At 42.3% G+C, this 71,609-nt stretch overlaps 1 protein-coding gene, 1 long non-coding RNA gene and 1 pseudogene across 4 annotated transcripts; 2 read left to right on the top strand and 1 right to left on the bottom strand.

The window, feature by feature from the left end:
• Positions 1-21,307: 21,307 nt before the first annotated feature.
• On the bottom strand, positions 21,308-22,608 carry LOC115281030 (annotated as a pseudogene).
• An 11,578-nt stretch (positions 22,609-34,186) lies between these two features.
• On the top strand, positions 34,187-39,358 carry LOC115281044. The gene is made up of 3 exons (XR_003904042.1): positions 34,187-34,271; positions 36,722-37,085; positions 38,570-39,358. It is a non-coding gene; the product is annotated as an uncharacterized LOC115281044 (long non-coding RNA).
• Positions 39,359-40,626: 1,268 nt separating this feature from the next.
• On the top strand, positions 40,627-65,610 carry ZNF793 (zinc finger protein 793). Of its 3 annotated transcripts, none has more exons than XM_029926276.1 (7): positions 40,627-41,069; positions 42,248-42,389; positions 49,694-49,796; positions 54,205-54,231; positions 59,123-59,249; positions 59,772-59,867; positions 61,817-65,610. In XM_029926276.1, exons 4-7 carry the CDS (start codon positions 54,217-54,219, stop codon positions 62,767-62,769), a joined length of 1,191 nt encoding a protein of 396 aa, XP_029782136.1. In that variant the 5' UTR covers positions 40,627-41,069; positions 42,248-42,389; positions 49,694-49,796; positions 54,205-54,216; the 3' UTR covers positions 62,770-65,610. The 3 variants fall into 3 exon arrangements, with proteins under 3 accessions (XP_029782136.1, XP_029782134.1, XP_029782135.1); XM_029926274.1 differs by having other exon boundaries at positions 54,186-54,231; XM_029926275.1 differs by lacking the exons at positions 40,627-41,069; positions 42,248-42,389 and adding an exon at positions 48,314-48,352 and having other exon boundaries at positions 54,186-54,231.
• Positions 65,611-71,609: the final 5,999 nt, after the last annotated feature.

The raw sequence follows: 71,609 nt of genomic DNA, 5'->3' as shown, positions 1-71,609 counted from the left end.
TCCTTGACCTGCTTTGCAGTACTGGAGCTGAGTCATGTAAACATTTCCCTACTGACATCTGGACCAGTGTTAAGCATTTCACTAGATGGAAATGGAGGGACATTGCATGAAAGTGGGGCTTTTCTTCCTGGTTCTGAAACACTCTTCCATTCGTACTCAGATGGAGAGCTATGGCCGCGGGATACATAATCTCGTGCAACATTTCCCTCATAGAGTCCCTGTTAGGATTTCTTATAGGGCTGGTTTGGTGGTCATGAATTCTCTCAATTTTTGTTTATTTGAGAACACCTTAATCTCTCCTATTTTGAATGACAGGCTTGCTGTATAAAGGATTCTTGACTGCATATTTTTTCTGTTCATCACATTGAAGATTTCCTACCATTCCTTCCTGGCCTGCCAAGTTTCATTAGATAGGTCTGTAGCCACTCTGATAGGTTTCCCTTTGTATGTTAGGGCTCTTTTCTCCCTAGCTGCTTTCAGAATTCGCTCTTTATCTTTCTATTTTTGCCAGTTTCACTATGATATGTCATGCTGAAGGCCGATTCATGTTACATCTTAAGGGGGTTCTTTGTGCCTCTTGAATGTAAATGTCTATCTTTTTCCCCAGATTTTGGAAATAGTTATAATTTGGTCTATTACCTCTTCGGGACCTCTCTCTTTTTCTTCCTCTTCAGGAATTCCTATGATAGGATGTTGTTTTGTTTTATTATGTCACTCAGGTCTCGAATTCTCCCTTCCTGCTCCTATATCAATTTCTCTCTCTCTCTTTTTTTTTCAGCTTCCTCTTTTGCTATAACTGTGTCTTCTAATTCACCTATTCTTCTCTCTGCCTCTTCAGTCCTTGAGGTGGCTGCCTCCATTTTGTTATTCACCTCATTTACAGCCTTTTTTTTTTAACTCGTCACACCTATTTTGAAAGTCCCTAGTCATTGTATCAGTAGCTTCTCTAATGCTTTTTTCAAGCTCAGAAATTAATTTTATGACAATTGTTCTAAATTCTTGTTCTGTTATATTGTTTAGGTATGTTTTGAGCAGTTCTGTGGCTGTGACTCCTTCCTGGAGTTTCTTTAGAGGAGAGTGCTTTCATTTTGTCATGTTGGCTAGTTTTCTGACTCTTGTCAGTTTTAAAACCTCATTGTGCACTGTGCACATGTTAGTTTTGCTCTGCTTAAGGAGCCTATTGACTATCCAGGGCCCGTCGTCTCAGATGTTCTTTAAATGGTATCTCTCAGTTTCTCTCTTGTGCCTTTGATTGTTTTATTTTCTTACTCAGCAATATATGGGACTGTCCATCATGCGTACTTTGGCTTGTTTCTTGGGGTAGCCCTGAAAAAAAAAAAAAACAGACAGACAAACACACAGGGAACAGGAGCATGCAAATGCACAGACAAATCAAACAAACAAACAAATTAAAAGGAGGAAAGGAAGAAAAGAAAAGGAAGGGAGAGGAAAGGGAATAAAAGAAGTAGAGGAAAAAATAAAGGGGGACAGAGACAACAAAAGACAATGGACAATCTAAAAGTGTATAACCAGTTGAGGGGAGAGATAAGGATGAGATAAGGGAGAATATATCTGCATGGAAAGAGAAAAAAAAAGGAGAAGGGAAAAAGGAAAATAAAGAGTAAAAAATTTTAAAAAATAAAAAAGTAAACAAGTTAATAATAATAAAAAAATAAGTACCAAAAAAGCAGCAGCTCCCCCTCGTGGATAGGTGTGGTTTGGTGTAGGTAGGTCTTGCGAGCTGCTCTCAGAGGCTCTTCCTTGATGGTTGTGGAGAGTAGAATGGCGGCGCCCCAAGCACCGCTGGAACTAAGTGCTGCAGGCCACTCTGATGAGTGTGATCTCCTTGTGCTGCAGCTAAGCCAAGCTGTATTTTCCAGGCCCACCTTGCTTCAAAATCCTAGTCCATGCACTTTTTTGCTACCACAGATGAGATGTACTCGTTTTGGCGGCTGGCTCCTTAGCCAGGTTCACTTAGAGGGAGGGAGTAGTTTCTCTTGGCGCTGGCAGGGATTTGGGCTGCAGCTGCTTGAAGTGAGGTGCCCTGCAGGAGGTGAAGTGCGCACCCCCACAGACGACGACACCAACTCCCAACCAGGATCGCATAGGGGTGGGGGTTATTTTTTCCCTGTTGGCACCCAGGATTCGGGATTCACGCAGCCAATGCCGGAGGCTAGATGTGCTGTGGAAATGAGGTGTGCACTCCCACAGCCACAGCCACAGCTGAAGTGTGCACCCTGTGGCTGCTGCCCTGTGGCTGCTGACTCCCTGCTGGGTTCATGCAAGGGTGGGAGCTGTTTTTATCCTCATGCTACCCAGGTTCAGGATTCGAGCTGCCCAGCAGTTATACACGGAGTGAGAGTTTTTCTTTCCATGCAGGGTTAAATGTTCTTTATCTCTTCTCTAGAGACAGTACTATGAGCATGTTCAGTTTCTCTTTCTCTTCCCTTTGTCTCTCAGGGGCTCTGCACACTTGCCCTGTGTTGGGCTGGGGCTTCCACCTCCCCTGTCCTTCTCATCCTGGCCCGTTTTCCAATCTCCCCAGTTCGCCCTCACTCACTCAGGCGTCTTTGAGGTTGTCTTCTTTCTGCAGGCTGTATTTTCTCCTTCCACTCTTGCAGATGAGAGTAATGTCCTTCTCAGTTCGATAGATGGGGCGGTCGAAGTTTACAGAGCTCCCTTCCTCTCTGCCACCTCGGCTCCTCCTCCTCAGGGAGACTGTTTAGTTTGCTCTTTCCTGTGCTCTGGCTTGCAAAAGTCTCTACAGGAAGTACACTAGGACAGTCACAGGATTTCCTTCCTTTTCTCCTTCCCTCAGGGATGTTCCCCCTGCATTGCCTGTTTTCAAATGTTGTTTTACTTATTTTTTTCCAACTTTTCATTTGTTGAAGGCAGCAAAGGTAAATCTGGTCCTTGTCACTCCATCATGGTTGGAGTGGAAGTGCATTTCTGTGTTTTCCTTTTAATCGTGCCAATTAGATAGTATCGTGTTAATTAATATTCTCTAAAAGTTAGTTTTTACTCACATACATGTTAACCATTGTGTGTACTCACCATTCTTTGTCACATATTAAATTGTCCTTCTGGGATCACTTTCATTTTTCCTGAGTCATGTCCTTTTGAGGTTCGTTTATTGTCTCTTGGTGGTGAACTCTTGTTTTAATTTGTAAATATTTTATCATCTTTCTTGACTCATTTCCTAGATGCTCACCTCAACCCTTTAAAGATACTATTCTGGGGAGCCTGGGTATCTCAGTTGGTTAAGCATCCTGGTTAAGCATCCCACTTCAGCTGAGGTCAGATCTCACAGTTTGTGAGTTCCAGCTCCTCAGTCAGCTCTGTGCTCACAGTGCAGAGCCTGCTTTAGATCCTCCGTCTCCCTCTCTCTCTGCCCCTCACCTGCTTGCACACTCTTTCCCTCTCAAAAATAAATAAACATTAAAAAAATAATAAAGATATTATTCTTCTCCCTCCTGGCTTCCAGTTGTTGCTGTTAAGAAGTCTACTTCCATAAATCGTGGTTATTTTGGAGCTGAGCCAATTCTGTCATGCTAAAGCTCATGCTAAAAATTAGGAAATTACAGCTCAGAACTGCTCCTAGGTCACTGGCAGTTTGGGACTGGATCTGCACTGGGTGCTCTGAACTTCAAGCCTAACTGAGCCCAGTTTCTTAACCAAATGTTAGCAACTTTGGCCAGGAAAGGAAGGGAGCCCTCTTGTTTCCCTCATCTGTGAATTAGATCAAAACCAGATCCTTCCTAGGCAGTTTTGGGTGTTGCACCGGTGTGGCCCAGCCCTGGGGATGCCACTCTGTAGTAGGTTTATAACAATGGGAAGTGGAAGGAGGGCTAGAATTTTGAGAGTCCCCAGACCTAGTGGCAAACAGTGAAGGGAACAGGGGCAGAGCTTCAGAAGTCGGAAAGGGATGCGTGAATCCAGGGTGGGGCTTGAAGTTTGAAGCGTTTAGACGGGCAGTTGGTTGGGCTGGTGAGAAGCCTTGAACTGAAATGTGGGAAGCCTTTGCAGTTAGGGATTCTGGTTGGCTGTGAAGGAGTGGGGCCTGCGAGTGGGGGTGGGGCCAATGACCTCTGGCACTCCTCCCCCCCACAGGGTTGTGGTGGGGGGTTGGAGGGCCTTGGCGAGTGGCAGGATTTGGGGGAGACGGTGGCAGGCACTCTCAGTCACTCTGTGTAACAGCACATCCAATTGCTCTTATCTGGCAGAACTGTAGTGGCACCAGGGCCTGCTAAAACAGACGGAAACATGATTGCTGTTCAGCATCTCTTCTCTGCATTGCCTGCAAAACTAAAGACATGGGGAAAATGTATTTTGGACTTGATTTTATACATTTAAAGAAATAGGTTTGTTTGGTTTTGGTTTGTCATAGTCATAACTCTGGATACAAAGCCTTACAGTAAAGCTAGATCTGAGAGATTACATAAATAAATAGGGAAAAAAACTGAAGTAAAATCGAGAGTTGTGTTAGGCCCCCAAAGTGTAGCACTTTATATCAATAGTCATTTATACAGAGGATTGAACAAAGATTGGTATAAAAGGTCACCTTTTTGATAAATCCAGACTGTACTTTGTATTTGTTTTTAATTAGTGTGGAAGGAACATATTAAGAACCTGATGAATTTAAATACTAGAACATTTTCTTCAATGATACATCCCAGTGAAATATCACTGCAGACATAGTATTGAATCCTCTCTTGTTACTTTGCCTGCATAGTACTGTAATCAGCATTTATATCCATTACTTTATTTGGAGTTTAGGAAAAGATTCAGGGAAGGCAAATAACCTTTTTTAAAACATTGTTAGAGTTTTACAATTTAAATGTTATCTGTCAACTGATTCACTCAATCAGAAGAGTTGCTCTGATACCTATGGAATAGAATGTTGAAGAAAATAAATGGTCAGTTCTTGAGAATATGGGAAATTCACATCTTAATGATTACAAAATATTTATTTTTTAAAATTATTTTTAAAGTTTATATTTATTTTGAGAGAGACAGCATGAGTAGGGGAGGGGCAGAGATGGAGGGAGAGAGAGAGAATCCAAAGCAGGCTCTACACCGTTAGTACAGAGCCAGACATGGGGCTCAAACCCACAAAACTATGAGATCATGACCTGAGCTGAAACCAAGATTTGGACGCTTAACTAACTGAGCCACCCAAGAGCTCTGCAAAATATTTATTTCTTAATATTTTGAGTTGCCACAGCTGGTGCTTTAGAAATAGATATTGTTGGGGTGCCTGGGTGACTCAGTCAGTTAAGCATCTGACCCTTGATCTCAGCTCAGATCTAAATCTCAGGGTCTTGAGTACCTGTTCCTCCTTGGGCTCCACATTGGACTTGGCATTGAGCATAAAGCCTACCTTTAAAAAAGTAGATATTGTTAATTGAGCAACTTAACCTTTGACCAACAGCTTGGGGGATGGAGCAATAATAAATTTGGGTATCACTTTGATATTCAGCATACAAGACCATGTGGTTTTTCCATTTGATAACCATCATATGTTTTCTTCTCCTTGATTTATAAACATTCCTTCTGACAGTTGTAAATGTACCTTTTAAAAATTTAATAAGTCTTTTTGGCATAAAAATATGAGTATCCTCATGAATGTTCCAGTATAACCAAGCACCTACAATGTTTTTGTTTTGGTTTGGTGGGTTTTTTTAAATAATTTATTTATTTTTGAGACAGAGAGAAAGCATGAGTGGGAGAGGGGCAGAGAGAGAGAGAGAGAGATAGGCTCAGAATCTGAAACAGGCTCCAGGCTCTGAGCTGGCAGCACAGAACCGATGCGGGGCTCAAACCCACGAACTGCAAAATCATGACCTGAGCTGAAGTCGGATGCTTAAATGACTGAGCCACCGAAGTGCCCCTCAGATTTCCTAATATAGTTATGGGCAATACAATCTCTGATTTCAGCTTGCCTTATCTCTTTTTTTAAATTAATTTTTTATGTTTTTTTAACTTGTTTTGAGAGAGAGACAGAGTGAGAGCAGAGGAGGGGCAGAGAGAGAGAGGGAGTCACAGAATCCGAACCAGGCTCCAGGCTCTGAGCTGTCAGCACAGACCATGATGCAGGGCTCAAACTCATGAACTACGATATTGTGACCTGAGCTGGTTAGACGCTTAACTGACTGAGCCACCCAGACACCCTAAATTGCCTTATCTTCTTGCAACTCCTTTCTATGTTTTCATTCCTAGTACAAATTCTTGCAAACTTCCCAGCCTTCAAAGCCTTCAGATATTCTTGTGACGCATTGTATTATTCCCCCCTTTCTATTTGCTGAATCCCAGCTGTCCTTTGGGGTCCAGGTCATGAAGCATTTCTTCCATGAAACCTTCCTTGTCCACTTGGCAGACATTGTCCCTGCCCTCATACAGAATTCATTCACCATTAAATATGTACTTATGAACAATAAGTTAATATATATTTATATTTTATTATACATTGACAAATAGGTTATTTCCATATCTTGACAATTGCAAATAACATGGGAGTGCAGGTTGATGTTATATGGGTGGATTTTTTAATGGGATCTCTATTCTGTTGCTCAGTTTGTCTATTTTTATGCCAATCCCATACTGTTTTGATTACCATAGCTTTGTAGTATACTTTGAAATCAGGCTGCATGATGCTTCTAGTTTTCTTCTTAGTTTTCAAGATTGCTTGGCTATTTGAGATCTTTTGTGGTTCCCTGTGAATTTTAGGATTTTTTTCTATTTCTGTGAAAAATGCCATTAGAATTTTGATAGGGGTTGCATTGAAACTGGAGATAGCTTTGAGTAGTATATGTATTTTAACATTGTTAACTCTTCCAACTTATAAATATGGGATATCTATCCATTTATTTGTGTCTTCCATTTCTTTCATCAAAGCTTCATAGTTTTCAGTATATAGATGTTTCACCTCCTTGGTTAAATTTATTCCTAAGCATTTTATCCTCTTTCATGCAAATGGAGTTGTTTTCTTAATTTTTCTTTCCAGTGGTTTATGTATAGACATGTGAATGATTTTAGTTTGTTGATTTTGTATCTGTACCTTAAATGAATTAGTTTGTTAACTTTAAGAGTTATCTTTAGAGTTTTCTATAAGTAAGATTTTGCAAAGTACTTTGCAGATGTTAACTTTTATTGTAATTATAGGTATATATCATACCCCTTAGTAATAGATAAGGAAATTGAGGCTCAGAGAGGTTAAGTAAGTCACTAATAAGTAGCAAAACTGGATTTAAAGCCAGTTTTAACTTATGTCAAAGATTAGTAAAACATTTCTCAAGTGATTAATTTTGTATCTTTAATTATACAAGATGTTTCACAAAGTATCCCTTGCCTCCCCTCCTTCACCCAGTGCTCATCTAATGATCATTTCAACTTTGTATGTGTTGTGCCCATTTTCAGACAGAGAAATGGGCCCTTACGAAGATTTAATGTCTTGCCCTGTTTTAACATGGTAAACGAATTAATGCCATAGCCATGAGTCATTTTCACTAGACTGTTTCACTCTTAAGTCTATCCTCTTAATTGCTGTTCACTACTGTATGCCCCAGGGCTTGTGACATTTAGTGCAGCAAAAGCAGCCCGGCCACATGTGGACAGATGACCCCAGATCATGTTCCACCTTGGATGTGAATATGCTCACAGAGCCCTTCAGGCTCTTCCTTCCTGAGTGCTTCTCCTGAGACACTCAGCTGAATGGAGAATGCCTACAATTCAGCAGGCTACATGTGCACATTAGTGTTCCATCTTCCAAGATTTTGTCATATATGCTCTCTTGGAGGCCCCTTTCCAGTTATCTTTTCTTTTTTTTTAAATATAATTTGTTAAGTTTATTTTACTTATTTGGAGAGAGAGAAAGCACAGTAGGGGCAGAGAGAGAGAGAGAGAGAGAGAGAGAGAGAGAGAGAGAGAGAGGATCCCAAGCAGGCTCTGCACAGCCAGCATCAAATCCGATGTGAGGCGTTTGAACCCATGAACAATGAGATCATGACCTGAGCTGAAATCAAGAGTCAGTCACTTAGCTGACCAAGTCACCCAGATGCCCCCCACCCCGCCATTATCTTTTCTTTTTTCATTTATATTTGTTTTTATTTCTTTACTGTCATTTTATTATGATTTCATAAAGGAGTGGAGATAAATGGCACTGTATTTCTTTTGCACATTATCTTTTCGTGTTCCTTGCATATTCTTCTGTTGAGGTTTTCAGCTTATGAATTTGTAAATACTTTGTATATTTTCAGGATAGTAACTTTTGGACAAATGGTACAATCTTTTTTTTTCTTCTCTGCTAACTAACTCTTGATACACTTGTTAGAATATGCCAGTAGAGATTTCAGCTTTTATAACTTGTCAAAATGGTTATTCAGGGAAATGGATCCTGAAACTAACTGGCTGTAAATTGGCTCTTGTATGGATGTGGTTTCATCTTGGTTTTTACCATCTTATGGAACCCAATCAATCTAACCATGCTTGCGAAGATTTCACCAATGGAAGATATTGGGCCAAAAGTAGCCTATCTTTTGTATCTCTTCTACCAAGTACTCAAAGCATGTTGTCCTGTAGGCAACTGGTAGGATCTGGCATCAGCTGGGTTGAGGAATGTGAATGCTTAGCTGCCTGCCAAGGGTGTGTTGCCTCAGGCCGGCCACATACCCCAGAAGTTATTAGGAGGCCACTTCTGCATAGGCCTTAAAGGGTGTAGTATAAGGTGGCTCTGACAAAAGTAAAGCTTCTTCTGCATTTAGTAGTGGATGTATACCCGTGAGGAAGAGAATTAGAGGAAGGAATTAGCAGAAATCTACCATGTGTCTCATGTCCCCTGTGATACATGTTTCCCTTTCTCTATTCATGGGAGATCAAGACTTCTGGTTTTCGAGTGACTTGTGGTTTGACTATGTTCCAATTCCTTTCCCATTTAGGCTTTCTTTAGGCATTTTCTAGCCAGTGTGGGAGGAATGTTCTACATTAGCAGATAAAAAAACCAAGTTGGTTAAAGTCTAGGAAACTTTATCAGAAAGGGACTAATGATCCTAAAACATAAAGTTTTGATTGGACAACCCACTGGAATTAGGAGTTTGAAATGAGCCATGAAGAAACTCCAGAACACTGTTTCTGTGTCACTTCTCCTCCCCAGACACCCTGGTTTACTAGGGAAGTGGTTGTAGTGAGTGTTCAACTCTGATTTTATTTTTTTCCCCTTCAGAATAGCCCTAGAATTTGTCTTTTTCTCCGTCCAATTGTTACCTACATAACAATTCCAGGCCTTTCTGAGGCCTGGTTTTACGGTCATAGCTTCTTAGCCCCGCGCCCTGATTTAGCATCTTCCTTTCTAATCCAATATGCCACTGCCTGACTTATCCTAAATGTCAGTGGCATCACATTGCTTCCTGCTTAAACACTTGCTGTCATTTTCCCGTATCTGACTCTTGACCCATATTGACTGAGACTGACTTTTCCTGTTTCTGGCCCTCTAGTATTGAATATCCAGTAGTTTGATACTGCATTGTTCCAATTATGACGTGTGTCTTAGAAGGAAGTGGGTGATTCTTGAAGATAAGGATAGTTACTTGTGTCTCTGTTGAATTCACCACCACATATAGTGGATCTTGTAAAAACTCTCTGTCAAGAGGCACAGTTTCCAGATGGCAAAGTGCTGATGTGTAAAAATGTTTAAAAAACAAAAATTACCTTGGTGAGCTGAGAAAGCCAAAGCGTCATGACTAATATTTCGACTTTCTTTAGCTTCAAACCTGCTAACTCACATAACTGGGTTTTCTCAGCTATAAAAGGATGGAATTGGAGTAGATTATCTTTAAGTTCTTACTCAGCCCTAAAAGACTAATTTTCCTTGATTCCTTCTCTTGATCTTTCTCTTGAAATGAAAACTGATAAGCCATTTATAGATCTTGAGCTAGGTGATTTCATTTATTTGTCATTCTTTCCCTTTCAAATGTTGCAGTTTTTCTCTCTATGTATCCTGCTAATGGAGCTTTGGATTTGCGATGTGACTGATTTTAGGATAGCAGACAGACATCCATGCCATTTTGTTATTCCTGCTTTCATTTTTCATTTATGGACGTAAAGCTTTCAGTTTGATGTTAGTCCAGCATCACTCTTGCTCTTCTTCTGCAGCCATGATGAGGTAACTAGGACAACAGAACAAGTTTAGCATGGATTTTGGCAAGCAGTGGATAATGACCTGTGTTATGACAACATCCACATTTCTCTTGTGACCTGGAAAGGTTCCTCTTCCTCTGTCAACCCCAGATTTAATGCTATAATCATGGACTATAATTGGGAAGAAGCATCACTCCTCAAGGTAAGCCATCAACCTTCCATTGTGTTAGACATCCCCTGGAAGTCTCCTTTGTTTTCCATAATACACTGAATTTGCAGATTGATGTTTCACGAGTAACTGTGTGATTGCTGGGGGTTTTAAACTCTGATGTAATTGAGGTTGAGCTGCATGTGTCCTGCTAACCACATCCGTTGTTCCTCTAACACAGAATACTGAACAGAATGATTAACTCAGTTCTGAGCAAGCCTATATGGGTTATAAAGATTATAGGGGCCCCTGGGGGGCTCAGTCGGATAAGCATCCGGCTTCAGCTCAGGTCATGATTTTGCAGTTTGTGGGTTTGAGCCACATGTCAGGCTCTGTGCTGACAGCTCAGAGCCTGGAGCCTGCTCCAAATTGTGTCTCCCTCTCTCTCTGCTCCTCCCTTGCTCATGCTCTGTCTCTCAAGAACAAACATTTAAAAAATGAAAAAAAAGAAAACAGTCACATTTAAAATAGCATCGAAAGGAATGAAATATTTAGGAACAATGTTTTTAAGTTTATTTATTTATTTTGAGAGAGAGAGAGGGGCGGGGAGAGAGAGAATGTCAAGCAGGCTCCACACTCTCAGTAAGGAACCCAATGCGGGGCTCAAACTCATGAACTGTGAGATCATGACCTGAGCAAAAGTTTGATGCTTAACTGACTGAGCCACCCAGGCAGTACTATTTAGGAACAAATTTAACCAAGAAAGTGAAAGATCTGTTTACTGAAAACTATAAGGTATTGATGAATAAAAATGAAGACAAAAATGAGTGGAAAGATACACTGCCTTCTTATAAGCATTCTGCATTTAGAGAATTCAAAGCGTGAGCATGACTGGAATGTAGGATGTGTCTAAGAATGGTGAGGGGAATGCGAGAGGTCAGTAGGCACTAGCTTGTCAGGGGCCTTAAATGCCAAGCACAGGAACTCAAACTTTATGCTGTAGGTAATGAGGGGCCATTGGAGGATTTTAAGCATGGGACAGGGAATGTTCTTATTTATGCTTCAGAAAGATCATAGTAGTCTGGATAGTTAGGAGTAGGAAGGAGAAGCAGGACTATTAGCAGTCTAGATCATGATTAGCATGGGCATGGCTATCCCTGAGGATTTCTAGGCCCTAATCAGTCTATTTTAATGAGAATGATGGTATCACAGTCCTTGATCTGCAGGTCTCTGAATCTGCAACATTTCCATCAGTTCTGACTCTGGAACTTTAATGTGTGATTGATCATTCATCAATAAATCTCTTACAATCAGTCTCTTACATTTGGAGTCATCAGTTTTGGCAATGTAAGGATTGGTCTTGCCCTTGATTTCTTCAAGGAAGTGAGGTTCCCAGCACTTGGATTCCACCTTAGAGAAGATCCAGTAATTCATCAGAGTCTTCTGGCTGCTGACCATTTGCTGTCCCACCTGGGTTCTAGAAGGAAATACACTGCTGTCCACGGAGGCCTCATGTCCCTTGATCTCCATTTTCTCTTCCAGATGGGACTATAGGCATTCACTGATAGTCTAGACTTCTTCCCTGATCTGTCTCACCCTCACCTGGATGTTCCCTGCTCACTGGAAGGGTAGGAGGGGCTGGTAAGGTGTGACCATCCATGGCTGTCTGTTGTCTCCAATGTCTCCCCCTTCTGGCAACTGACCAACCAATTTATCAGCCTAGGCAAATTTATCAGACTCTTAAAAGTAAAAGGAGATACAGTCAACAATCATGTGAGACAACAGGCATGATCCAAACTGTCCCAGGCAAAATAGGACATTGGTCATCCTGGGCTTCCAGGACCATAGGGTCATCCTCCATCTTCTAACTTACCCCAACCACAATAACAACTTATAACAATTCTCCAAATAACCACACCTCATATTTGGAAATGTTTAGAGCCCTCACGTCTCACATGGGGATAACATTAGTGACTATTACATAGATACAGGGCTGTGTCAGGTTAAATAATTTAACATATATCAGACACTGGGAGTAGTAAGCAGAGATTTACATTCCAGGATATTCACTGCAATAGCAGAAGTCTGAAAGCATCCTAAAAATCTATCAGTGGGCCATTGGTTATATAAACTGAGATACTTTTGTGCATTGTTTTATGGTACACCTGTTAAAAAGATTGATTAGATCTAAGACACTTGTTGAGGACAGTCCTGATTTATGTCCTTGTCCCGACGTAAGTAATGTCACCTATTTTCATTCTTGAAAGTATCCTGATTTGAATTTTGTTATCTGACTCTTCCTCATGTCTATATGTGGAGCGTGGAGCTATGAATGTCTCTAAGAAAATTTAAGCATCAAATAACCTAATAATTAAAGTAAAAAACTAGAAATGTGCAAAAAAATAGGAAATACAATTGGATGCAAGAATAGCTTGTGTATGGACAGCATCTCTATGGAGGGAGATGCAAGAAAATGGTAAATGTATTTCTGGGAACCTGGTAGAACGGAGGGATTGTAGATCAGGAGGGGAGGAACACCTACCCTTAGTTGAACATCCTTTTCAATGGTTTGCTTTCTTTAAAAAAAACTGTGAACATGAATTCCCTTTTTACAAAATTTGAAATTATTACTTCAAATATTATGGGAGGGTCTTGGCAGGAATTTGAAATACTATCCTGTTCCATGAGCCAGAACAAAGCCTCAAAGGGAGAGTGTGGGAGGGTAGAGGAATGTCCACAGGAGTGGCCAAAAGTCAGACACAGGCTAGGGAACTAAGCCTGCAGATATGCTGGTTGAGGAACTGGAACTGACTTCAGGAAGAGAAATTAGGCCAGTGGAGAGAGGAGCACTGGTATCATTAGTTGGAAATGGGGTCTATGGAAAGGAAAGAGGAAATCCATATACATAGGGCTGGGTAATTCTATTCTGTATAGCATAGGATACAAGAGAAGGATTGAAGTGCTGGGAGCAACATGGAAGACGGAAATGGAATCTGCTGCAGTTGTGACTGAGGTATTGGGATACAGAGGACCTCCCTCTTCCCTATTCAGAGGGAAGACAGACTTCAGCATGAAAGGGGGAAGACATGCAACAGCAGTTGTAGGAGAGGGTGAGTAAGAAATTGAGCTTCTCATTTCACAGTCCATACCTGGTTTAGGGGAAGAATCAGAGATGGAAGGATTTGGGGGCCTAGCAGACAGAGCCAGTGTCTGAATAACGAGGTGGGAGCAGGGGTCCATAAGGTCAAAGGGCTACGGGCTGTAATGAGGTGCTTGGCAGGGGCTCTGATGATGAGAAGTTGGGGTCTGGTGAGTTGCTTTCTTCTGGGACAAATGACCCATAGAGGTAGATACTCCAGAAGATTCCAGGATGGCCACTTCTTCACACATCTCTTTTCAGTGGATTAATGCTGAGGGCTAGAGAGGAAGCTGATGGAGGAACAGTCCTTGCAATAGTCAGGGGAAAGAAAGGGATGGCTGTGAGGCACTGCAGTTTGAGATAGCCCCAGTCTTAGTCCCCAGCACGTTGTCAATGCAACGGCACACTGTTTCTTTCTCCAAGTCTCCCACCTGGGGGATGGGGTTGCCAGATTAAGAAGCTCCCCCTCACTTATGTGGCAATAGAGGAATTTTGCCTTTTTTGAGTATTGAATTGTGGTTCTATAATTTCTGGCATTTTGTTTCTGTCCTGAGGTAACACCTGGAACATTTACACTCCAGAATTTCCTCTGTGCTACCACTGAAGCTGAAGAGGTAGACCAGTAGACTCCTTATTCACCCTCTGCATGGGCCTGTCAGGCAGACAGGCATGAGATGAGGCTGGACCACTCCTCCTATGAAGTGGCAGGAAACCTCAAGGAGAACTGTATGTGTTTGTGATAGCCTTTCACTTGGTGCATGAATTCCTAAAAGAGATATGGGATTTATTAATGGAGCTGTTTACTGAGCTCTTGGAATAGAGGTTTCTCTTCAACAGCCTAGGCCTGGGCTAGACGGAAGAGAGGCCTACATTGACCACCAGGGGCTAAATGTGGATCATCCAGTTCTGGTGCTATGAAGACCTCTTCTCTGATTCTCCTTGTCTATAGGGTATTCCTAAGATTTCTCTATTCCTTCCCCAACTCTCTCTGAGGTCCCTCAACACAGTCTCCTTTGCACAAGGGTCTTGAGAATGACTGGATGTTTCAGGTAGCATCAAAGTATACCAGTCAAAAAGTCAATTTGCTCTCTGCAGCAACTGAGCCCCAGGACATCTTGGAGTTTTGAGCAGAAACTTCCTCTAATTTTGATGTCAAAACACTGAGGTAAAGATCCCAGAAAGGAACACAGCATCTGTAACATCCAATGGAATGTAATTACTGTATCCTGGCAACACTGCCTGAGAGTCTGTTCTGGGGCAGGGCACATGGGTCAACACTGCCCCCAAGGTACTCAGGTGGGCAGGGTACTGTGCAAGACCTGCCACCTGTGGGAAGAGGGGTGGAAAGGACAGAAGCTTGCCTAGGCAAGAGTGGATCTTCAGGGTAGAGAGAACAGGTTCAGAGAGTTATTTCATACCTTCCCACTCAGCCAAAGGCAAAGCTTGCTGGATTTGGCCTATTGCTAAAGAGGCATATTTGAAATGTGGGAGAAAGAACAGGTGATCCAAGTGCATGGGAGACAAGGGTGGACATGTCAAGAATACTTAAGGAAATATGCACCCCAAGGTAGGGTTCAGCTTCCTTATACCCTCTGATTCCTGGACCTCCTCCTGCTGGTGGAAGGGAGGTAGGCTTATTGGAAGGTACAGTGGCTCTTCTGCCACTTGGGTTCCAGCGCCCTAGAAGGATTGTGCAAGACAAGGATTCTTGAACCAGCAGAGCAGGAACCACTGGGGAGCTGGGTTCTGGATCTTTAGTGCTGGCCAGAGGTGGCAGTTTTGTGGAGTGTCACCATATGTCCTGGAGATAAGGGAGGAGTGAACTGCTCAGAACAGAAGCAAGAATGCCACCCAGGTCCTGTTTATGCATGGGGGCCATGGTGGCAGGATGTGACAGACATGCTTATATTGTGACCCAGCAATTCCACTGTTGGGTATTTATTCAAGGAAAAGGAAAATATATGATTATACAAAACCTGTGGGTGAATGACTTTAGCTGCTCTATTCGTTCACATCTCTTAGATTAAAGATGATTCAGGTTATAATTTTGTCTTGAGTATGTATGTGTATGTCTATTAGTGGTGCTCCTAGGATAACAATTTGTAGTTAATAGTTTACCATTTCAGGTAAAATGTAGAAAACTTAAAGCCATATAGATTCTTTTTTGAAAATATAATTTATTGTCAACTTGGTTTCCATACAATACCCAGTGCTCATCCCAACAAGTGCCCTCCTCAATGCCCATCAACCACTTTCCCCTCTCCCTACCTCCCCCATCAACCCTCAGTATGTTCTCCATATTTAAGAGTCTCTTATGGATTTCCTCCCTCTCTCTCTGTAACTTCTTTCCCCTTCCCCTCTCTCATGGTCTTCGGTTAAGTTTCTCCAGATCCACATATGAGTGCAAACATATGCTATCTGTCTTTCTCTGCCTGACTTATTTCACTTAGCGTAATACCCTCCAGTTCCATCCATGTTGCTACAAATGGCCAGATTGCATTCTTTCTCATTGCCATGTAGTACTCCATTGTATATATAAACCACATCTTGATCCAACATCAGTTGATGGACATTTAGGCTCCTTCCATGTTTTGGCTATTGTTGAAAGTGCTGCTATAAACATTGGGGTACATGTGCCCCATGCATCAACACTCCTGTATTCCTTGGGTAAATCCTAGAAACGCTATTGCTGGGTCATAGGGTAGTTCTATTGTTAATTTTTTGAGGAACCTCCACACTGTTTTCCAGAGTGGCTTCACCAGTTTGCATTCCCACCAACAGTGGAGGAGGGTTCCTATTTCTCCACATCCTCACTAGCATCTATAGTCTCCTGATTTGTTCATTTTAGCCACTCTGACCTGCATGGGGTGATATCTCGGTGTGGTTTTAACTTGTATTTCCCTGATGATGAGTGGCATTGAGCATTGTTTCATGTGTGTGTTGGCCATCTGGATATCTTCTTTGGAAAAGTGTCTGTTCATGTCTTCTGCCCATTTCTTCTCTGGGTTGTTTTTTGGTTGTGGAGTTTGGTGAGTTCCTTATAGATTTTGAATACTAGCCCTTTGATATGTCAGTTGCATCCTTTCCCATTCTGTCGACTGCCTATTAGTTTTGTTGATTGTTTCCTTTGCAGTCCAGAAGATTTCTGATGAGGTCCCAATAGTTCATTTTTGCTTTTGATTCCCTTGCCTTTGGGGATATGTCGAGTAAGAAATTGCTATGGCTGGAGTCTTCTTTTCTCCTTTAGGGTTTTGATGGTTTCCTGTCTCACATTCAGGTTCTTCAGCCATTTTGAGTTTATTTTTGTGTATGGTGTAAGAAAGTGGTCTAGTTTCATTCTCGTGCATGTCGCTGTTCAGTTCTCCCAGCACCACCTATTAAAGAAGCTGGCTTTTTTCCATTGGATAATCTTTCCTGTTTTGTCAAAGATTAGTTGACCATACATTTGTGAGTCCAGTTCTGGGTTCTCTCTTCTGTTCCATTGGTCTATGTGTCTGTTTTTGTGCCAATACAATACTGTATTGATGATTACAGCTTTGTAGTAGAGGCTAAAGTCTGGGATTGTGATGTCTCCCATTTTGGTTTTTCTCCTTCAATATTACTTTGGCCATTTGGGGTCTTTTGTAGTTTCATAAAAATTTTAGGATTGTTTGTTCTAGCTTTGAGAAGAATGCTGGTGCAATTTTGATTGGGATTGCATTGAATGTGTAGATTGCTTTGACATTTTAACAATATTTATTCTTCCAGGAGCATGGAATGCTTTTCCATTTGTTTGTGTCTTCTTCAATTTTCTTCATAAGTTTCTATAGTTTTCAGCATACAGATCTTTTATATCTTTCGTTAGGCTTATTCCTAGGTATTTTATAGCTTTTGGTGCAATTGTAAAATGGGATCAGTTTCATGATTTCTCTTTCTGTTACTTCGTTAGTGGTATATAAAAATGCACATTGATTTTGTACCCTGTGACTTAGCTGAATTTATGGATCATTTCTAGCAGTCTTTTGGTGGAGTCTGTTGGGTTTTCCATGTAGAGTATTATGTTGTCTGCAAAAAGTGAAAGTTTGACTTCATCTTTGCTAATTCTTATGCCGTTTGTTTCATTTTGTTGTCTGATTGCTGATGCTAGGACTTCTAGCACTATGTTAAACAACAGTGGTGAGAGTGGACATACCTGCCATGCTCCTGATCTCAGAGGGAAAGCTCTCAGTTTTTCCCCATTGAGGATGATATTCACTGTGGGCTTCTCATAAATGGCTTATATGATGTTTAAGTAAGTTTCTTCTATCCAGACTTTCTCCAGAGTCTTTATTAAGAAAGGATGCTGTATTTTGTCAAATGCTTTTTCTGCATCTATTGACAGGATCATATGGTTCTTACCTTTTCTTTTGTTTATGTGGTATACCATATTGATGATTTGCAAATATTGAACCAGCCCTGCAACCCAGCAATGAATCCCACTTTATCATGGCAAATAATTCTTTTTATGTGCTGTTCAATTCGATTTGCTAGTCTTATTGAGAATTTTTGCATCCATATGCATCAGGGATATTGGCCTGTAGTTCTCTTTTTTTAATGGATCTCTGCCTGGTTTGGGAATCAACATGATGCTGCCTTCTTAGAATGAGTCCAGAAGTTTTCCTTCCATTTTTATTTTTTAGAACAGCTTGAGAAGGATAGGTATTAATTCTTTTAAATATCTGGTAGAATTCCCCAAGGAAGCCATCTGGTCCAGGGCTCTTATTTTGTGGGAGACTTTTGATAATTGAATCCATTTTTTCACTAGTTACAGGTTCATCCAGATTTTCTATTTTTTCCCATTTGCGTTTTGGTAGTTTGTGGTTGTTTAAGAATTTTACCATTTCTTCCAGGTTGTCCAGTTTGTTGACAGATAATTTTTCATAGTATAACCTGATAATTGCTTGTATTTCTGAGGGATTGGTTGTAATAAATCCATTTTCATTCATGATTTTATCTATTTGGGTCCTATCTCTTTTCTTTTTGAGAAGCCTGGCTAGAGGTTTATTAATTGTTTATTTTTTCAAAAAACCAATTCTTGGTTTTATTGATCTGTTCAACTGGGGTTTTTTTTATTCTATATTGTTTATTTCTGCCCTCTTTATTTTGTCTCTTCTTCTGCTGGATTTGGGGGGTCTTTGCTGTCCTGTTTCTAGTTCCTTTAGGTGTGCTGTTAGATTTTGTATTTGGGATTTTTCTTGTTTCTTGAGATAGGCCTGTGTTACAATGTTTTTCCTCTTAGAACTACCTTTGCTGCATCCAAAAGTGTTTGGATTGTTGTATTTTCATTTTTAATTTCCTTCCATATATTTTTAAATTTCTTCTCTAATTGCCTGGTTGACCCCTTCACTCTTTAGTAGGATGTTCTTTAACCTCCATGCTTTTGGAATTTTTCAAGACTTTTTCCTGTGGTTGATTTCAAGGTTCATAGAATTGTGATCTGAAAGTGTGCACGGTATGATCTCAAATCTATCATATTTATTGAGGGCTGCTTTGTGGCCCAGTGTGTGATCTATCTTGGAGAGTGTACCATGCGTACTTGAGAAGAAAGTGAATTTCACTGTTTTGGGATATAGAGTTCTAAATATATCTGTCAAGTCCATCTGATTCAATGTGTCGTTCAAGGCCATTGTTTCTTTAGTGATTCTCTGTCTAGTCGATCTATCTATTGCTGTAAGTGGCGTATTAAAGTCCCCTGCAATTAGCCCATTCTTACCAATAAGATTGCTTATGTTTGTCATTGTTTTATATATTTGGGTGTCCCCGAATTCAGTATGTACTTATACAATTTATACACTTTATAATTGTTAGCTTTTTTATTTCAATAGACTCTGTAATTATTATGTAATGCCCTTCTTCATCTTTTATTACTGCCTTTACTTTATTTTTTCTTTTTTCTTTTTTTAAAATAATTTATTGTAAATTGGTTTCCATATAACACCCAGTGCTCTTCCCACAAGTGCCCTCCTCCATCACCACCACCTCTTTCCCCGCTCCCCCTCCCCATTCAACCCTTGGTTCCTTTTCAGTATTCAATAGTCTCTCAGGTTTTGCATCCCTCTCTCTCCCCAACTCTCTTTCCCTCTTCCCCTCCCCATGGTTTTCCATTAGATTTCTCCTGTTCTCCTGTTAGACCTATGAGTGCAAACATAGGGTATCTGTCCTTCTCTGTCTGACTTATTTCACTTAGCATAACACCCTCAAGATCCATCCACTTTGCTACAAATGGCCAGATTTCATTCTTTCTCATTGCCATGTAGTATTCCATTGTATATATATATATACCACATCTTCTTGATCCATTCATCAGTTGATGGACATTTAGGCTCTTTCTATGATTTGGCTATTGTTGATAGTGTCGCCATGAACACTGGGGTACATGTGCTCCTATGCATCAGCACTTCTGTATCCCTTGATACAGGGCAGTGCTATTGCTGGGTCATAGAGTTCTATTGTTAATTTTTTGAGGAACCTCCACACTGTTTTCCAGAGCGGCTGCACCAGCTTACATCCCCACCAACAGTGTAGGAGGGTGCCCGTCTTTCCACACCCTCGCCAGCATCTCTAGTCTCTTGATTTGTTCATTTTAGCCACTCTGACTGGCGTGAGGTGGTATCTCAGTATGGTTTTGATTTGTGTTTCCCTGATGAGTGATGTTGAGCATTGTTTCATGTGCCTGTAGGCCATCTGGATGTCCTCTTTGGAGAAGTGTTGTTTATGTTTTCTGCCCATTTCTTCACTGGGGTGTCCACTCCCACCACTGTTGTTTAACATAGTGTTGGAAGTCCTCAAAGTATAGGTCCTCTCAAAGTTCAGGAAGAAAGGAAAAGCTTTTTCCTGAGGAAACTGAGCAGAGATGCTTTTGAAAAGGGTCATCATAGGTGATATTGCTGATGTGGAGGCAAAGTCCAAGTTCAATGGCATTCCATTGACTAAGTCAGCCTGAATCCATCCAGTTTTTCCTAACTCTAGTCTTGGTGTAGCTGAGGCTTCGTAGGCATATTCAGGGCTCCTGGTGGCTTAGTTGGTTAAGTGTCTGAGTTTGATTTCAGGTCAGGTCATGATATTACAGTTCATGAAGATGGAGTCCTGCTGTTGTTGTACCCAGATTTTAATATTGCCCCCCAAAACCAGAGACCGCCAGGGAGACCGAATCACGCATGCAAAAGCAAAGGGCTTTATTACGAATTTAGGCCTGGACAGCCTAAACTCGGGCTCACAGACTTCAACAACACACTGGATCCATGTGGAGCGAGCCTACCGCCTTTACTTTAAAGTCTAGTTTGTCTGGGACACCTGGGTGGCTCAGTTGGTTGGGAGTCTGACTTCAGCTCAAGTCATGATCTTGCAGTTTGTGAGTTCGAGCCCCACATCCAACTCTGTGCTGACAGCTCAGAGCCTGGAGCCTGCTTCCAATTCTGTGTCTCCCTCTCTCTCTCTGCCCCTCTCCCGCTCCCTCTCTGCCTCTTCCTCTCTCTCAGAATTAAATAAACATTTAAAAAGTTAAAAAAATAATATATAAAGTCTAGTTTGTCTGATATAAGTATGGCTACTCTAGCTTTCTTTAGACTTCCAGTAGCATGATAGGTATTTCTCCATCCCCTCCTTAAAATTTTTTTTTAATGTTTACTACTTATTTTTGAGAGAGAGACAGAATGTGAGTGGGAGAGGGGCAAAGAAGGAGAGGGAGACACAGAATCTGAGGTAGGATCCAGGGTCTGAGCTGTCAGCACAGAGCCCGATGTGGGGCTCGACTCACAACCATGAGATCTTTTTTTTTTTTTTAAGGTTTCTCACGGTCTTTGATTAGGCCTTTATTCATAATTAGCTGTCCAAAATGATATGGCTTTTATGGAATAAAGAAATCTAAGTTGTTATGCGGCAGCTTTCTTTTCTTCCATGGTGGGTTTCTTCTCCGCAGGCTTTTCAGCTGCTGGTTTCTTGGTTGCTGCAGCTTTCTTTCCTGCCAATGGTTTTTTTCTGCCCCTTAACACCAACAGCCTTCTTTCCTTTCTTCCCTCCCACAGGCGTCTTTCCTGGAGCACCCTTCTCCCCTGATTTGGCTTCTAAGGCTGCTGCGGCCCTATCCATTCGGAGTTTGTGATTCTTGGCCTGGCGAAGAACGGGGTTCCGGCACATGGTCTTTGCATATGGGCTCAGCTTCAACATGATTCTCAGGTTTTTCAGTGGATTCTTCTTGAGGACTCTGCGATGACACTTCTTGCGTGGTTCTCGGAGGGTTCTTTGAATCTCTGGGCTTTTCAAGATTCTGCTAAGGTCTATATTAAGCATCTTATGCATGGGAAGGTTGTAGTTACTCTTGAGGGAGGCAGCCTTACCCCAAGTGCCATACAGATTGTCCAACTTGCGGAAAGCACTTTCAGTCCACATGCAGAAACGTCCCACATGCCCACCAGGAGCAAGTTTCAAAATGTTCAGTTTGCTTACATTAAGCAAAGTAATTCCGGGGATGTTTCTGAAGGCCTTGATGATACCATTGTCCTCATTATAGATAATGCAGGGTCCCCTGCGCTGGATATGATGATGGTTTCTCATTTTGCCCTTACCAGCTCTCATTTACTGAGAGGCAGAGACCTTTTTGATATCACTCCAGGCTTTAAGTTTCTTAAGAAGCAAAACAGCCTCCTTGGTCTTCTTGTAGCCTTCAACTTTATCTTCAACAACCAAAGGAAGTTCAGGAACTTGCTCAACTCGATGACCTTTAGACATGACCAGTGCTGGTAAGGCGGAGGCAGCCAGGGCGGGGCAGATGGCATATGGCTTCTGTGCTGTGTTCACTCTGCGGTGCCAAGGGTGCCAGGTTTTGGTTGGTGCAAACATGCAGCCCCCATGACACGTTTCCAAAAGCACCCTGGCCAGAACGGTGAGTCTTGCCACCTCGAACTCTGGGAATTGGAGCCACAGCTCTGCCAGTACCCCAAGACTCAGCACTGGTTTGATGACCTGCTAATTCACTGACAGCATATGGCTGTCTCTTGTTTTTGCGCAAGTTGCTGTGAACAAAGTTCACAATATCAGGTTGAATGGGAGCCTTGAATACAGCAGGCAAAGTAACATTTTTGCCAGATGACTCCCCCTTTTCAGAGTACTCAGAGATCAATGGATGAGCACGCGCCATCACGGGGAGAGGAGAGAGCCATGCTCCTCTCAACCCAGCGGCTCCTATAGGAAAAGCAACCATGAGATCTTGACCTGAGCTGAAGTTGGATGCTTAACCGACTGAGTCATCCAGGCACCCCTCCATGCCCTCACTTTCAATCTGAAGGTGTTCTCAGGTCTAAAATGAGTCTCTTGTAGACAGCACATAGATGGGTCTTGTTTTTTTATTCATTCTGATACCCTATGTCTTTTGATTAGAGCATTTAGTCCATTTACATTCAGTGTTATTATTGAAAAATACGGGTTTAGAGTCAGTGTGTTCTCTGTAGTCTTCATGCTTGTAGTGATGTCTTTGGTACTTTGTGTTCCTTACAACATTTCCCTCATAGAAACCCCTTTAGGATCTCTTGTAGGGCTGGTTTAGTTGTGATGAATTCCTTCAGTTATTGTTTGTTTGGGAAAATCTTTATCTTTCCTTCTATTCTGAATGACAGGCTTGCTGGATAAAGGATTCGTGGCTGCATATTTTTCTTGTCCATCAAATTGAAGATTTCCTGCCATTCCTTCCTGGTCTGCCAAGTTTCAGTAGATAGGTCTGCTACCCTCCTTATGTGTCTACCTTTGTATGTTAAGGCCCATTTATCCCTAGCTACTTTCGGAATTCTCTCTTTATCCTTGTATTTTGCCAGTTTCACCATGATATGTCATGCAAAAGACTGATTCAAGTTACATCTGAGGGGAATTCTCTGTGCCTCTTGGATTTCAATGTCTATTTTCTTCCCCAGGTTGGGGAAGTTGTCAGCTATGATTCCTTCAACCCCTTTCTATTTTCTTCTTCTGGAATTCCTATGATATGGATATTGTTCTGTTTGATTGCATCACTGAGTTCTTGAATTCTCCTTTCATGCTCTGGGATCGATTTCTCTTTTTCTCGCCTTTCTCTTTTTCCATGATTTTATCTTCTAATTCACCTATTCTCTTCTCTGCCTCTTCAATCTGTGCTGTGGCCACTTCCATTTTATTTTGTACCTCATTTATAGCATTTTTAAATTCATCATGACTATTTTTAAGATCTTTGATCTCTTCAGCAATGGAGTCTGTTGTATTCTATGCTTTTTTCAAGTCAGTGATTAATTTTATGACTATAATTCTAAATTCTTGTTCAGTTATGTTGCTTATATCTGTTTTGATCAATTCTTTAGCTATCACTTCTTCCTGGAATTTCTTTTGAGGAAAATTCCTCTGTTTCATCATTTTGGCTAGCTTTCTGTCCCTTGTAAGTTTTTAAAGCTTGTTATGTGCTCTGCATCTGCAAGTACTGCTATATTTAAAGGGGCTCATATACTGTCCAGGGACTGGCCATTCAGGAGGTGTTTTTTGGAGACTATACTTGCCCTCTGTTGTTGTGACTTTGGCTATCTTATTTCCCTACTTGGAGTGACGTATTGGACCCTGCACCAGGTGTGCTTTGGTTTGTTCCTTAAAGTAGCCCTAGAAAGGAAAACAGACAAACAGGGAATGAGAACATGCAAACACACAAACAAATCAAACAAGTGAACAGACAAAAAACAAACAAACAAAAGACCCGTCTAAAAGCATAAAACCAGAAACCCCAGCTACAAATAAAGAGCAGGGTGGAGGTGGTGCTGATGGAAGAGCATATACAAAGAGAGAAGTGACAGGGGTGGGGAGGAAGAGAAAATGAACATTGATCAGGCAGAGAGACTAAACGGCTTAATCCAGAGAGAGAAAAAGGAGAATACGGAAGAGGGTGAAGAGAAAGAAATGAAGATAATGTTACCCAGAGAAACTATATGGCCTGATTTTTCCAGAGAGAGAGAGAAAGACACGTAAAGAAGGAGGTGCAGAACATGCATCAAAAGGGTGGGTTAAGTATGTCTGTTTAAGCAAACCAGTAACCAGAGTAACCAGCCTAGAGGAGGGAAGATATAAGGAGAAAAGTGAGAATGTATCTGAATTGACCTAGAGTTAATCCAAGTAATGCAGCAGTGCTGGTCTGGAGGAGGGGCTATCTGTTTCCCCAGCATCTATCCAGGTCCAGCAGATAAGCAGCTACCCATTGAGGATGGGCATGGTTTGGTGTAGGCAGGTCCCGCCCCCATTGTGAGCCCTGAGGACCAGTCCTGGAGGCCTCACCTTGGCTGTGGAGAGAAAAATGATGACCTCAGTCCCTTCTCCAGGGACCAGGTGTCCCAAATCACTCCTTTGAATCCATCCTCACTGTGCTGCTAGCACAGATGAGGTGGGCCATCTCCTATGACCCAAGCTCCCACTCCGCGTGCATTAATGACGCCACCTGAAATGTAATCCTGCTAGCCATAGCACTTCAGGGCCTGGGACTGGTTCCTCCTAATGCTGACTGTGCCCCTGAGGTACCATTGAACCTGAAGGGACTCCCCTCATCCCCAGGCACGGGAAAAGGGCAAGCAGCCCCAGTCCAAAGAAAGCCCCACAGATAGAGATGGGATGATAGTATCCCTCCCGTCCTGCTTTGAGGTTTTTCTCTTGTCCAGATACAGTCCTACATATCACCAGCCCTGAAAGAAGGTCTTTAGTCCCTAAGTGCTTGGTGCTTGGCCTCCTCTGCTATGCAGGGTGAAGGAGAGCCAGCTTGCCTCACTGACGTGATGATTAACTTGCTTTCATTCTGTGAAGCAGACAATTTACACATGGGCAGTATGAACCAGGAAGGGTCAGCATTGGAAGAGCTCTTGCCAGAAATTAGGGAACCAAGTCCTTGTTGCAGATTCCTGAGCAAGAGCCCTTAGAACCCAAAAGCTACTGCTCATGCACTCCTGCCTCCCTAAACTGATGGGTAATATGGCAGGAATAGAATAATCCAGAACTCACTGGCTCCCAAAGAAAGAATGCAGGCTCCCTGCTGACAGGGCGCTCAGGTGCAATTGTTCAGGGGGCTCCCGTGGCAAAGCCCATAGGCCTTTCTTATTCCAGATGCAACCCAGTTGATAGGAGATTGCCCTGGGTGCTTCATTCTCAACATTTTCCAAATTTTGTGCGTGAAGAACAACTCTGGCAGTGTGTGTCTCCACTGCCGCCCCTTAGTCCTTTTGATGAAAGATGGTTTGCAGGGAGACTATTCCAAGAGTCTTAGAGTAATATCTTCTTTTTTCATTTTGCGGGTTTCATGGTGTCCTTGGGTTGGTAACAGAGATATTGCATTGGACCCTTCTCAATTTGGTTTCAGAATGATGTGGCCTAAGCTATATCAAGGTACCCAGGGAGACTGCTTGTGGGTAGGTAAGCGAGAGGTTAGTGGCGGATCCCACCTACTGTGTGGGACAAAAGGAAGGGAAGGTAGAGGTCTTCTTCCTCAATTTCCCCTGTTACCATTTGAATGGAAAGCTCTGACTCACATTGTAGTCATTCCTCTCCCATTGCTGCTGATTTTCTAATTTGGTCTCTTCACACACTGAGACCATGTGACTCTCCCATATACAACTGAGTTACAAGGATTGTGAGTTTCCAGTCAGTTCCTGAGCCAGTGGAGGGCTCTGAGTATCTGATGTCCCAAAGGACAATTGATTCTCTTGCCCCTGAGCTCTTGTTGCTTAGTAGGCTATTACAGCTATAGTAAGTAATTTCTCCTCTTCAGATACAAGCGTCTCTCTGGAATTGTTTCATAGCCCTTGTCTCAGAATCCTATCCTTTCCCATTAAGCTTGGAATCTGGTGCAATCCTGGTGAGTGTGCAATAAGTTTGGTCACAGGCACTCTGCAGTTGGGTTTCAGACTTTGTGGACATCACCAGGCCTACTAGAACATCCATAGGTGCCTGGTGGAGAATTCTTTTGTGTAGGCTAACTCAGAGGTTTTATTTATTCTTTTCTAAATATTTTCTTTTATTAATTTTTATTTTTTTAATTTACATCCAAGTTAGTTAGCATAGAGTGCAAGAGTAGATTCCTTAACTCCTCTTACCCATTTAGCCCACCCCCCTCCCACAATCTCTCCAGTAACCATTTGTTCTCCATATTTAAGAGTCTGTTAAGTTTTTTGTCCCCCTACCTGTTCTTATATATTTTTTGCTTCCTTTCATTTATGTTCATCTGTTTTGTATCTTAGAGTCCTCATATGAGTGAAGTCATATGATATTTGTCTTTCTCTAACTGGTTAATTTCACTTAGCATGATACCCTCTAGTTCCATCCATGTAGGTGCAAATGGTAAAATTTCATTCTTTTTAGTTGCTGAGTAACACTCGATTGTATCTATATACCACATCTTCTTTATCCATTCATTCATTATTGGACATTTAGGCTCTTTCCATACTTTGGCTATTGTTGATAGTGCTGCTATAAACATTGGGGTGCATGTGTACCTTTGAAACAGCACACTTATATCCCTTGGATAAATACCTGGTAGTGCAATTGCTGGGTCATTGGGTGATTCTATTTTTAATTTTTTGAGGAATCTCCATACTGTTTTCCAGAGTGGCTGCACCAGTTTGCATTCCCACCAGCAGTGCAAAAGAGATCCTCTTTCTCTGCATCCTCGCCAACATCTGTTGTTGCTCAAGTTGTTAATGTTAGTCATTCTGACAGGTGTGAGGTAGTATCTTAATGTGGTTTTGATTTGTATTTCCCAGATGAGTGATGTTGAGCATTGTTTCATGTGTCTGTTGGCCATCTGGATCTCTTCTTTGGAGAAGTGTCTGTTCATGTCTTTAGCCCGTTTCTTCATTGGATTATTGGTTTTTGGGTGTTGAGTTTGATAAGTTCTCTATAGATTTTGGATACCAACCCTTTATCTGATATGTCATTTGCAAATATCTTCTCCCATTCTGTCAGTTGTCTTTTATTTTGCTGATTGTTTCCTTCACTGTGCAGAAGCTTTTTATTTTTATGAGGTCCCAATAGTTCATTTTTGCTTTTGTTTCCCTTGCCTCCAGAGACGTGTTGAGTAAGTTGCTGCGGCCAAGGTCAAAGAGATCCTTGCCTGCTTTCTCCTCGAGGATTTTGATGGCTTCCTATCTTACATTTAGGACTTTCGTCCATTTTGAGTGTATTTTTGTGTATGGTGTAAGAAAGTGGTCCAGGTTCATTTTTCTGCATGTCGCTGTCCAGTTTTCCCAGCACCATTTGCTGAAGAGACTATCTTTATTCCATTGAATATTCTTTCCTACTTTGTCAAGGATGAGTTGGCCATACATTTGTGGGTCCATTTCTGGGTTCTCCATTCTGTTCCATTGATCTGAGTATCTATTCTTGTGCCAGTACCATACTCTCTTGATGATTACAGTTTTGTAATACAGCTTGAAGTCTGGGATTGTGAGGCCTCCTGCTTTGGTTTTCTTTTCCAAGGTTGCTTTGGCTATTCGGGGTCTTTTCTGATTTTATGCAAATTTAAGAATTGTTTGTTCTAGCTCTGTAAAGAATGCTTGTGTTATTTTGATAGGGATTGCATTGAATATGTAGAATGCTTTGGGTAGTATTGACATTTCAACAATATTTGTTCTTCCTATCCAGAAATGTGGAATATTTTCCCATTTTTTTGTGTGTCTTCTTCAATTTCCTTCATCAGTTTTCTATAGTTTTCAGTGTATAGATTTTTCACCTCATTGGTTATGTTTACTCCTAGGTATTTTATGGTTTTTCATGCAATTGTAAATGGGATAGTTTCCTTGATTTCTTTTTCTGTTGCTTCATTGTTCGTGTATAGGAATGCAAATGATTTCTGTGCATTGATTTCATATCCTGCCACTTTGCTGAATTCCTGGATCAGTTCTAGCAGTTTTTTGGTTTAATCTTTGGAGTTGTCATATAAAGTTTCATGTCATCTGCAAAGAGTGAAAGTTTGACCTCCTCCTGACCGATTTTATATCTTTGTGTTGTCTGATTGCTGAGGCCAAGACTCCTAATACTATGTTGAATAACAGTGGCAAGAGTGGATATCCCTGTCGTCTTCCTGACCCATTGAGGATGATATTAGTGTTAGGACTTTCATATATGGCTTTTATGATCTCAAGGTATGATCCTTCTATCCCTACTTTCTTAAGGGTTTTTACCAAGAAATGATGCTGTATTTTGTCGAATGCCTTTTTTGCATCTATTGAGAGGATCATGTGGTTCTTGTCCTTTCTTTTATTGATGCGATGAAGCATCACATTGAACACTATCAATGAACACATTGTTTTGCAGATATTGAACCAGCCCTGAGTCCCAGGACAAGGACCTGGGCCAAGTGACAAGAACCACTTGGTCATGGTAAATAATTTTGTAGATGTATTGTTGGATCCAGTTGGCTAATATCTTGTTGAGGATTTTTGCTAATATCTTGTCAAGGATTAAGGAGATTGGTCTATAGTTCTCTTTTTTAGTGGGGTCTTTGTCTGGTTTTGGAATCAAGGTAATGCTGACTTCATAGCAAGAGTTTGGAAGTCTTCCTTCCATTTCTATTTTTTCGAAAAGCTTCAAGAGAATAGGTGTTAACTCTTTCTTAAATGTTTAGTAGAATTCCCCTGGAAAGCCATCTTGCCCCAGACTCTTCTTTTTTGGGAGATTTTTTATTACTAACTTGATTTCTTTACTGGTTATGGGTCTGTTCAAATTTTCTATTCCTTTCTGTTTCAATTTTGGTTAGTTTATATGTTTCTAGGAATTTGTCCATTTCTTCCAGGTTGGCCATTTTATTGGCATATAATTGCTCATAGTATTTTCTTATTGTTTTTATTTCCACTGTGTTAGTTGTGATCTCTCCTCTTTCATTCTTGATTTTATTTATTTGGTCCTTTCCTTTTTCTTTTTGATCAGACTGGCTAGTGGTTTATCAACTTCATTAATTCTTTCAAAGAGCTAGCTTCTGGTATCATTGATATGTTCTACTGTATTTTTTGTTTCAATAGCATTGATTTTTGTTCTAATCTTTATTATTTCCTGTCTTCTGCTGGTTTTATATTTTATTTGCCGTTCTTTTTCCAGCTCTTTAAGATGTAAGGTTAGGTTGTGTATCTGAGACCTTTTTTCTTTCTTTAGGAAGACCTGGGTTGCTATATACTTCCCTCTTATGACTGCCTTTGCTGTGTCCCAGAGATTTTGGATTGTTGCGTTATCATTTTCATTGGCTTCCACGTGCTTAATTTCCTCCTTAACTTCTTGTTTAACCCATTTGTTCTTTAGTAGGATATTGTTTAGTTTCCAAGTATTTGTTATCTTTCCAAATTTTTTCTTGTGGTTGATTTTGAATTTCATAGCATTGTGGTCTGGACTTTCTAGACTTTGTTGCTTTTGGTTTTTCTTCTCTTTTCTCCCCTTAGAGATTCCCCCTTAAAATTTCTTTCAGGGCTGGCTTAGTGGTCAGGAACTCCTTTTTGTCTAGGAAACTGTTTATCTCTCCTTCTATTTTGAATGATAGCCTTGCTGAATAAAGAATTCTTGGCTGCATATTTTTCTGATTTAGCACATTGAATATATCCTGCTGCTCTTTTCTGGTCTGCCAAGTTTCTGTGGATAGGTCTGCTGCAAACCTGATTCGTCTTCTTTTGTATGTTAAGGATTGTTTCACCCTTGCTGTTTTCATGATTCTTTCCTTGCCTGAGTAACCCAGAGGTTTTAGTAATGGAGCTTACCTCCTGTCTGGATTGAGAGTTGATTAAGATATATTTTTGTTGATGAATGCCAGCCCTTTGGGGATGCAGAACTTTGGCACTGCTTCTACTCATGCACATCCCAAGGCCGCTTTCCTAGCTAGGTCTCTGTTCATGTTCCAGGGGCCATGCTGAATAAATTGTGCCAGTTTCCCAGTCAGTTCCTGAGGAAACTGAAGGTATGTGGATATATTATCACAGGTGAAACCTGGCCATTCTCTTCCTGAGCACATGGTTTTGCTTAGCTGGCTAGGGTATGCATGAGCATGGGTATTCACTGGGCCTCCCTTCCCTCAGTAATGGAGATCCCTTCATTTTGAAGAACAGCAGGTTTTCATGGGGGCAGGATGGTCCAGTATCTGATCAGCACAGAACGTACCTTTGGATGAAATCTGGCACCAAGACCTGCTTCCAAACATTTTCATATTCTGGGAGCACATCTCTGCTGCAGCTGTATCACTGCAACCCTATGTACTGATGGGGAAGGGCAGGAAACATACCCAGAGCCAGGTCTTTCCCTCTGATTCTAAAGGAAGAACGGGGGCAGGTTTCTTGCTGATGGGGCCTACAGGTGGAACTTTGGCACTGTTTGCCAAAGCCCACAGCTGTTTCTCCTTCCTAAGTCAGTCAGCAAGCTGGGAAGACCAGGCTAGTCATGTCACATCACTATCCCTGATTCAGAACTCTGGCCTCCCCCATCCATTTTCACTCCTTTGCTCTATTTTACCTCTGAGCCCACGCTGGGGTCCATGCCATGTGATTGCCTTATAATCATATTCTGGGCTTTCCAATTGGGATTCTGGTCTAGTCATTGTGACTGTGGCAGATGTTTGGCCAAAGGGTCCCTGGCTCTTCATCAAGATAGTTTTCCCTGTATGCTTGTTGATCTCTGCATGAGTCTTGCAGAACTCAGGTTTCTGGCCAAGTAGACCTATGTTGTTGTTTTTGTTTTGCCATTGAAGATCCTCTGAGCCCCTCGGATTCAAGCATCTTGAAAAGAAAAGAATAAAATATAAATATGGGAATTTGTTACAGTATCTGAATGATGCTCAGGCCAAGAAGTATTTATTTTATTTCAGAAAACCTTTATCTCCCCTATTTTGAATGACAGGCTTGCTGGATAAAGAATTCTTGGCTGCATGTTTTTCCTGTTCGTCACATTGAAGATTTCCTGCCATTCCTTCCTGGCCTGCAGTTTCACTAGACAGGTCTGTAACCACTCTGACAGGTCTCCCTTTGTACGTGAGGACCCTTTTGTCCCTAGATGTTTTCAGATTTCTCTCTTTATCCTTATATTTTGCCAGTTTCACTATGATATTTTGTGCTGAAGGAGGATTCAAGTTACATCTGAGATGAGTTCTCTGCGCCTCTTGGATTTCAATAACTATTTCCTTCCCCAGATTGGGGAAGTTCTCAGCTATAATTTTGATCAAGAACCCCTTCAGGACCTTTTCCTCTTTCTTCTTCTTCAGGAATTCCTATGATATGGATATTGTTCCGTTTGATTGTATCACTCAGGTCGTGAATTCTCCTTTTGTGTTCCTGTATCAATTTCTATCTCTTTTTCTTGGCTTCCTCTTTTTCTATAATTGTGTCTTCTAATTCACCTATTCTTTTATCTGCCTCTTCAATCCATGTAGTGGCAGCCTCCATTTTATTATGCACCTCATTTATAGCATTTTTAAAACTCATCACAGCTATTTTGAAGGTCCCTAGCCTTTGTATCAATAGCTTCTCTGATGTCTTCCATGCTTTTTTCAAGTCCAGTGATTAATTTTATGACAATTGTTCTAAATTCTTGCTCCATTATGTTGCTTATATCTGTTTTGAGCAGTTCTGTAGCTGTGACTTCTTCCTGGACTTTCTTTAGAACAGAGTTCTTCCATTTCATCACTTTGGCTAACTTTCCATCTCTTGCAAGTTTTAAAAGCTCGTTATGTACTGGGCACCTGTTAGTATTGCTATGTTAAAGGAGGCTCATTGAATGTCTAGGGCCTGTCTGTTCAGGAAGTGTTCTTTTAATGGTGTCTCTCGTTTTCTCTTGTTGTGCCTTTGGTTATTCTATTTCCCTACTCAGTGATATTTAGGACTCTCCACCATGTGTACTTTGGGTTGTTTCTTGAGGTAGCCCTGAAAAAGAAAACAGACAAACACACAGGGAACAAAAGCATGCAAATGCACAGACAAATCAAACAAACAAGCAAACCAAATGGGGAAAGAAAAAAAAAAGGGAGAAGACAAAAAAACGAAAGACAAAGGACAGTCTAAAAGCATAAAACCAGAAATCGCAGCTACAAATAGAGTAGAGTGGAGGCAGTGCTGTTGAAAAAGTATCTACAAAGAGAGAAGTGACAGGGGTGTGGAGGAAGTGAAATTGAACGTTGACCAGGCAGAGAGACTAAAAGGCTTAATTCAGTGAGAGAAAGAGGAGAATATGGTAGGAGGTAAGGAGAAAAGAAAATGAAGATAATGTTACCCAAAGAACATATATAGTCTGATTATTCCAGAGAGAGAGAGAAAAGAAGGTAGTATCAAGAGAATGGAGTAAGTATGACTATTTAGCAAACCAATGTCCCACATGCCCAGTCCAGCAGAGGGGAGAGATAAGAATGAGATAAGGGAAAATATATCTGAATAGCAAGAATTGATATCAGTGTTGGTCTTTCCCGGGCTCTGGGGGCAGGGGTGGGGTGAGGGGTGGGGTAAAGGCAGCTCTGCAGCATGGATGGACGTGGTTTGGTGTAGGTAGGTCTTGCCTCCACTGCTGGTCCCACAGGCTTATCCCCGAGGCCCTGCCTTGGTGGTTGTGGGGAGAAGAATGGCAGTGTCCCAATCCCTTCTCAAACCAAGCGTTGCAACCCACTCTTTTGGGTCTGATCTTCCTGTGCTGTGGGCAGGCCAAGTTGCATTTTCCAAGCCCCACCTTATTTCCGCATCCTAGTCCACACACTTTAATGATAACCCTCCAAAATGTACTCCCGCAAGCCTAGCGGCTTCCTAGCTGGGGCAGGGGGGGGTGGTAGGGAATCGAATAGGGGGAGTAGGGGAGCAGTTTCTCCTGGCGCCACCTGGGATTGTGACACTGAGCCCAAGGAAATCACGCAAACTAGAGAGGAAGGATCTCTCTCCCCGTGCCCTGAGGTTATAGATGGGATAGGACCCTTCTCTGTCCCAGGCCGAGGTTTTTCTCTTCTCTAGAGACAGCTCTATGAACATTTTTCAGCCTCTCTTTCTCTTCCCCTCCTCTCTCTGCAGCTCGCCATGGAGGGGAGTTCTCCCCACCCCCCCCAAGCCTACAGATCCCAGCCTGTTTTTATCTTCCCCAGTTTGCATTCACTCATGCACCTATGAGACTGTCTTTGTAGTGGACTCTGTCTTTTCCTCCCAGACTCTTGCAGATCAGAGTATTGTGGCTTCAGTCCTTTTTAGATTGATAGATGTGGGAGGGCAAAAATTACAGAGCTTCCTACTTCTCCGCCATCTTGCCCCCAAGAAGTATTTATTTTAAACCCATGAAACCTTAATGATATATGAATAGAAAACGTAACCCTGTTCTAGTACCTCCCTCTGAATTTCTTCCAGGCATATTGCACACTGGCCAGCATCTTGACTCAGTACATCCTTATTATAGGTTATTCCTGGCTTTCTTCAACACATCAGACCATGCATATCCATTTCACGTGAGGGTACACATGTGAGGCACTTGAATCCTCCAAACATGCTGGGAGAAGTGAACTGGTAAGCAGGCAAACACCAGGTGCTGTCCCAATGGGTTCCACCCTGTTTGCTAGTTTCTGCCTTCTGCCACTGTCCTTGGGGCTGTTATGGACCTAGTCCTGCCAGCCCAAACTGTCACTGTTGCTACTGATGAGTATGCTGAAAGAGCACAGCACTGCTCAGGTCAATGCCATGGTTGCCACACATGAGCTCATAATGGCTTTGCTGGGTCACTGAGGTTGCTACGACACTGCCTTGATACACAGGGTTGTCATGCCTTGGCACCCTTGTGGTGGTGACCTCTACCCACTCTGGATGCTTGTGGTCCTGCTGGCTGCTCTGTGCCCCAGATGGAAGGTAAAACCAAGTCTGAATAAATGTAAGTCCTGCCATCAGCAGGAGCTGGGCTGCCTTGCTTGGGGCCCACCTCCACCATGCACAGGCTTGTGTGAAAATCTATGACCTGGCATGGGTTTAGTAAATGACAGCTCCATGGCTCCTAAGTCTAAACAGGGATATAGTTAGACATAGAGCCATTGGAAGGGAGTGGCCATAAGGAGGGCCAAAGTTCAATGTTTCCAATGGGAATGGGAACAATTTGGAAAGGGGATGTGTAACTTCATGTCCCCTCAGCCAAGAAGGGCCAGCTCCCTTCCCAGTCCTCTGGCCCAGCCTAAGTGCAGATGTTATGGGCTCTTCCAATGCCCTAGGCCTCTAAATGCCTGTATGGTGTTGACACCAACTTGCCATGTGCCCTGTGACCAAACCTATTGCACAGTCCCAAGGATGGAACTACGATCCCCAGCTGAACACCAAGTACATTCCTCCGAGAGACTATATGGAATGGACCCCAGAGAGGAACTTTTTTGAAAATAGAGCAAAGGGGTGCAAATAGACTCATGGAGGGCCAGAGTTCTTCACTACAAATGGGAATAGGATGATGTGGAAAATGAAGTGCTAGTGTGATCTCCTAGCAAGCCGTCTCAGGAATAAGGAACACCTGTGAGCTTTGGCGAAGGGAGCCCTTCACCCAGTTACGGCCAGGAATCCTGTGAGCAAGGGGCCTGCATTCTTCATTCAGAGAGAGGGAAATCCCTGGCTTTGGGTCTGTTTCTTGCCCTTTCCCGTTAGAGGACAGGGGCGGCAGTGATTCAGTGGTGGCAGTTTGGGGCTCCTGGCAGATGGTCACGTGGTTAGAACATGGCCTGGGTCCAATCATCACTTCAAAGTCTCTTTAGGCACAATCCAGGGCCTGGAGCAGAGTGCACATGCATGAATCATTTACTCTGCAGGATGAAGGCACCTCTCCCAACCAGGGGAGGGAGGCCAGCAGGCTACCCATACTTGCAATTACTCTAGCTGACTGAGCGCCAAGCCCCCAGGAACTGAGGTACCTGCTTCTCTCTGGCATACCAGACACCAAGAGCTGTCAATTGGCATAGGAACTAACTGGGAACCCCACACCAATGTTTGGATCTGGGCCGTGTACCTGACACAGACCCATGGATCCTGGAATATTCTAGTTTAAACAGAGTACATTTGGGGCGCCTGGGTGGCTCAGTCGGTTAAGCCTCCGACTTGGGCTCAGGTCAGATCTCACGTTCATGGGTTCGAGCCCCGCGTCCGGCTCTGTGCTGACAGCTAGCTCAGAGCCTGGAGCCTGCTTTCGGTTCTGTGTCTCCTTCTCTCTCTGCCCCTCCCCCTCTCATGCTCTGTCTCTCTCTGTATCAAAAATAAATAAAACATTAAAAAAAATGTTTTAAACAGAGTGCATTCTTCTGAGGCTCTTGCTCTAAGTGCCTCCCAGGTAGAACTTAGTCTGACAAAAGAGAAATAAATTGCAAATAGGCACCCTGAGGACCAAACTTCTTCATTACAGAAGAGAATGGGCTAAAGTTAGAAGTAAGTGCCTACCCCCTTCTCCTAGCAGGCTGCCACTTAAGTATCCAAATTCAGTTCAGGTCATGATCTCCTGTTATGTGGGTTCAAACCTGTGTTGGGCTCCGTGCTGACAGCTCAGAGCCTGGAGCCTGTTTTGGATTCTGTGTTTCCCTCTCTCTTTGCACCTCCCCTTCTCTCTCAAATGAATAAACATTAAAAAACAAAACCCAGTAGACAGTACAGTTGACCCTTGAACAGTGTATGTTTGAACTGGATGGTCCATTGATGTGTGGATTTTTTTTCAATAAACACAGTGCAGTACTGTAAATGTATTTTCTCTTCCTTACAATTGTCTTAATAACATTTTCTTTAGCTTACTTTGTTCTAAAAATACAGTATATAGTACATATACAAAATATATGTTATTTGTTTATGTTATTGGTAAGGCTTTCAGTCAACAGTATACTATTAGTAGTTAAGTTTTTGGGGAATTAAGTTGTATCCAGATTTTCAACTCCTTAGAGGGGGGTCAGCACCCCTAAGATCCCTATATTGTTCAAGGTCAACTATATAAGCAGATCGGTCTAAACAGAGTTGTTTTGACTAAGGATGTTGCTTTAGTTTAGGTTTAGGCCCAAGGGACTCTTATAGCACCCCCCATCCTACTACTCTTAGCCCACAACTGTGCCCTGTAGGATATGAAATAGTTTTGTATCTAATTTTGCAATGTTATTCCAACATTTTTTTCCACTAACTTGGCTCTATCAGAGCCATGATTGCTCCATCATGAAAGACAAGAGGAAAACACTGATAACCCTCTCTGATTTGAAAGAAAAATCTCACAAGTTTAGGGACTTCTTTAAGAAATCCAAAGACATCAATTACAGTATTTTTGCCACAGCATCAGTTGTCTATTGCTGTATAACCAATTACTCCCAAACTCAACAGCTTAAAACAAACGTTTAGTATCTCGCACAATTTCTGGAAGACGAGAATCTGGGAGCAGCTGGCTAGCGTGCTGAGTGTGTCACACAGTTGCAGTCAATCTATCAGCAGGTTCGCAGCATCTCAAGGTCTGACCAGGGCTGCAGAATCTGCTTCCAAGATGACCCACTTGGATCGGGACAGCAGCAGCTCCTCCCTGGCTGGCGGCAGATTTCAGTGCCCTGCTACATGGGCCTCTGAGTAGGCTGCGTCGGCATCCTCGCAACGTGGCAACTACCTTCTTCCAGAGTAAAGTATTTGAGAGAGCCAGAGCGAGAGCAAGAGTGAGAGCGCGTGCGTGAGAGAGAACACCTTGAAGACAGAGGAGGTATAATTTATAACTTAATCTTAGCAGTGATGCGCCACACTACTAAGCTACTGTATTTTATTAGCCTCCCAGACTAGCCCTGGTCCAAGGAGGAAGGGGACTAGAAAAAGGAGTTAATAGCAGAAGGTAGCCATTTGGGAGGTCAGCTGCTACAGCAGTTAGTATGATGACCAACTGGAATTACAATTTTTTAAAAAGCTATTTCCATAAGACAAGGCTACCAGTCCTGTCTATGATGTGTAGAGCACTGCTTTGGATGCTATGAAATGAATGCTGTCAGGACGATGCAGGCAGGCTGGATCTGAGGGCCCACAGGACGGTTCCACAGAGCTTCCACAAGAGGGTCGTTGGCTTCATGCACGACAGAAATCCAACAGAGCTGGAGAAAATGAAAACAGAGTCCACTGAATAGTGTGAGTGACAAACAGAGCAGCAGACAGAGTGTCTGGGAGACTCAGGAAGAAAAAGAGAATGAGTCATCATCACTTGTGGTTAAGTGTTTACACCGGAAAGGGGGTTAGGGTATACAGTTTTTCAGGAATCCAGGATCGGGTCCAATCAAAGAGAAGAGTCTGATGAACAATAGGTGTTACTTTGTAAAGCGACAAAGGTAGGGGGTGTTGATGCCAGGGGTCAGCAGAGGTTTTTGAAAGCTGTGTCCTGGAACATATTTGGGATCTGGCTCTCACTGAATGTCATCAGATGTTTGGGGCATAGGACAAAACTCAGAAAATGATTAACTTTCTTGCTTCCCCCTTGAAGTGGAAACAGAGCCTCTTTGGCTTATTCACAGGCAAAATATAGAACCTGAGTAAATGGGGGCGCCGGAGTGGCTTAGTAGGTAGTAGGTTAAGTGTCTGATTCTTGATTTCAGCTCAAGTCATGATCTGAGATGGAGCCCCTTGTTGGGCTCCAGGCTGACAACATGGGGCCTGTTGGAATTCTCTCTCTCCTCTCTCTGCGCCCCCTCACCCCGTGCTTAGTGCTCTCTCTCTCTCTCAAAATAAATAAACATAAAAAAAGAAGAAGGGACACCTGGGTGGCTCAGTCTGTCAAGTGTCTCATTTCAACTCAGGCCATGATCTCGCTGTTTATGAGTTTGAGCCCCACATTGGTTTCTGCACTGACAGTGTGGAGCCTGCTTGGGTTTCTCTCTCTTTCCCTCTTTCTCTCTCAAAATAAATAAACTTAAAAAGAAGAAGAAGAGGGGCGCCTGGGTGGCTCAGTCGGTTAAGCCTCCGGCTTCGGCTCAGGTCAGATCTCACGTTTGTGGGTTCGAGCCCCGCGTCAGGCTCTGTGCTGACAGCTAGCTCAGAGCCTGGAGCCTGCTTTCGGTTCTGTGTCTCCTTCTCTGTCCGCCCCTCCCCCTCTCATGCTTTGTCTCTCTCTGTATCAAAAATAAATAAAACATTTTAAAAAAAAAGAAGAAGAAAAAGAACAGGAGTAAATGAATCTAACAGAAACTCTGCCTACTGTTCCTACAGACTCTGCCTGAGGCCTTACCCATGAGACAGGCTAGAAGCGCTGGAGCTACTTGCAGTCGTACCCAACAATGAGGAGCGAGAGATTACAAATATCTCAGCTTCAGGGGCCCTTGAATGGGGCAACTTGTACCCACACTGTCTTCAAGAGTTCCCCACAGAACGGAGCCCCCATTGCTCACAGGGATGATCTCTTCATTGATACACTCTGTATTGGGTTCCATTCCTCCTTTGTCACTTTCCTATCCCCTACCTGCCAAATAAACTACCCACACGTACATCCTTGTCTCAGGTCAGCATCCGGGGTAAGCCACTGTTAGAAAGAAAACCACAGGCCCCAAATGATGTCACTTATCCAAGTCTCCAAGCCAGGGCTTAATAATACCTAACTTAACTGTAGTTTCAACCTCCCATAGAAAGGTAAGTCTTAACTGATGAAGGAGCATGAGGCAGGCTGAGGGGTAAAACACAAGTCAGCACCCTCACCCCCACCCCAGGTGGGATCTGTGTGATATTCCTGGGACACTCCCGGCTACCCAAGAACAAAGAGGTTTAAATGCTTGCCATGGTAATGTGGAAAACTAAGGCAAACGAAAAATTGAATTCCCTTTCTGCCTACAGCCCCTTGACAAGTCCTTGAGACTGGCAGAGTGACCTCCGTCTAGGAGCTCAGCTGCCTCAAGGATGACACTTTGCTGGGGGCAAAAGAGATGGTAGGTTAATATTGTCCCAACCTTGAGGATCTTGTAAGCCTCCTTCCTTTATCGCAACCTTTAATAAAATCACTTTTGCACCAAAGATGCCTTCACGAATTCTTTCTTGGCGGTTGGCTCTGGACCCCACCAACACCCCAAAACTTCACCATTAACCAGTCAGGAATTTTCTGATGAGCACCAATGAGGTGAACTGTTACTTGGGCCCTCTCCAGCCCCCAAAAATGAGATTATGTTAGGGATTAGCTCACCAGGGACCACAGTGAGAAATTAAATCAGCTATCTTGTTTCTCCCAGCATGTTTGTTTTTCAGCTTTATGAGTCCTTGAACACTTCCCTGTTCCTGGAAGCCCACCAAAGTTACTTGAGCAGAGGTCTGGGAACAAAGAAAATCACATTCCTGGGAAATTGCAGAGTTAAGCAAACCCCTGTTAGGTCATGCTTGAACAATTACAAAGGTTTTTTAAGTTCCTGTGATCACTTTTTAATTGCAAGAATAGCCTACCAGAATGTTGTGCGCTGGCAGTATAAATTGGTCCTTAAGTTTGTGTTAGAGACAGAACTTCATGGACTATCTCTGTCTCCTTACTAGCCGCAAGTAGTAGACACCACTTGTTCAAACCAAAGGCATGGGTTAATTGTTTGGCTGATGTACCCCAAGCCAGGTGCCCTTTATATTCAGTGACAAACCTGGTGACCCATATGGGTCAATTATCCACCTAAAGGAAGATGACCTTGCCTAGAACAATCCGTTTTGCTAACAACTTCCTTGCCCCCTCCCCTCCTATAAAAAACTTCGGTTTTGTACAACTTCGAGAAGCTCCGTTTGACTTTCTAGGTGGGATGTGGCCTGATTCATGAATCGTTTAATAAACTCAACTAGATATTCAAATTTACTCGCCTGAATTTTTATTTTGTAACACTACTTTAGACAAAGTCCCTGTTTACCTGGCCCAGCATTAACACAAGATTCTGGCTCTCTCTTTTTTAATTTCTTATGAGATCTCTCAAATCAGCAGCAACAACATAGAGTGCTAAAATTCTTAATTATCATTTATTTAAAATAGTTGATATCCTAAACAAACAAACAAACAAAAAAGGTCCCTGCTTTCAACATATTCTTTCAAGAGCCAATAACTTCTTACTCGCCCTCTCCCATGGCTGCGCCCTCACCGGAGTTCTCGGCCCTCCCTCTGGTGTCCTCAGTGTCCCCAAGGGAAGAGCTTCTCTTCTTCGATGCTCTTTTAGAGCTGATCCAAGAAAAGTTTCACCTTGTTTGAGGGAGCTCCTCCTATGAGGCGGCCCCGCCCACTGCACGTAAGAAACAGTATAAGTGTTCGAGGCCATCTTATCTCAGCGCCAGCTCTGCTGGAGACAAAGCTTAGCTTGGAGGTTAGGGCGCCTCCATATTGCTCGCAGCCGGTTTTGGCTTCTGAGACGCTGAAAGCTGCAGGGACGTGTGTACTTAGAGCTCCAGAAGCACTTGTCTCTCCCAGCCCGGAAACAGCTTGACCCTCAGGTCTAACAAAGGGCCTAATCGCCGCTGTACGGCACGGGTTGAAACATGGCTGCTCCCGACAAGGCGTCAAGAGGGCGCGGCCATCAGGCCTCCCGTTAAAGTTCAGAAACCCAGAATCCTGTTCGTTGGAAGCTTGCCAGGTGGAGGCCCACAGCGTGACTGAGTCTGCGCACTGGCCACTCGGAATGGGAAGAGATTATACTGCGGTGAGGCGCCGGGGTACCGAGATGGATTTCGGGTTATGGGCGCGGATCCAGGAAAAATGGGAAAGGTCAGTATGAGAAACCGTCAGAATTAAAGACTTCTTTGGAGAGTAACCGGACGACTACGGTGGCCCTTCTGGGTCAGTCATGGCGCCCGCAAGTGTCAGTGACGAGGGTACTGAAGGGGTTAAGTGATTGGACTTGTGAACCTCGTGGGGGCTCTGTGGGGGCGGGAGGAGGTTTGTGGGAGTCTGTGGCAGTGTCTGGTAGGATGGATTAGAAGTGTGGGAATCAGTTAATGAGGGCTCTCGATTTCTTGATTGGCGCAGTGAGTGGGGGTCAGTTTATGGTGGTCTTTAGGGATCTGGGGCCAAGTGGGGTGCTTCAAAAGCGTTGAGTTGAACAACATTAGAGCGCAATGATCGGAAACCTGAGAGGGTCAGTGACTGGAGGTTCTGAATTCTGTTTCGGTACCTGGAAGTGATGATTGGGGAAACTTTGAGGTTAAGTGATGAGAAGCGCTAACGAGGACCAATGTTTAGAGAAATGCTTTCGGCCATCAGTTCTTAGATCATGGATGGGAGGAATCTGAGGGTATTAGTGATGGGACTTTTGTAAGTCAGGGAATGGAGAACATACGGATCAATAGGGGTCAGCGATTGGGATTGTAAGTAATTGTGGGGGGAGGTGGGTTTGTGGGGGTCAGCGATTGATATTCAGTCATTGGGATGTCATTGGAGGTCAGTGTGGGCTGGTGACTGGTGATCTGCGTAATTCTCTGTTGGGCAATCAGAATAGATGAGTGAGCTTTGTAGTCACTGGCTAGCGGTCTTTGATGGGCATATTTGGACATCCGGGAATATCAGTGACTACAAGATCCTTTGTTGTAGATTGGGGCACCATATATGTGTATGATTAGGAAGTTCAATGGGGGTTAGGAAGGATTCTGAAATCTAGAGGTTGGGGATGGGAGAGTCAAGGATTTGAGGCTGCAGCCCTGCTTAATGGGAGCACACTTCACCCTGTGGCCCTCTCCAGCTGCTGAGCAGTCAGCTCTGTTCAGTCTCTCCCAGAAGCCTCCATCGAAACTCTTGAAACTTTCCCCTTTTTATTGGCCCAGCATTAATGAAAGTGCTTTCAAAGGACCAAGTGTTAAGCTTATCTAAAGTAACGTGTTATTAAAGATGTGGCTTCTATTGCTTTTACCAAGGAATTAGTGCATATTTTTTTAAATGTTTCCTTTAAGGTCCTTTCTGGCAACAGTAATAATGTATCCACCTGTGACAGCATCCCAAGAGTGAGGCTGGTTTCTGGAAATCTATTCTGACTCCGTGGCAGCTAGGATGGATGTGACTTTGCCTGTGGTTAAAAAACAAAGAATTTACTGAGTAAGTATCTAAACTGATATTGTAAAAGATTTGGCCAAAGCGTGTTTGCAAAACACTTTTATCTAGGCTTAACTTAAAAATGTTCTCGCCACATACATATTTTTTTAAAAGGTAAGATTAAGGGAGGTTATGGAAGTGTTAACACTGTTGTGGCGATCATTTTGCAATATATACATACCTCAAGGCATGGCATTGTACACTTTAACCTTCTACAGTATTACATGCCCCACACCTCAATAACGTTGGGGAAAAAAGAAAAATAAATAAATTATGTAAGGAAAAGAAACTGGATCTGGAAGTTACTGTGTTCTAAGAATCTTTTTGGCTTGTTCTGTATTTTCTTAGGCATGACACCTTTGAGCTGCTTGAATCTGTTCCTTTTAATATCCTGGCAGAATAATTCAGTACAGACAAAACCGCAAAATCAAAACTTAATGCTACTTTTAGAAACAGCTCTTCACAGAAATTGAAGTCAAACTAATGGTAATTAAGATGAGCCAAGACAAGATGACAAGTAAACAGGAAATAAGACTTCACCATTAGCTTATGAAAGGGTGAAATGCCAAAACAGTATTTTGTTCTTTATTATATCCGATCCTCATGTAGTCCTCAGACGAAGCACGATAACGGTAACATCTTCGGAAACAAAGGAAGCTGAAGGGTGAGCAGGTAGGTGTCAGTCAGAAGCCAGGCCCAGCAAGCTTTCGTTTTTTGAGCAGATCGTCTGTTTTCAGTTGCACAGAATCAAAGACAGGTAGTTGTTTTGATGCAGAAATCATGAGCTTAGATAAGGAGTTAGGGTGTTTTCTTTTTCTTGTGCTATTTTCTTTTGACACATACAGTGTGTTTAGTGTCAGGTTGAGGAGCAAATAATTTTTTAATTTTAATTTAGTCTTATTTGAAAGAGACAGAAGGAAAGAGAGCTTGTGCATTCGAGCAGGGGAGAGGGCCAAAGGGGAAGAGAGAAAGGTGTGGGGAGAGAGAGAATCTTAAACAGGTTCAACCCTCAGCCCAGAGCCTGACCTGGGGCTGGATCCCCAGGGATCCCAGGGATCATGACCTGAGCCAAAGTCAGGAATCAGATGCTCAATCAGATGCCATTCAGTCGCCGCATCTGTTTTTAAATGTTTTACTGAGATATAAGATACATATAAAAATATACATAAATATACAGCTCAGTGAATTACCACAAAGGGAACACTCTGAGGAATGTACTCAGATCAGAAAATAACATTGTAGGGGCGCCTGGGTGGCTCAGTCAGTTAAGCATCTGACTTTTGGCTCAGGTCATGATCTCACAGTCTGTGGGTTCGGGGCTCTGTGCTGACAGCTCAAAGCCTGGAGCCTGCTTCAGATTCCGTGTCTCCCTCTCTCTCTGCCCCTCCCTGGCTTGCTCTCTGCTTCTGTCTCTCAAAATAAAATAAAAAGACATTTAAAAATTAAAAAAAAAAAAAAGAAAGAAAGAAAGAAAAGAACACTGTAGGGACGCCTGGGTGGCTCAGTCGGTTGAGCATCCGACTTCGACTCAGGTCATGATTTCATAGTTTGTGGGTTCAAGCCCCGCATCGGGCTCTGTGCTGACAGCTCAGAGCCTGGAGCCTGTCTTCGGATTCTGTTTCTCCCTCTCTCTCTGTCCCTCCCCTGCTCTCACTGTCTCTCTCTCTTTGTCTCTCTCTCAAAAAGGAAATAAAACATAAAAAATTTTTAAAAAAGAAAGAAAACATTGTAGCACCCTGAAAGCCTCCATGCCCCCCCTTCCCTGTAACACCTTGCCAAGGGGGAAACCATTCTCCCAGCTTTTAACATCACTGATTAGTTTTGTCTGTTTTGGTCTCTAAATAGAACATTTGGGGCACTTGGGTAGCTCAGGAGGTTAAGCATCCGACTCTTGGTTTCAGTTCAGGTCCTACTCAGGGTGGTGAGTTCAAGCCCCACGTTGGCATGGAGCCTGCTTTAAAAAAAAGAGGTGTGCCTGGGTGGCTTAGTCAGTTAAGTGTCTGACTCTTGACTTTGGCTCCGGTCATGATCTCATGGTTTGTGGGTTCGAACCCTGCATCGAGCTCTAAACTGACAGTGTTTGGGATTCTCTCTCTCTCTCTCTCTCTCTCTGCCCCACTCCTGCTCTCTCACACATGAACTTGCTCTCTCTTTCTCAAAATAAATGAACTTTAAAAAATCATATATATTTAAAATTTTTTCTTAATGTTTATTTTTGAAAGAGAGAGAGAGCATGAGTGGGGAAGGGGCAGAGAGAGGGGAAACACGGGAGAAGCAGGCTCCAGGCTCCGAGCTGTCAGCACGGAGCCCAATATGGGGCTGGAACTCACAAACCACATGATCATGACCTTGGCTGAAGATGGCCACTTAACCAACGGAGCCGCCCAGGTACCCTGAATCATGTATATCTTTGACAGGAGTACCACAGAAGTGATATTGTGTCCTCAATGCGCCATGTGTCATGAGAGGCATGGTGTCAGTGTGTCACATTGCTGGTAAAGTTACCTTAGATCACTTGGTTAAGGTATGACCACAATGGTCCTCCACTTAGTATCTTAGAGGGAAATATTTTGAGACCATGTTAAATAATCTCAAATTTTTATTCACTAGTGTTAGTATTTATTAATACTGTTTTTTTTTACAGAGAGGGGGAGAGTAGGGGAGGGGCAGAGGGAGAAGGAGAGAGAATTGTAAGCAGTCTCCAGAGCCAGCTCAGAGCCCAACATGGGGCTCAGTCCCACAACCGTGAGATCATGGCGTGAGCAGAAATCGAGAGTCCGATACTTATGTGACTGAGCCACTTAGGTGCCCCTCCATTAATGATTTTTGCCTGAATCAACTACTACTATTATGGTTGTCACATGATATTTTTCTAATTGTACTGTTTCTTCTATGTATATTAGTTGAAGCGTTCCTTATTCCCCGATGTATTTATCAGTAAAACTATGATAGTGTAGCCTAGTTACATATGATAAAATAGGAGTTGTAGATCGGAAACTTGCAGAGCTGGTTAAACTGTTGAGTTAGACCATGAGCCAGAGCTCAGACCTTCTTCATCACAAAGAAAACATCTTGGGAGAATGACTAGTTATAGAGAAAGAGTTGTCAGATCATGTGACAAAATGAGCCACACGGACAGGAAACTGCCACGGCCCCACTCTGGGCCAGGTAGATTTCTTGTTGTGCTCTAACAATGAGGGGTTGGGAGCTGGAGAAGGAAATGAATAGTGAGAAATATGGTAGAATTGTCAAAACCTGATGGAATGGTCCATATGTGTTATAAAATCTAAGTCATGGTTTCATTTTTCTGTAACAGTAAATCTTACTGTATTTTTTAAAAATCAAGATTGAAAAGGTCAGTTAAGATAACAGGGGATAGTGTCTTTAATTGATTTATACCAAACAGTGGATAGTTTTCTTTTCTTTTTTTTTTAATGTTTATTTATTTTTGAGAGAGAAAGAACACAAGTGGGGGAGGAGCAGAGAGAGAGGGACAAAATAGAATCAGAGGGAGGCTCTTGGCTCTGAGCTGTAAGTGCAGAGCCCAGTGAAGGGGTTGAACCCATGAACTGTGAGATCATGACCTGAGTTGAAGTCGGACGCCCAACTGACTGAGCCACCCAGGCGCCTCTTTATTTTCTGTCTTAATTAAACATTTAATTGAGAGAGTTAGAAAATATATGTGAGAAGTCGAAGGAATCAATAACTATAAAAGGGAAAATTAATGAGTTAAAGTAAGAAGGGGAAACTGATAAATCTAATTTAAAAAAATTAATATACATAAACCATTAGCAAATCAGGAGGAAATGAATGGATAAGCAAATAAGAATGCAAAAAATAACCATCTTATTAAAAAGTATTTTTGTGGGGCGCCTAGGTGGCTCAGTCGGTTAGGGGTCCAACTTTGGCTCAGGTCATGATCTTGCAGTTTGTGGGTTTGAGCCCCACCTCAGGCTCTGTGCTGACAGCTCAGAGCCTGAAGCCTGCTTCAGATTCTGTGTATGTGTCTCTCTCTTCCCCTCCCCTGCTCACGCTCTGTCTCAAAAATAAACATTAAAAATTTTTTTGAAAATATTTTTGTAACACTTTATATTAATATATATCAAAGCTAGGATGTAGAACATGATTTTCTAAGAATATATGGCTGTACAGAACTTCCATACAAAGAGAAGGAAAACTAAAAGATCAGTAGCTATGAAAGTTCAAATACTCAGAAAGATTCCTGCACACCACCTCCTGCCATCCCCTATTTCTTTTTTTTTAATGTTTATTCATTTTTGAGAGAGAGCGCAAGCAGGGGAAGGGCAGAGAGAGAGGGAGACCGAATCCCAAGCAGGCTCTGAGCCGTGAGCACAGAGCCTGATGCAGAGCTCAAACCCATGAACCGTGAGATCCTGCCCTGAGCTGATACCAACGGTTGGACGCTTAACTGACCGAGCCTCCCACGCACCCTTATCATCCACTATTTCTCAAAAAATAAACAAAAAATGGAACAACTCAGCTATCGGACTTTAATGGTCCAGTTGGCAATTTCTTATAGAGCCTTGAAAAGACTTCCAAGTAGCATCTAACTCTTCAAATAAACTCTCCAAGAGAATTTATAAAGGAGGGAAACACTACCACCTCTTTTTATAAAGCCATCATTGTTGGAGTCATTACAAAAACTGGAAAAGGTGGCATTGCAAAAGAAAATCATAGACCGACTTTGTGACCTATGTGTATATGTGTTTAATGTTTTTTATTTATTTTTGAGAGACAGAGAGCCTTAGCGCGAGTGGGAAGGAGCATAGAGAGGGAGACCCAGAATCCAAAGCAAGCTCTAGGCTCTGAGCTGTCAGCACAGAGCTCGATGCAAGGCTTGAACCCACAAACCATGAGATCATGACCTGAGCTGAAGTTGGATACTTAACCAATTGAGCCACCCAGGCACCCCTTGATTTTAAAAAATCATAAAATAAGACTGTTTTGATGCATTTTAAACATGATAAAACCTTCTTTATCTCAAATTGAAAGTCAGCATCTGACTTACTGGCAAAATACAAAGCACTCCCATCCAAGTGAGCAGCCTGTCCTACTGTAATTTTACCTTTTAGAGTATAGTGAGGGAAGAGGTATAACACATTTAGAAAAGAGAAGAAAAACCGTTACGTACTTGTGGATGAAATAATTACACACCTGCTCTCCAGCACACACAAACTCCAGACAATTCACTCCACAACTGTTACAGATATTAAGAAAGTTCAGTAAAGTGGCCATTTTAAAATGAATATAGGAAAATAGATTGAAGACTTTTCAATTTCAGTTAGTAATTAAGGGGATAAAAACATGCCATTTAGAATAGCAACCCAAAACACAATTGGCTGCCTAGCAATAAATACAAAAAGAGAACTGGAGTACCTACATGAAGCAAAGCATAAAAATGTTTTGAAATGTAAAGGAAGTCTTAACTAGACGGAGAAGTCTTGATCTTGGATTGAAAGGCTCAATATTTTTCATAATTGTATACATTTTCTTATATGAATAGGAAAATTTAGTGCAATATTAAGTAAAATCTAAGAAGGGATTTTTTTTAAGTATAGTAGAATAATTCTACATTGTATACTGAACATGAAACATTTGAGATAGCCAGGATTTTTTTTTTAAGTAGGCTCCATGCCCAATGTGAGGTTTGAACCCAGAACCTTGAGATTAAGAGTCACAAGCTCTACTAACTGAGCCAGCCAGGCACCCTTAGCCAGGATATGTCTTTCTTTGTTTTTTGTTTTTTGTTTTCATTTAATTTATTTTGACGGGGGGGGGGGGGGGGGGGGGGGGGAACTGGAGGGAAAGGCAGAGGGAGAGAGAGAAAGAATCCCAGGCAGGCTCCATGCTGAGTGGAGCCTGATGCAGCACTTGATCAGAGGACCCTGAAATCATGACCTGAGTCGAAATCAAGAATTGGACCTTCAACTGACTGAGCCACCCAGGTAGGTGCCCCAAGGATTTTTCTGAAAAATAGGTAATGAGAGGCAGTCTACCAAAGTTTTAAAACATGTTATCAAACGTTAGGAGTATAAAGATGTGACCTAAGAAAAAGAGCCAGTTGAGGGAAAAGATACTGAGTTCACTCTTGTGGATGGGAAGGCGAGATCTATGATCTATTTTAAATTTATGCCTGAGAGCATCCAAATGATGATAAATATATAGTAAAACATGGCTTTTGAGTTCAAATATTAGGGACTGGCGATGTGGATGTGTGAGACTGATTCATGCAGGTAAGGAAGAAATGGTAGCCCTTGCTTCTGTTGGGAGACCGACTGCATGTTGGTACCACCTTACCAAGATCGACTCTTTACTAAGAAAGACAGTGATTGACTTTGCCTTCCACCAAATTCTCCCCAAAATTGCTTAGTTTGGGGGAGAACTTGGGACTGAGGGAGGAAGGGAACCTTATTTTTCACATTGCCTTCCTTAGAGCAGGTGGCACCATGACTTTGCTGTACTAGGAGATGTGCAGATGGTTCCCTCTAGCAGAAAAATGATCTGCCTTTTTTTTTTTTAACATTTATTTATTTTTAAAAGAGAGAGCATGCAAGTGGGGAGGGGCAGAGAGAGGAGACACAGAATAATCCAAAGCAGGCTCCAGGCTCTGAGCTGTCAGCACAGAGCCCAACTCTGGGCTTGAACCGGTAAACCACAAGATCATGACCTGAGCCAAAGTTGGATGCTTAACTGACTGAGCCACCCAGGTGGCCCCCAAAATAATCTGCTTTTTAATGAAAACCAAAGTTACTAAATAATTTTACTTTATTGTTGAAAGAAGTTAGAAAAAAAGTCTTCTTAATTTCACCATGTGCACCCAATTACTGTGTCCTGCCTTCTTATTTTAGTCTGTGTGATACTATGATTTATAAGAAGAAATATATATTTGGTCTTTCAGTCCATTCTGGCAGAGGTCTTCTGAAACCCCTGGAATTTCCTAAGTGATAAGGGACAAAAGTGTTAATCATAATTCACTCCCTTTTAACCGTACCTGAATTTTGTATTAAATGAGGTAACTTCCAGAAAGCCTCTACAGATGAGCTTTTAAAAATTATTTTTAGGGGCACCTGGGTGGCTCAGTTGGTTAAGCGTCCCAACTTCAGGTCATGAATAATTCCAAGATTCACAGTCTTTTCAGAAGTTCCTTCTGCCCTACACCCAAAGCAGAGCCGTCACTCAGCTGTGTCTCCTGCATAGTCCTCTGGAGGCTTCTTCCTCCTGCGCCTAAGAGAGTATGGGGGAGGGACTGTTGAATGACTCTTACCTTGAGGTCTGTTTATCTTCAGGTAACCCGAGTCCCCGTACACCTGTGGGTCCCACCACCTCGCTGACAGCAGGGCTCCACGGGACCGAGTCCGCAGAAGGCCCTGCCTGGGGCCACAGCTGAGGGTGAGTTTCTGGTGAGAGATGGAGCTGTGAGGGACTGGCAGGCCAGGCAGAAGACCTTCTGGATCCAGAGAGGGGAACTTGGGAGAAGAATCTCTGAAGGAGGAACCTAGGGTCCGAGACCTCTTGCCAGAGCAAAGACTCCTCAGTAGCAGGAAATAGCATCAGCCCTGAGCCAGAAGCTGAGCAAGACTCAACTTGGTGTCACTCCTTCCAGAGACCCTCCATGGCTCATGGTAGGGAAAAGGTTGGCTCCAAGATTCAGAGAGGCAGACGTGAAGGGGCAAGCAGGGAAGGCCAAGTGCGCTAGGCATGTTCTCTCAAGGGAGGGAGACCTTGGTCCAACACAGTACGTTCTGCCGTCTTGTAGGATGGGATGTGGCCGGGCCACTCCCTCACTCTTGCTGGCACTTTCCAAACTCCGTGTTGCTCCCTTGTCATGTTTGCCACCTCACCTGGCCTCTGGGAATTTGGGGCATTCACTCCATCCTGACAGGGGACAGAAAAGTCCCTGCATTCTCAGAGTTCTGGTGGCAGCAGTCCTCCTATAGCTATAGATTTTTTTTAAATTAAACTTTATTTGGAAAATTTGTAGGAGTATTACTGTCAGCTTTTATGTATTCTTCATCTAAGTTCACCTAGATTAATGTTTATAATCTCATCCTCTCTCTCTCTCTCTCTCAATATATTATAAATATATATGGTTTTTATGCTTTTTTCTCAAGTTTTTAAGAGTAAGTTACAGATAGGCTCCTCCTTTACCCCAGAGGACTCCAGTGTGCATTTCCTTAAGAATGAGAACATCCTTCTTATAGAACCAGCAATTGTCAAAATCAGGCAATTAACACTGATTGTTTAATTAATTGTTTAATAATGATTTAATACAATTACCTAATCCACAGTCCATATTCAGATGGGAACCAATCGTGTCATTTCATGGCAACATTTCTTCTTTCATTCCGGAATCCAGTTCAGGATCGCATGCTGTCTTTAGTTGACACATCCCTTCAGTCTCCTTTAACTGGGATCTGTTCCTCAGTCTCTGTCTTTCATGAAGGGTCAACATTTTTGAAGAGTATTGGTCAGCTATTTTGTATTAGTGTCTCAATATGATTTCATCTGTTTCTTCATGATTAGATTCAAGTATGCATTTTGGGCAGAATATCACAGAAGGGGTGTTGTGCCCATCACAGTGCATCAGATCAGGGGGCACATGGTACTATGTCTCATCACTTGTTAACATCACAAGGTTAAGGTTAAGGTGATGTCTGCCAGGTTTCTCCAAAGCAAAGTCGGTATTTTTTTTAAGTTCATTTTATTTTTGTTTTGAGAGAGAGAGAGCATGAGCCAGGGAGAGGCAGAGAGACGGGACAGGGAAAGGGAGAATCCAAGCAGGCTAAAAGCATGGAACATCAATGACCTGAGCCAAAATCAAGAGTCAGATACTTAACCAACTGAGCCACCCAGGCACCCCCTCATTTTGTAATTAATAAATACCTTGGGGGGGGAGTATTTAGATACTATAGAAACACCCTGTTTTCACCAAGCTGTTGCCAAAGGTTTTTGTATCCATTGGTGCTGCCATCTCATTTAAAGGTAAAGGGAGTGACTTTCTCAGGCCATAGAACACGGGCCTCCAGATACCCATTCGCTAACATATTTGCCACACCACCACGCAGCTGGAACCTTGCAGCCTTGGAGACCAGGCCAAAGCTAGTCGCTCAATCCAGAAGGGTGAAGGAGAGAGTGTACTCTTTTAGAGGATCGAGTAGTTCTCTAAAGCTGGATTAACTGCCCCAGCTTGCTGGGCCTTAGGGACCCAGCTCGGTCCCTACTGCACAGTTCAGTTCTCTCAGACGACCTGCTCCCACATCCAAAGCCCTCCTGTGGCTTCCCTCATGGTGAAAAAGGCGGTGGAACAGTGATGTGTACATAATGAAGAATGTATCTGAGTGTGTGTATTTCAGTTACAGATTAAAATAAGGAACATCCTGCCCCCCAAATCGAAACACTCATAACATTTTATTGTATTTCATACCAAAAGTTTTTCTACACATATATTTTTAAAATAATGGGACTGTGGTTTTTTTTTTTAACTGAGATGTAATGTGCATGGAGAACAGCATGTACCTTAATGAACCATTCCGTCTGTGCACACTCGTGTACCCCTAGCCCAGATCATAGTAGGGAACATTCCCAGCACCCCAAAGGTCCCCCACCCCTCCCAAGCAGTGCCTAGTCACAGCTGGCACGTAGGTTAGGGTTGCCGGTTTCTGACCTTCATATAAATGAAATTCAAATAGTAGATCTTACTTTTTTTTAAACTACTTTTTTGATTTACTGGTATAACTTGATTAATGTATTATGTAAGCAAAGACTAGTGTCTTCTGCTAATCACTAAACTAATTGGAAGCTTTTCGTAGATATATATTTTATTTAACATTCAAGGAAATCCTCTCTTTACTCTAGAGAAGAGACAAGAATCTAACTAGTTAATCTTAGGATCATTAAGACAAATTCAGTATTCTATCTGTGAACAGGATGTTCCTGGAAATCTTCCATATCCTGATAATGTGGTGTTATATGGGTGAATATATTTGTCAAAACTCACTGAACTATACAATTAAAATGGATTCATTTATTATATGTAAATTATACCTCACTAAAGCAAAAAGTATTTCAAAAAGCACAATAGGCTCACTGCTTGGTCCTTCTATTACTGATCTGATAGCTAAATTCCTGTTTCACACTAACTGTGCTGTCTGACCTGTACAATACTTCAAAGCATTTTGATCCAATTAAGAGAGAGTGGATATTTATTGTCCACTAAGAGAAAAGTAAATCGTTAACTCATTTAGCACTGTACGTTAAGAATTTTTCCATGTGTCCCCTCGGGTACCCACCACCCAGATTATGACAGAAAACCAGCACTGTAAAATTAGTTTCCTTTTTCGAAAGACGGTTTGTCAGTAGATTAGTGAGAAAAGACTCGTGTAAAACAACGCCAGGAGAATGTATCCTTTCGAAAGAAAAGTTTCCCTTTGAACTAGTGTCTTCTGCTAATCACTAAACTAATTGGAAGCTTTTAGTGGACACGGCCAGTTTGCCCGCAGCACCCCCCTCACAGGACAGAACCTTTGAGGCAGACTCCGCTGCCGCTGTGCCAGGACTCATCACTGAGGAAGTGTCTTTGCTTTCTGGCACTCGAGATTACAGGGGTGCATTTTGTGTCTTGTGCTTCAGACGCGGACTCACCCATTTTCCAAGGAGCTCTGCTTCCTTTTTGGTGAACTTTGTGGAAGAGGTCAGATTTTTTTAGTTAGGATGAAAACACCCCAAGTTACTTCAGTGAGAGCAGCCACAAAAGATATAATTTTTAAAATCAGGAGTTATCCCATTGATGATTTTAACATTAAGCATCAAGTACATCGTGAAATATTAACACTTTTTCTTTTATAATTTAATCCATGTAGTTATCTCATTAATTAAACATCTCAATTTAAAGTGACAGTTGTTGGGGCACCTGGCTGGCTCAGTTGCTTAAGCACCTGACTCTTGATCTCGGCTCAGGTTGTGATCTCACAGTTTGTGAGTTCAAGCCCCTCATTGGGCTCTGCACTGACATTGCAAAGCCTGCTTGGGATTCTGTCTCTCCCTCTCTCTGCCCTTTCGCCACTTGCACTCCTTCTCTCTCTTAAAATAAATAAATAAGTTTTTAAAAAAGTAACAGTTGTTTGTTCTCATTTGTTGAAAATTATTTTTTAACGACAACACTTAATATTCTGGATGAATAACAAGGTTTAGCCTTTAGTAATCATTTGTGCCACAGTTTAAGTAACTATTAGTTTTACTAATATATACAGTATTTTATTTTGCTTTGATTTCTTTGTAATAAGTTACAAAAACCTTTTTTCAGTATGTACTTTTTAAAAAATAATAACATTATTATAGAAAGAACATCCCAAATATAGGATTTCATAAACACTAGTAGGTGAACAAATGCAACTTTAAAAGTTGGTAAAAGAGGTAAAACCGAAGCATTTTGCCTTTAAGAGAAACTCTGCCGTCTTTCTGCAGAGGTGATCCTGTTCAGAGCATGAATATCGCTCCATCTCACGCGGGACCAGTTATTTAATTTTTAGGGATTTGTTTTTCAATAAATTTTCGGTTCTTACTTGGTAGCAGCTTTTACTTCCTGGGAGGTCTGTTTTCACATTCTGAATTGAATGGCCCCATATTTTTCCTCTTCTACCACAGTGATTTACAGCCTAGGTTTTTGTACACGGTTTACATAGGGACTTTGCAGGCCCCAGGACGGGCCTGGTCCCTCACAGCTCTGTTCTCTCTCTCTCCTCCTCTCCCCACCCCTCCCACCGGTCTCTGTCTTCACAGGATTCAAATCTTTTTCCAGGAACAGCAGAAAATGATTGAGTGCCAGGTAAGTGTGACGTTTAAGTAACCTGGTTCCCCTTCTTGGGAAACTGTTCTAGAAAAAAATATATGCATTTCAAGCATGTATGCTTTGTCACAGTTCGGGTTCTTGGAAAGCACACCCGGAGATGGAGGTTTGCACACGTAGGGAGACTCTTGGAACGCCTGTAAGGAGTGAGGGAAGCAGGATTAGGCAGAGGGCGCTAAACCGAGCACCCGCTGGTCTTACAAGGTGCTTTGAAACTGGGAGGGCCTCCGCATTGTCCTGCATGGAGGCAAAGAGGCCTTTATATTCTGAAATCAACCCGTCATTGGTTGTCTGCCCCATGGCGGAGGGGGGACTTAGGCGCGGGTGGGGTACCTCCCTTCGACCAAGTGCGCTTGCAAAAGGTCCGAGGCCTGCAGTAGCCAGTCTTCTAGCAGTTGAGAGAAATACTTGGTCCTTCAGGAGGATGCAGGTGGAAAACCATTTTTTCTCTCTTCATGTAGAAACAATGGCAAGACGCTTACACATACTTCTCTATCCCCTTTCTTTTCCCCAGTTAAAATATGCTAGAGATTGTACATATTAGTCTCTGGGACCACAGCCCAAGTGTTGGGGTTGCAGGAAATTTTAAGTTTTCAAAATTTATTTTTTGAGAGAGCACATGCTTGTGCACATGTCGGGAGGGGCAGAGAGAGAATCCCAAAGAGGCTCCACACTGTCAGCATGGAACCAGAGGCGGGGCTCTAGCCCACAGGCCGTGGGATCATGACCTGAGCCAAAATCAAGAATTGGAGGCTCGACCAATTGAGCCAGCAGGTGCCCCAGGGTTGCAGGAATTTTTAACTTCTCTGTGCTTTGCAGCCCATATAGGTAATGGAATAAAGTGCTGAATTTCAGTTAGAGAAACTGAAAATACAAATAATATTTCTTTTCAGAGGGGGCAGGCAGGAATGTTCCTCCTGTCTATGGAAGTCCTGGTTTTGATCCAAGGTGTTAGCCTTGATCTAGACTGGGGAACAGATGAGCTCTCCATTATTTAAATGCATTCCCTTAAGTGTCTTTACTAGTTTGGCAGCAAACAGCTGAACATCTTACTCCCCAGCAAGTCTCCCCTACCTTCCTCACCATCTCTAGAGAGTGAGGGGCCCTGGGTCCTGACAAGACCCCCTCAGCCCTGGAGTTCCTGCATTTCCACCTCTTTGCAGGCCTCCCTCTGCAGGGGCATCTCTGGAGACGCGTCCTTTCCCCTTTCCCAGATCTGTCCCCTGTCCCTACAGCACTGTCAGTATCTCCAACCACTTCCAAACCACAAAGTCCTTTCCTTTCTCCGCTGCCTTCCTTCCTCTCCTGTAGTGACTTCCTTCTCTTGGTGTTTCCATATCCTGTTTCTTATTCTTTCTTTTTTTAAATTAATTTGTATTTTTTAGTGAGAGGGTGAGAGGGGCAGGGAGAGAGAGAATCCTAAGCAGGCTCCACACTGAGCATGGAGCCCAACATGGGGCTCCGTCCCACGACCCTGGGATCGTGACCTGAGCCAAAATCAAGAGTCAGCTGTCTGAGCCAACTAGGCGCCCCGTGTTTCTTATCCTTTCTTGAGTTCAGCATCCTCTCTTCCCACCTCACTAAAACTTTTCTGGCCAAGATCCCAGGTGATGTTGCTGAGGCTGAAATCAGAAGATGCTTTTTGATTGCTTTGCTAAATTAGATTGCATCTTTTGCCCCTTCTGTGTGAAGGCAGCACCATATACTGGTAAGAGCATGAACGTTGGAACCAGACTGCTGAATTTGACTCTCAGTCCTCACCATCTGTATGACCTTGCACAAGTCTCTGAACCTCTTTGTGCCCAGTTTCCCACCTCAGGATGCGGTACCATCCCACCAGGCGAACCAGGACCCTGAGATTATCCTGGGCTTCTCCCCACCTTCCCCCCTCTCACACTCAGTCACTAAGTCATGCTAATTTTACAACCTTACTGTTACCTCCTGTGTTTGGTGAAAATGACACGGCCTTTTGGGTCCCAGATTACATCTGTTTTGTTCTGTTCTATCCCATCCCACCCCATCTCACTCCCATTCCAGTTGGGAATGCTTGGGAAATCTTGGCCCAGAGCTGTCAACCGAGCCGGGCTCCGTCTCTGGTAAAAGTCTGATTGCTGCTCGCCCTCTACCGTGGCGGGTCATTCTGGCCTCAGACAGGCTGGTTGTTGCCTGCCATGCGCTTGGCCTTTGTAGGGGTCTTAGGGTCTCATGTGCCAGCATCCATGGCTTCACCCTGGTTTTGGTCCTGCCTTCCAGCCCATTGCTTGGGCCACTGCTCAGGTGCCACTGTAGGAGCCCACATTTTTCAATGAGAGGTACAGCCACCTCCTGAGGTAGAACTGGTGCCTGTGACCCAAAGCTCTGACTAGAAATCACATTGTTAGACTATCTCATGGGCCCAAAGCCCCCAGGTAAACAAAGACAGTCTTATCAAGCAGAACATTCCAGGGGCTTAGAGTAACTCCCAGGAGCTGAGTGCAATGAGCAGACCTCTCTTTGGGCAAGGTTCACTCTTTACAGTCACTTGGAGAAATATCATAGGTAGTTTCTTCTACTCACAGCAATAGAGGATTACTGCTTCTTACACCAAACAGTTCTCCAATTCTCTGGGGACACCAGCTAGGTTTCCTACAATTTAATTCAGCTCGGAGTTAGCACAGACCTACAAGTTAGGGTCTCATCTCAAAAGACTGCCCCCCCCATGCTAATTGCATCCCAGGTTCTCCCCTGAACTTCTGACCAACTAGCTGTAAATTAGGGGTTCCCATGACCCCTTCCTTAGTTTTGATAATTTGCTATAATGATTCACAGAACTCTGGGAAACACTTTACTCACTATTAGAGGTTTATTATAATGGGTGCAAATGAAAAGCCAGATGACAAGGTACAGAATGGTCCCGAGCATATGAACTTCTGTCTGTGGAGTTTGGAGTTCCCGATGTGTTCACCAACCTAGAAACTCTCCAGGGTTTTTTCATGGGATTTCCATTCTGTAGGCCTCATTGCTTACATCATGGATTGGGGATCAGCTCAGTCTCCAGGACCGCCCACCCACCCCCACCCCCACCTAGAGGTAGGAGGTCGAAAAGGAGACTGAAATTCCAACCCTCTAATCACATGGCTAGTTCCTCTGGCAGCCGGCCCCCATCCTCTGTGTCATTAGCACAAACTCCTGAATCCTTGACTGGGGCTTGTTATGAGTAACAAAAGATACTCCTTTACCCCTATTCCTAAGGAAGTTACAAGAGTCTAAGAAGCTCTGTCCAGGAACCATGAAGGAAAGCCAAATACATATTTCTTAATATATCATAATATCACAGGTAACTTCTTTAGGTTAGTATCTGTGGGTCCTTCTCTGGGTCTCCAGCTGAATTCTTTAGGGTCCCTTGGGGCTCTGGCCTGGGCACTTTTCTCGTCCTGTCTCCCTGCAGAGAGATCCCAAACCTTGGCTTCCACTTCTCTGCTGATGGCTCAGGGAGCTTTAGCTCCCTTCCCGATCTCGCTTCTGCTACAAAACTCCGACGTCCATCCCACTGCCTGCTACGTGTCTCCGCCCAGGTGTCCCCGGACGCGTCTAATAACACATCCTCTTTGCTTCTGCTGTTTGTTGTTTGGTTTTTTTACTTCTGATTTACCACCATCATCACCCAGTTGGCTTTGAGACACCTGGGTGTTACCCTTACCGCTTTTCACTGATTCCCCCACCAGTGAAGGTGCAGGTTCTGTGCTCTTCACTTCTTTCCTCCGTCTCACTGTGTCTTACTGCGCCACTTGTGACACCGTCTTCCACCTGCATTATTACGGTCTTCCTTTTCACTTCCTTCCAGGTCACATTTCTCTTTCTATCCGTTTACTTTCAAGTTATCTGTGAGTTCTGTACCTCTTTAGGCACCTTTTGTATCCAGCCTAACAATCTCTGCCTTTTGGAGTGGTCAGTCATATATTAATTTATATTATAGTTTAGTATCATTTAGTGTAATTATTGGTATGGTTGGATTTGTATCTATCCTTATAGTATTTAGTTTTCTGTTTGTCCCATCTGCTTTTGTTCCTTTATTTCTTTTCTCTTATGTGTGTGTTTGTGTAGATTAAATATTTTTTGAAATTCCTTTATTTCAGTATACCTCTTTGCACTATGATTCCTAAATTGGTTACTTTAGGAATTCAATATATATCCTTAACTTTTCAGTCTGCTTAGAGTTACTGCTGTACCACTTGATGTGGAATGCAGGAAACTCACCACATGCCTTCTAGAATGTGCTTTCTATACACACCTATTCCTTGATATTTTCATTGTCTTAAAGTCCGTTATCTCATCACCACAGGCCCCTGTATGCTCCTCCTGCTACTGAGTGCCTGGTAGCCCTTAAAATCCCTGTTCTGTCCCCATCCGGTGCTCCTGCTGCTCCCTCTGTGAGGATTGTAGTTTCTCCATTTTTCTGTAGAGGAGACTCAGCTCCATATATGCCCTAGCTCTGAAGCCTTACGAAAGCCCTTGAAACATTTAATGGGCCATTCGTACTTTCCTACATGCTATAACCTGGCTGTCTTGGCATCATAGCTCTTATACTTTCACCCTGAGGGCCTAACTTATTGCTGTTTGCTGGGCTGTCAGCTCCTTGAGGTCAGGAACCATCCATGATTGTGTTTCCAGCAACCACACTGGGTTATACACAGCAGGTCTTCACTCAGTATATGTTGACTCCCAGTGTATGTGGCAGTGGGTTCCAGCGGGATTGTTATTTTTCCTGCCCTATATATCGCCCAAAGCCAGAAATGTAAAAGGTATCCTGGCCTAGGAGCATGAAAATTCCATATCATCTATCCCTGGGAACGTTTTCCCACGTGGCTCAATGTCATTTCATCCTCGGCAGAGAGCTGTGTCATTCAAAGACGTGGTAGTGGGCTTCACTCAAGAGGAGTGGCACAGGCTGAACCCTGCTCAGAGGGCGCTGTACCGGGATGTGATGCTGGAGACCTATAGCAACCTTGTTTCAGTGGGTAAGAACCCCGCCACACCGTTTCGCTTATGCTTGATTGACCAGCTTTCCTTTTTCAGTTGCTAAAAGTAACTGAGGTCCCTAGAGCCTCTGAAGTACCCAGTACTTTCTATGTGCCAGACACTACTTCAGCCATTTTTAAAATATTAACTTATTTAATCCTCATAAGAGCCCCATGAGATAGGTACTATTTGTACCACTGTTTTACAGATCTGGAAACAGAGGCATAGGTGATGTAACTTGCCAAATGTCACTCACCTGGTATATATTAGAGCCAGGCTAGATTTGAATCCCAGCAGTCTGGCTACACAGTCTGTATCTCTAACCCTTATACTGTGCTGCCTCAGTGAGTTTGGCTTGAGTTTCAGTGGTCCTGGGTTACTAATTCCTTTTGGGTTCGGGACAAGGTATGTGTACAGTCTTCTCCCAAGTCCAATGTCTGTTGTGCAGCCTTTAATGCTGCCTGAGCGGCCCTGAAGACCAAGGAGCTCAGCCCAAGGCCTGGATCATTTCCCTGGAACAGGTTATGAAGGCACTAAACCCTATGTGATCCTCAAGCTGGAGCAGGAAGAAGCACCGTGGATTTGTGAGGCGGCATGCTCGGGCTGCCACTGTCGGGGTAAGTCTGGTAGATCCAGCAAGCGGTGCTCGAGGAAGTTGGCACTTCTGGGACTTTTGTCCAGAGTCCAGCTTTCAAAAGCTTTAGATCTTTGCAAGCCACTGGAGACATTTCTCTGAGAGCTTTAGCCTTGTTGGTGTCACTGCAGCCTCCAGGCACCCCACCTCCCTTGTCCAGTGTTCCTTCTCCTTCTTTAAATCTCCCCTCTCCCTGTGCTCTTGCTCCACTTCCCTTTCTCCAGAATCCTTCTCCATCACATTCAGCCTTTCTCACAAATAAGCTTCTGTCATTCCCTCACTCCTGCTGGCTCCTTCTTCCCTTTTCCCACCGTTTCCAGGTCAAATGCCTCAGACCTCCCTGCCATACCCACACTCTCACTTCCCATCCTTTCCCTAATCCTTTAAGTTATTCCCTTAGTCCTTTACTTTCCTTAAGTCACAAAAGAGGAAGTATTGAATTTCAGGTAACCAAAGACAGCTGGGTGGTAAAGGAGATGACTGAGCTTGGCCCATCTTAACCACTTCCTTATAACATTCAGAATGTGTGCTCCTTTCCTATCAGCTCTGTAAAATCTCACAACAATATCCATGGTACCCCAACTGTTGGTAACCTACTCGTAAGGATACCTCTAAACTACTTCTCCACAAGAGTCACGAACTTAGTAAGAAAAGTCAGTGCTGTCTGTTCCCACATCTCTTTATGCCACTTACACTTGGTGTTATAATCACATAATTGAATTAGATATTACATTATGAAAATAACATTCAAGGTATTTTCATGCTTCTCTCCAAAATGATGTCTCTGATACTATCACCATCCACCTCTCATCCACCTTGGTTGTAGTAGTTGCAGTAACAGCATTAGAATTACTGGTCGACACTCAGCGTATGCTCACTGTATGCCAGGTCTGGTCTCAGCCTTTTACACATATCATCTCATTCAGCCCTTACAATACCTGTTGGTATCCAACCTTTATTACTCCATTTACAAATGAAACAGTCAAAAGAAAAGTTATGAAACTTATCTAAGAACATGTAGCATAGTAAGGGACCTAACAGAGATTTGAACTCATGTGGTCACATTTCAAAACCAATACTCTTTTTTAAAAATATTTTTTAATGTTTATTTACTTTGGAGAGAGAGAGAGAGACAGAGTGTGAGTGGAGGAGGGGCAGAGAGAAGGAGATGCAGAATCTGAGGCAGGATCCAGGCTCTGAGCTGTCAGCACAGAGCCCGACGCAGGGCTTGAATCGATGGACCATTAAATCATGACCCGAGCCGAAGTTGGACACTTAACCAACTGAGCCACCCCGGCGCCCCAGAGCCAACACTCTTAATTGTCACACCAACACACTGGTGCCCTCTGGAGTGTATTTTGCTTCATTAAACTGTGCTTAACAGCCTTGCTGCAACACCGTAACCTGGGCATCAGCTGCCTTTCTTTTCCCTCTTTTAAGAGCCACACATTGAATAGCAAGGTGCTGTATGACACCTCAACCCCTTTCCTCAGTAACAAGATTGACAAACTACACCCTATAGTTTGGCCACCTGATTTTGTGAAGAAAATCTTATTGGAACACAGCCTTGCCCTAACATTTACATACTGTTCCCCAAATACAGTGGGAAAGTTGAATAATTTTGACTGAGACCATATGGCCTACAAAGCCTAAAATATTTACTCTGGCCCTTTAAGAACATGTTTGCCAACCACTGGTCTATAATAGTTCATCTTCTTCAAAATTATTACTTTGTATACTCTGTGGCATGTTCCATCTCATTTGTGCCACTTGTGAATCTTCTCATACAGCATCCTTCTCTGTGTTGAATTATGGTTCATGCTGTGGCTGTTCATATTCTGTGTATTGTTTAAATATTTAGGGCAATTTTCAAGTAATTTTACTCCAGATCATAATAACAGAATAAAGAAAGGTTTGCTGTATTTTCTCCAGAAAACATTTGTCAAGTTACTGTCCAGAGGAAAAGACAGCAAGACATGATTTTGAAACAAGGGGCATTCATCAGCAAGAAAACATTGCCCAAGGAAAGAAGCCAGGAAAACAATAAGTTTGGGAAAATACCATCTCTGAGCAGTAATCTTTTTCCTTCAGTGCAAGACCCCAATAATTGGGACCTCTATGGAAAACGTGTGAACCATAATTTAGACCTGATTGGTTTTAAGAGAAACTATTCCAAAAAAGATGAGTGCTGTGGATGTGGGAAATTGTTACAGCATACAAACCATGATAGAAAACCTAATGGAGAAGAACTCTGGGAATGCAGTCGCTGTGAGAGAGTGTTCAGCCACAACCCAGCACCTGTGTGCAAACCAGCAATAAGCAATTCTCTTGTGTACAAGCGCAAAAGGGTTCCACCTACAGAGAAACCCCATGTCTGTAGCGAGTGTGGGAAAGCCTTCTGCTACAAGTCTGAATTCATTAGGCATCAGAGAAGTCACACTGGGGAGAAGCCATATGGATGCACTGACTGTGGGAAAGCCTTTTCACATAAGTCAACCCTTATTAAACACCAGCGAATTCACACTGGGGTAAGACCCTTTGAATGTTTTTTTTGTGGGAAAGCCTTCACTCAGAAATCACACCGCAGAGAACATCAAAGAACACATACTGGAGAAAGACCCTTTGTGTGCGGTGAATGTGGAAAATCATTTGGTGAGAAGTCATACCTCAATGTACATCGAAAAATACACACAGGAGAAAGACCGTATCGTTGTAGAGAATGTGGAAAATCCTTCAGCCAAAAATCATGCCTCAATAAACACTGGAGAACTCATACAGGAGAAAAACCCTATGGATGCAGTGAATGTGGCAAAGCTTTCTACCAGAAGCCAAACCTCAGTAGACATCAGAAAATTCATGCCAGAAAGAATGCCTATAGGAATTAAAACCTGATAGTTGTGGGAAAGCCTTAAGCAAGGTATCCTATTTCATTGTATGCGGAGGCATTCATTTTCAGGAGAAATCTCATTGATTTAATGAATTTGGACAAAATGTTTTATCATAAGGGAAGTCATTTTCTAATTGTGATAGAAAACTTTATACAAAGATTATAGAAAACACTTTATAAAAAATAAACATGGTCACTCTGGCTTATGAAAGTTTAAAAATATGTTAATGGAATGACAACAGAATACAAAATATATGTGAAAGAATTGGTATATTATAGCATATTCCACAGTGAGCCACATAATAGGGATTATTTATATTTTGGGAATGTAAATGTGAATTTAAATGAATTTGTGAATGTCAAGCACATTTGTCACATAGTATGTAGAAGGCCATTCACCAAACTTTTCCACTCTAAATATCACCATTGTCTTCTAGTGTCTTAACAATATAAAAAATAAGAACACTGGTTAATGTTGAAAAGGCAAAGCTAAGGAATAATTTCACAACCTAATGTTGGATGAACAACATACTATAAATCTGATTACTCAGCACAGCCATTTTTTGACAAAAAGTAGTGTGACCCTGGTATATTGTGCACTACTTCTATTTTATTAGTCAGGCTTAACATGCCTTGCAGCAAATTAGTAGGAAAGATACTGTGTAGATGAGTCTTATAATTCAGAAATGTTTCTTACAGAGACCAAAGATAGAATTTTTTGGGTTTTTTTTCTTTTTGCAAATTAATTCAGCAATATCCACTTTCCTTTCCTATCAAGTTTTCTGTGAATATTCTGGGCATTAAAACCCAAATTGTTTCATCATTCCAATCTTGAAAAAAAATCTACTTCTTGAGCTGCTATGTCGTCCAAATAAGACAAATGGCCACACCATTCAAGATTTGCCTTCTGTAAGAATGCCTGGTCCAGAATGAGAAAGGAAACAATCATATGAGCTCTGGGTGTTGTATGTAAGTGATGAATCCCTAAATTCTAAACCTGAAACTAGTATCACACGGTACGTTAACTAACTGGAATTTAAATAAAAATTTGTAAAAAAAAATCAGATAAAGATATGATTAAAAGAATAATAAAAGACGCTTCATACAAATCTAGATCCACTTGTTTTTAAAAGAGGAAATAAATGCTTTTCTTGCAAAATATAAGTTAGGAAAATTGCAATAAGAAGTAGAAACTTAATAGAACAAGTACCATTGAAGAGTTTGGAAAAATGATTAAAGATCTAGGATTGAACAATGCTCGAAGGCCCAGATGATTTCATAATTAGTTTCATCTAACTTAAAGAGTGATACCAGTGTTATTTGAAGCATTTCAGCTTATAGACTATGTTCTCCAGTTTTATGAAGTCAGAATAAGTTTTAACACCAAAACCAAATAAAGGTGTTTGGAAAAAAGAAAACTCCAGGCCAGTCTTACTCATGAATTTAGAAACAAAAATTATAATTAAAGTAATACCAAATAGAATTCAGCAGTATACCTAAAGAATGACATAATGACCAAGGAAGAATTATTCCAAGAATACAGAGCCAATGCAGTAATAGGAAATAAATCAATAAATTAACAGTTTAAAAGCTGACAAGGCATTTAATAGAATTTGCAAATATTTCCAATCTAATAAAATACAAATTGAATTGTCATATATAGTAACCACTTAAGAGTTCCTTTACCAAAACATTATAGCATATTTTATGCTAAAAGTGTTTTTTGAAAATTAAGAATTTAATAGTATTAGAGATACGGGCATTTACTGCTGTCTGTTTTAACTAAATATTGTGTTGGAGTTTCCAAAGACGGCAGTAAAAATAAAATTAAATAATTGGTATAGACAAAAAAGGGGGAAACTTTTTGATAATATGTCAATAAATGAAGAGACTAGTGTTTGTGTTAAAAGATAATTTTCTAAGAAGACAGTATAGAAATTAAAAGTTTTCTCTGTAAACATCTAATAACTTACCTGCACTTCTTCTGGAATTACACTAAATGTCAGTGATTAAAATCCATATGGAAGAACAAATGCCTAACAATCTAGACAAGAAAAGTATGAAGAAGAATTTCATACCAGATGTCGGAATATAACATGAAATCACTTTAAACAAATTAACAAAGTATTGGCAAAGGAACAGATAAATACATCAATGGATCAGAATAGAAAATCTTGAAACAGACCTCAGTGTCCACGAGAAAGCTCGATATGAAGGCCTATGGGAAAGGCGGAGCTTCACGCCATCAGGGAAAGGAATGGTTTATTTAAAAAGAATTCTGGTACAATTGGCTTTTACTCAGGAAGCAAGTAAACTTTGACTAACAGCCCAAACCACATGAAAAAAAAATCCAGGTGGTTTTAAGATTTAAGTTATTTAAATAATAAAATTCTTGAAGGAGAAGTGAAATGAAAGACCACATACAATCTAGGAGTTGGAAAGATTAACTTTACCAACAAGATACTTGAAAGCTATTAAAAAGTATTTGACTACATAAAAGTGCAATCTTTTGTATGGCAAAAGGTGCCATCAACAAAGCCAATACACAATGTTTTTGGATGAAATATTTGCAAAGCCAATCAGAGAAGAGGTGCTCTTCAAATGGCAGGAAAAAGATAACTTAATGGCAAAACATGGCAGAGGAATGTGAATAGACGATTGTAAAAAACAGCAAACCCAACTGGCTGGTGGGCCTATCAAAAACTGTCTAGTTCAGTGGTTGTTGGGGAATACAGATTAAACTCAGTGAGGTGGGGGGCCTGGATGGGTTAAGGCTCAGGTCATGATCTTGCAGTTAATAAGTTTGAGCCCTTTACTGGGCTCTGTGTTGACAGCTCGGAACCTGGAGCCTGCTTTGGATTCTGTGTCTCCCTCTCACTCTGCCCCTTCCCCATTTGTGTGGTCTCTCTGTCTCTTTTTCAGAAATAAATAAATATTTTAAAAAGATTTAAAGTCATAATGAGATAACTGTATTCAATCAAACTGACAAAAAATAGCAGGACTGCTTTTTGCTGTCCCAACAAAGGTTTCTATATACTGCTGGTGGAAACATAAATCATTACAGCTCTTTAAAAAATCAATGTGGCAACATCTATTATAACTTAAAGTACTTATGTCCCTTTGAGGAATCTCCTAGAAGTAAAACCCCAATACATAAAGGACAGATGAATATGGATATTTATTATAAAATTGTTCCTAGTGGCAATAAGACACTAGAATCCAAATAAATGCACCTCCATAGGAAAATTGGAAAAGGGAAGGAATTATATCCATTCCATAACATGTTTATATAGCCATTAAGGTGGACACACTAAACCATGCCAGTGGACTTGAATAGAATTCCATAACATAAGTGTGTAAAATATGACCCTGTTTTTGTAAATCAGTGACAAAATGCCTCTAGGTGTTTATGAGTGATAAATATGTATCCATATATGTTTGTGTATGATTTTATACGCATGGAGAAGAGTATTGAAGAGTATACATTGGTTGGGGGGAGGTGGGTGATATAGGCCGATTTGAGGGAGCCAGAGAGGGAAAATGAAATCCAAAAAGAAAAAAAAATACATAAATGAACCAAGTATGATATCTCAAATGTGTGATGAAGTAAAGCTATTTGAGTGGGGAGCTAAAACTCTGCTGATTTGTGGATATGTTCGTGCTATAGTAAATGAAAAGGGAAAATCGCAGAAGACTGTATATGAATCTATTTTTTTAAGTTAAAACCCTGTATGTATATATGTGCATGTATGTTTATATGAACAAAGAAAAGGATGGACGGATGGAAATACAGCAAGATGTTAACATTGGTGATCTTGGTAGGGAAGGGAAAAATGGTTGTTTAATTTATATATCTTTGTATTGTTTTACTTGTTTCAACATACATACCTTTTGTAATTTGAAAAACAAAATAAAGGGAGAAATGTTTCGAAGTGCATGAAGCATTTCAAGTGTTCCTGTTTTCTGACAAGATGGCACCCTGGTCTGGTTTACTACCTTTCCTGCTAGCACAGTCCTTTAGATATCACCAAAGTAAAAGTAAATGTCTAGATGTTACTTCTGCTTCTGAAAAGCAAAAGGAAATACTTTGAGAAACTCCCAAGGAGAGAGAGGCTTTTTGTTTTTATTCTGAAATAAATTTTGATTTATAAAAAAAGTTGCAAAACAGTTCTTGTGTAGTCTATCCAGTGTCTCCTAATGTTAACATCTTATATAACCTTAGTACAATTATCAAAACCAGGAAGTTAACATGATACAAATTAGTAATTAAACAATAGTCCTTCCTGCTGATGTCTATCTAGTCCAAGGTCAAGACCCCACAGTGCATTTACTTGTTATTTCTCTTCAGTCTCCTCCAATTTGTGACAGTTCCTCGGTGTTTTCCTGTCTTTCGTGACTTAGATACTTTTTTAAAAAGGAATATTGGCCAGTTATTTGGTAAAATATTCCTCCATTTGGGTTTGATCCGGTGCTCTCTGATTACATTGAGGCTATGCATCAATAGCACAGAAGTGCATAGTGTCAGAGGATGCACGATGCTGATGAAATCTAACAGTCGCCACTGATCACATGGTTAAGATGCTCCCTGTTAGATTTCTACGTTTTAGAGGCACTAACTTCCTCTGTAGTTAATAAATATCTTGGGCAAGATAATTTTGCAGAGTTTTTAAAAAATACATTTCAGCAGGCCCTAGCCCCAGAAATTCTGTTTGATTAGCTTTAAGGGTTCGAGCATCCCTAGTAATTCTAGTGGGCAGACGAGTAGACTTTGGAGTGAACCACACACCTAATCATTAGTCCTGAAACAAAACATCATCCTTACAGGACAAATAGTAGTGAGAAACACTGAATTATGACATTTATAAACACCGGTCTTTAGCTCTGGTAACCTAGGTGTGTTAGTTATCTAGTGCTACCTAACACATTAGCTTAAAGCAACACACATTATCTTACAGTTTCTCTGAGTCAGAATCCCAGATATGCCTTAGCTAGGTCCTCTGATTCAGGGTCTTACAATGCTGTGGTTCAGGTATTGCCCAGAACAGAGGTCTCAGAAAGGATCTGGTTGCAGGATCACATGGTTGTTGGCAGAATTCAATTCTCTGTGAGCTGTTAGACTAAGGGCTTCGGTTCCTTGCTGGCTGTGGGGAAGAAGCTACCCTCGGGTACTTGCCACATGGGCCTCTCTGAAGTCCAGCTTTGCAGAGAGAGTAGAGGTGCTAGAACTGGAGTTGTTCATCGATCGTGCCTATGTGAGGGAGCCTCCATAAAAATCCCACTAGAACGGGGTCTGGGGAGTTCCTAAGTTGATGAACACAGCCATTTACGAGGAGGGCGGCACACCCTTAACTCCATGTGCCAGAAGTTCCTGCACTCAGGATCCTCCCTGACCTAGCCCTGTGCACCTTTCTATCTGGATGTTCCTCTATATACTTTATCATACCTTTTCGTAATAAACCGGTAAACAGCAAGTAAACTGTTTTCCTGGGTTGTGTAAGCCCCTCTAGCACATGAATCAAACCTTAGGAGGGGGTGTTGGGAACCTCCTTATAGCGGATGGGTCAGAAGCACAAAGTAACAACCTCCAATTGTGATTGGCATCTGAAATATCTGTGGGGGTGGGGGTGGTGAGGAGGCAGTTCTGGTGCTATCTCCAGGTAGACAGTGTCAGAATGGAGCTAAATTGTAGGTCCCAGCTGGTGTCACAGAATTCTCTGGAGTGGGGAAATGTGGGATGCTGCAAAGATTCAGCTGATCGGCAGGAAGTGTCACTCCCTGTGGGGTGCGGCCAGAAAAACAAGATTAACCGTCTAGAGGCCAAGGATGTGTACTTCCCACTCAGGGATTGGAGACGGCCAGACGGGAGTAGCCAATAGAACAAAAGATCAACCGCATTTAGGCTTAAGTTGGTGTCAATCGCCCCCCTGCCAAGCGTGGCAGATGCAAGTCTGGGCTCTCCTTTAGATGCTGTGTTTGAAATTTCAGTTTCGGTTTCCCCTTTTTCTAATAATCATTTGACCCTGTTTCCTAGCAACCGACCCGGGTCAGCTTCCTGCCCCAAACCCTATAAAAGTGTGGATATTTTCTCAATAAACTGGGCTTGATCAGAAACGCTTGTCTTGCCTCACTCTCTGTGCTCCCTACTGCCCTGTTCTTACTCCCTCCCTCAGGAACCTGCCACCCGTGCCGGGAACAGACAGGGAAAACCCCCATACATCATGTGTCCGAAGTGTTGTGTGGTAGTAGTGTGAGACTAAAGGAGAAACATGAGAAATAACATTTTTCCTACACCCCTTTGTAAACAGAAAAGAGCCTATTGCATTCCCAAAAAGGAACCTAAAATTTTAGTTTACATGAGAGGTGTTGGAAAATCATTTCCTGGGGCCTTGGGTGGCTCAGTTGGTTAAGCGGCCAACTTCAGCTCAGGTCATGATCTCACAGTTCGTGAGTTTGAGCCCTGTGTCAGGCTCTGTGATGACAGCTCAGAGCCTGGAGCCTGCTTCAGATTCCGTGTCTCCCTCTCTCTCTGACCCTCCTCTGCTCACACTTTGTCTCTCTCTCTCTCTCTCAAAAATAAATAAACGTTAAAAAAAATTTTAATTAAAAAACAAGGAAAATCATTTCCCTTACACTCTAACCTTCTGTTTAATTCTTTAAAAGCTTATGAAGGGCTGCTGGATGGCTGAGTCATTAAGAGTCCGACTTTTGATTTCTTTCTTTTTAACATTTACTTATTTTTGAGAGACAGAGTGTAAGCAGGGAGGAGCAGAGAAAGGAGACAGAATCCAAAGCAGCCTCCAGGCTCTGAGCTGAGCTGTCAGCTCAGCACAGAGCCTGACACAGGGCTTGAACCCACAAACTGTGAGACCATGACCTGAGCTGAAGTCAGACATTTAACCGATTGAGCCACCCAGGCGCCCCCTGACTCTTGATTTCACCTCAGGTCATGATCTCAGGGTTCAGGAGTTTGAGCCCTACATGGGGCTCCACTCTGTCAGCTTGGGATTCTCTCTCCCCCTCTCTCTGTCCCTCCCTCTCCTGTGTACGCACTTTCTATATAAATAAATAATAAATAATATTTAAAAATTTTAACTAAAAACTTAGTTTGAAACTAATTAAATTAAAAGGCAAAACAGTGGATGGGGCGCCTGGGGGGCTCAGTCATTTAGCCTCCGACCTCAGCTCAGGTGTAGTTTGTGGGTCGAGCCCCGCATCAGACTCTGTGCTGACAGCTCAGAGCCTAGAACCAGCCTGCTTCAAATTCTGTGTCTCCCCCTCTCTCTGCCCCTCCTCTGCTCATGCTCTGTCTCTGTTTCTCAATAATAAATAAATGTTAAAAATTAAAAAAAAAAAAGAAAAGCAAGACAGTGGAGTTGGGGGTGGGGAAATTGGCCTGATAATATGGAATGCCAGAGATTCTTGTTAAAATAGTAATATGATCCAATATAAATTAAAACAAGAGCTTCACGTGTTAAAATTTATTATATAAAGTCTAATTTATAGAGGGTAATTATCCCTAACACTCTCCCTTTGATAACCTAATTTTGCCTGCCTTAAATGTGGAAGAAAATAAATAAATAAATAAACGTAAGTACATAAATGAATGCATGGCGCCTCCTGGTGAATTACTACAATCTTGATGCTATGGTCGCATCTATTAGAGGTCCCATATCCAATATCCAGTATTATTAAAATTACTAATTCTATTCAATTTTCAACCACTGGTAAATATTTTGCTCTTATAGATTTGGCTAACATGCTCTGTTTAACACCTTCTTCATCAACCTCTCAGCTGTAGTTTGTCCTTGCCTCCAAAGGGACATAATACATTTTTTCCAGGCTGCCCATGTGGTGTCTCAATAGGTTTGTCATCACAAACTGCAGACAAAATCTTAACTGTGTCTGCCTTTCTCTAGGAGCCCGAGTATGGCACTACCTTAATCACATGCTCCTGCAAGGAGATTCGTTAGACACATTCATCGCAGACCTACAAGTCCAACGTGTTTTCATCCTTTTGGGGTTCTTGTGGCAACATAAGTGCTTAGTTATAAATTTTACTTTATCTAATTGATGTTGCCATGGATAAATCACTCCTCCTTAATGGAGCTCTCTCCAACAAAAGGCTTAAAGTCTGTCCAAGTTAAAGTCAATAGTTACTCTCATTAGTGTCCTCAGAGATTCCTTCACCATAGAGGCTTAGTAACCTGTCATGCCTCCTAGAGTCTATGGACCACTTGACGGCCATAAGTTATCCAAGAACTTCTGATGAAAGAGACTGGTTCATCTTGGCCTCATGTATACACCATTAAGACAGCTAATGGCTGGCTACTTATTAGGCTCTCCTAGAAAGAGAGACTCTCACAGACGCTGAGGCTGTGACCCTCTATACCCAGCTTCTCATTATGCTTTGGGCCATGAAAACAGTGCCTGACAGGCTTGGCACAGCTGCTGAGATCTCTTGAAGACAGGGTGGAGCCAAATCTACGGGAGCTGGTCTCCCTTGTCCTCAGGCCTTGGCCAGATGCCGAAGTGCCCTTCCCCCTCCCCTTTTGCTGCCCGGGAGCCCCTTGGGATCAACTGAATGTACAGTAAAGAGTGTTTGTAGACTACATACAAAGAGATTGGAGCCATCTTATGAGATGGAGCGCAGTGTAATGTTTCTGTTTCCCTTCCCTGAGCCAGGACTTCACTCACAAATGATAGGACACAAGGGACAATATACTTGGGCAAACTTGAGGCAGTCACCTTACCACTGGATGCCCCAGCCAACAAATGGCTCCATCTTCATATTCATTACAGGCTATTGGCCCACTGCTTAAAAATCATTCCCTTCAGGGT

Source organism: Suricata suricatta, chromosome 16 (genome assembly GCF_006229205.1).
Source record: "Suricata suricatta isolate VVHF042 chromosome 16, meerkat_22Aug2017_6uvM2_HiC, whole genome shotgun sequence".
NCBI lineage: Eukaryota > Metazoa > Chordata > Mammalia > Carnivora > Herpestidae > Suricata > Suricata suricatta.
The sequence above is the reverse complement of the archived record's forward strand: the minus strand, read 5'-3'. Positions and strand labels throughout refer to the sequence as shown.

Excerpts from the sequence above, each read along its gene's own strand:
- ZNF793 (XM_029926276.1), top strand. Across the intron at positions 59,250-59,771 it reads TAGCAACCTTGTTTCAGTGG|GTTATGAAGGCACTAAACCC; the intron begins GTAAGAACCCCG and ends TCCCTGGAACAG. Across the intron at positions 59,868-61,816 it reads CTCGGGCTGCCACTGTCGGG|AAAACATTTGTCAAGTTACT; the intron begins GTAAGTCTGGTA and ends TATTTTCTCCAG.